General features: G+C 38.1%; 1 pseudogene; it reads left to right on the forward strand.

Annotated features, from left to right (window-relative positions):
* Positions 1-1,517: 1,517 nt before the first annotated feature.
* LOC101424554 (vomeronasal type-2 receptor 116-like) lies at positions 1,518-35,274 on the forward strand (annotated as a pseudogene).
* Positions 35,275-72,089: the final 36,815 nt, after the last annotated feature.

Genomic DNA, 72,089 nt, shown 5'->3' on the forward strand with positions numbered 1-72,089 from the left:
CTGATAGCCACAAAATCATCCAAGTTAATGGCAGAGGTTATGCAATATAATTGAAAAGTGACAACGTGGAATATAAAGTAAAAAAAATATACTGGCATAATGTGAGCTCTGAATCTAAAGCTTAAAGTAATTGCTGATGCTTTGTTTCCTCTGACAGAGTACCAAGGAATGAAGGTAAACTTCTTTAAAAAATCCTGAGACAATCTTGAAAACAGTCACCAGGAAATGATTGAAAGACTTGGGGATAATTTTAGGAGAAAAATACACAAAATCGTACATCCCAGGGTTAATATCTCAAAGGCAGATGAGCACAATGAGACAAGGAGGCATGAAAAGACAAATGTTCTACCTCAAAAATGGTATTGGGAGAAGCAGCAAGATGGCAGCAGGGTAAGGTGCTCCTAGAGTCAGTTCTTGCTACAGGGCAGTTACCAAACACCCAGAGCTCTCTGGAGCTAGCTGAAGCACCTGTTTGGGGCTCCAGGAGGTCAGAAGAGTATCCTGCAACATCTTTGAAGGAATAGATGGAGGAGACTGTCCATCTGCAGAAAAGACTTGTAAGTAGAACGTTCCACGCCCCCGAGGCCGGTGCCCATCCTCCACTGGAGGCACAAGCCACCTCGGGAGCTGTTCTGCAGCTGGAATCAAAAGCTTCACTTCCGACATTTTTCTGAGAGAAGTATTGGTTACCAGAAAGCTCCTGGAAAGGCCACATCCCAGAGATCCATTTAGGACTGAAGGTAGATTCAAACTGCCAGACCACTGAACTACTCTTCCAAGTCAGGAGTATATTTTACAGACATAGCATGGGGTGCCAAGTAGAATAGAGGGGGATTTGAGGCTTAATAAAAAACAGGGGAGAAGGAGGCAAGATGGCGGATGAGTGAACTTCCCGGTTACTAGCTCCTAGGGGGAATCGGCTGGGCGGCGTCGGAGACTCTTTGGGACCGGGCTGTTTTGGGATTTTTACTGGTCCGGAGGTGTCTGGACATCGATTTGGAGGGAAGGTAACAAAGAGGATCCATCTGTGAAATATACACGGAGATCCCAGCTACTGTGTGGAGGATTCCCTCCTTGGGTAGGCGGAGTCGAGGCAGCTAGCACCGCGCTGAGCCCGGCAGGCGGCGGCCAGGGTAGCCTAGCTGGGCCGTGGTGGGCAGAGGGCCAGGGAGCCGAGCCACGCTGTGGTGGGCGGCGGGCAGGAGAGCCGAGCCGCGCCGTGCCACGGCGGGCGGCAGGCAGGGGAACCGAGCCCAGCCAAGCCCAGCCGGACCCAGCCGCTCTGCGACAGGCGGTGGGCGGGAGAGCCGAGCCGCGCTGTGCCACGGCGGGCAGCGGGTGAGGGAGCCGAGCCCAGCCGAGCCTAGCCGTGCTGCGCCGCGGCGGGCGGTGGGCAGAGAAGCCAAGCCCGGCCGAGCCCAGCTGAGCCGCGGCGGGCGGGGGGCCCGAGCCCAGCCGAGCTTGGTCGAGCCCAGGCATGCCGTGGCGGGCAGCGAGCAGGAGAGCCGAGTTGCACCATGGCGGGTGGCAGGCGGGGAAGCCGAGACCAGCCGGGCACAGCCGAGCCCAGCCGAGCCATGGCGGGTGAGGGAGCCGAGCCCAGACGAGCTCGGCCGAGCCCAGCCGCGCCGCGCCAGGCGGGAGAGCCGAGCCGCGCTGCGCCGTGGCGGGCAGTGGGTGGGAAAGCCGAGCCCAGTCGAGCCCAGCCGAGCCCAGCCGAGTGCAGCCGAGCCCAGCCGAGCCCAGCCGAGCCCAGCCGAGCCTGGCGGCGGAGTTTCTGTTCTTTGTTTTTTGTTTTTTTTAAATTTTTTTTATTTTTTATTTTTTGTTGTTGTTGTTGTTGTTTTTAAATCCTCTCTTTCTTGTCCCCAATATTCTTCTTATACTATTTTATCTTAACAATACAATAGGTCCTACAGGAAATACCTCACATTTGCTGGCTTTCCTCACCCTCCACTGCCTCATTTCTCTGTGAATAGATTTAGCCTATCTACACTATCCCCTTTCCCCTACAACTTGATATCCTCCACCATCTGCTATCTCTCCTATATTCCATCTCCCTTTCTTTGATCCACAAAGTGTCTAACTCTTAATTTCTAATACCTTTGTTTAGTTTTCCATCCGGTATTCGTCCCTGAAACTATTACCTCTCTTTTCTCTTTCCCTCTCTCATGAAAACAATAGCCTCTTAGTACGTACCACATTCCTCCCATATTCAGTCGTCTACCTCATTATAGGTACTTTCCTACTACTATAACTCTACACAATTTACATGATCTAACCTCCATCCTCCCAGAACTCATATTGTTGCTTTGTTAACATATATCACCAATACTACTACACACTTTTTCCTTCCTTACACAATTGCCTTTCCCCAGCACTAATACTTTCCTTTAAAGTGAGCTTAACTAGCAATAAGAAATTGGAATAAGAAGAACAAAGTGACAAAGAGAAGATATAACACTTACGCAAAAACTACAGCTAATTAATCTCCAAGACTAGACAAAGAAGCTAAGGAACTGATTAAACCCGTCAAGAAAAAATGTTGACAAGACAGCAACAAAAATCTACAAACCAAACCAGTAATCAGGAAAACATGGCTGAATCCAATCAACAAACTAAAAATCAGGAAGGGGGGCAGGACTTCGCACAAGCAATGAAAGATCTCAGAACATTTATCACCGACAAATTTGATGAAGTAATGAAAGAGGTTAACAGCATGAAGACAACACTTGGAGGGGACATTGCAGACATGCACAAAAAAATAACAGATATGATGGAAATGAACACCACAATTCAAGAAATCAAAAATACACTTGTAGCAAATATCAGCAGACTAGAATAGGCAGAGCAGAGAATTAGTGATGTGGAAGACAGTGCATTGGAAATCAAACAGATAGTAGAAGTGGTCAATAAAAAGGTAGAAAAAATCCAGATAGGACTTAGGGAACTGAATGATAATGCAAAACGCTCAAACATACGTATTATAGGCATTCCAGAAGGAGAAGAGAAGGGAAAGGGGTCAGAAGGAATGTTGCAGGAAATAATGAATGAAAACTTCCCAAATCTACTGAAAGAGACAGATGTACATATCCAAGAAGCACAGCGCACTCCACTGGTCATAAACCCCAACAGGCCCACCCCAAGACATATATTTGTCAAATTATCCAATGCTCAAGACAAAGAAAAAATTCTAAAAGCAGCAAGAGAAAAGAAAACCATCACATACAAGGGAAGCTCCATAAGATTAAGTGCTGATTTCTCATCTGAAACGATGGAGGCAAGAAGGCAGTGGTATGATATAGTCAAGGTACTAAAGGAAAAAAATTTCCAACCAAGAATACTCTATCCAGCTAAACTAGCATTCAAAAATGATGGAGAGTTCAAAATATTCACAGATAAACAGAAACTGAAAGAGTATATCAACAAGAAACCTCCCCTTCCAGAAATTCTTAAGGGAGTTCTGCAGGAAGAAAGGAAAAAACAGGACAGTCAGAGATGGAGGAGAGTGTAAAAGCAACAAGAAAGACAAAAATAGAAGGGGAAAATAAAATAATACAAACAAAATATAACAAACACAAATCCAACCAAAATATGGCTACCATAAATAACTCTCTAAACGTAATAACACTGAATGTCAACGGATTAAACTCACCTATCAAAAGATTCAGACTGGGACACTGGATAAGGAAATACGACCCATCTATATGCTGCCTACAAGAGACACATCTTAGACCCAGAGACTCATGGAGGTTGAAAGTGAATGGCTGGAAAACAATCATACAAGCAAACAACAACCAAAAAAAGGCAGGAGTAGCTATATTAATATCAGACAAAATAGACTTTAAATGCGAAACAATTGTGAGAGACAAAGAAGGATACTATATTTTAGTGAAAGGGACAATCTGTCAAGAAGATCGAACAATCATAAATATTTATGCTCCTAACAAGGGCGCCTCTAAATATGTGAGGCAAACGCTGGAAAAACTAAGTGGAAAAATAGATGCATCTACAATTATAGTGGGGGATTTTAATACACCACTATCAACTCTGGACAGAACATCTCAAAAGAGAATCACTAAAGAAACAAAACATTTGAACAGTATATTAGAAGAGCTGGATCTAATAGACATATATAGATCATTACACCCAAACACAGCAGGATATACATTTTTCTCAAGCACACATGGAACATTCTCCAAGATTGACCATATGCTAGGCCACAAAGAAAGGCTTAATGAATTCAGAAAGATTGAAATCATACAAAACAATATCTCTGACCACAGGGGAGTGAAGCTGGAAATTTGCAAGGGACAGAGACCCAGACTTCACACGACAATTTGGAAATTAAACAGCACACTCTTAGAAAAACAGTGGGTCAAAGAGGAAATCTCAAAAGAAATCAATGACTACCTTGAAACAAATGATAATGATAACACAACATACCAAAGTTTATGGGATGCAGCAAAATCGGTACTGAGAGGGAAATTTATAGCCATAAATTCATATATCAAAAAAGAAGAAAGAGTAAAAATTGGAGAACTAACTGCACTTTTGATGGAATTGGAAAAACAACAACGATGTGACCCAACAGGACGAAGAAGGAAGGAAATAACAAAGATAAGAGCAGAACTAAATGAAATAGAAAATAAGAAAGCACTTGAAAAAATAAACAAGACCAAGAGCTGGTTTTTTGAGAAGATCAACAAAATTGACAAACCTTTAGCGAGACTAACAAAGAAAAAAAGAGAAAAGATGCAAATACACAAAATAAGAAATGAGAAAGGTGATATCACCACTGACCCCACAGAAATAAAGACTATCATAAGAGGATACTTTGAAAAACTATATTCCAACAAAAATGACAATTTAGAGGAAATGGACAAATTCCTAGAAACACATAAGCAGCCCATACTGATGAAAGAAGAAATTGATGATCTTAACAAACCAATCACAAGCAAAGAGATAGAATCAGTCATTAAAAATCTCCCAACTAAGAAGAGCCCAGGGCCAGACGGCTTCACAGGTGAATTCTACAAAACATTCCGGAAGGAACTAACACCAATCCTGTTGAAACTATTCCAAAAAATTGAAACAGAAGGAACACTGCCTAATTCATCTATGATGCCAACATTACCCTAGTACCAAAGCCAAACAAAGACACCACAAGAAAGGAAAATTACAGACCAATTTCTCTAATGAACCTAGACGCAAAAATACTTAACAAAATACTTGCTAATCGTATTCAACAACACATTAAACGAATTATACACCATGACCAAGTGGGATTTACTCCAGGTATGCAAATATGGTTCAACATAAGAAAATCAATCAATGTAATACACCATATAAACAGATTGAGAGAAAAAAACCACATGATTATATCTATAGATGCAGAAAAGGCATTTGACAAAATACAGCACACCTTCCTGATAAAAACACTCCAAAAGATCGGAATACAAGGAAACTTTTTGAAATGATAAAGAGTATATATGAAAAACCTAAAGCCAACATTGTTTACAATGACGAAATCCTGAAATCCTTCCCTCTAAACTCAGGAACAAGACAAGGATGCCCATTGTCTCCGCTCCTATTTAACATTGTCTTGGAAGTACTTGCTCGAGCACTGAGACAAGAACCAGATATAAAGGGCATTCAAATTGGAAGGGAAGAAGTCAAAATTTCATTATTTGCAGATGACATGATCCTTTATATAGAAAACCCTGAGAGATCTACAACAAAGCTCCTAGAACTCATAAATGAGTTTAGCAAAGTCGCAGGTTATAAGATCAATGCGCAAAAATCAGTAGCATTTCTGTACACCAATAATGAGCAAGATCAGGAGGAAATCAAGAAACAAATACCATTCACAATAGTAAATAAAAAAATCAAATACTTAGGAATAAATTTAACTAAAGAGGCAAAAAACTTATACATCGAGAACTATACAAGATTGTTCAAGGAAATCAAAGAAGACCTAAATAAATGGAAGAATATTCCCTGTTCATGGATAGGAAGACTGAATATTATTAAGATGTCTATCCTACCAAAACTGATCTACACATTCAATGCAATCCCAATAAAAATCAACACAGCCTTCTTTAAGGAACTAGAAAAACTAACTATGAAATTTATTTGGAATAGAAAGAGGCCCCGAATAGCCAAAGACATATTGAAAAAGAAAAACGAAATAGGAGGAATCACACTTCCTGACTTCAAAACATACTACAAAGCTACAGTAGTGAAAACAGCATGGTACTGGCATAAGGAGAGACACGCAGACCAATGGAATTGAATTGAAAGTTCAGAAATAGAACCTCATGTATATAGCCATATAATATTCGATAAAGCCACCAAACCCTCTCAACTGGGAGAGAATGGCCTATTCAACAAATGGTGCCTGGAGAACTGGATAGCCATATGTAGAAGAATGAAAGAGGATTACCATCTCACACCTTATACAAAGATCAACTCAAGATGGATCAAAGACCTAAATATAAGAGCCAAGACCATAAAGACCTTAGAGAGCAGTGTAGGGAAACATCTACAGGACCTTGTAATAGGAAATGGCTTCATGAATATCACACCAAAAGCACGAGCAGCAAAAGAACAAATAGATAAATGGGACTACCTCAAAATTAAAGCCTTCTGCACCTCAAAGGAGTTTGTCAAGAAAGTAAAAAGGGAATCTACACAATGGGAGAAAATATATGGCAACCATATATCTGATAAGAGACTTATAACTTGCATATATAAAGAACTCATATATCTTGAAAACAAAAAGATAAACAACCCATTTAAAAAATGGGAAAAAGATTTAAACAGACACTTCTCCAAAGAAGAAATACAAATGGCTAAAAAGCACATGAAAAAATGCTCAAAATCTCTAGCTATCAGGGAAATGCAAATCAAAACTACAATGAGATACCATCTTACTCCCATAAGATTGGCAGCCATGAAAAAAACAGTAGAATACAAATGCTGGAGAGGATGTGAAGAAAGGGGAACACTCATCCATTGCTGGTGGGAATGCAGAAGGATCCAACCATTCTGGAGGACAGTTTGGCGGTTTCTCAAAAAATTATCCATAGATTTGCCATATGACCCAGCAATACCACTGCTGGGTATATACCCATCAGATCTGAAAACAAGGACACAAACTGATATATGTATACCAATGTTCATAGCAGCATTGTTCACTATCACCAAAAGTTGGAATCAATCCAAATGTCCATCAACAGATGAGTGGATCAATAAAATGTGGTATATACACACAATGGAATACTACTCAGCTGTAAGAACCAATACACTACAATCGCACGTGTTAACATGGATGAACCTTGAGAATCTTATGTTGAGTGAAGCAACCCAGGCATTGAAGGACAAATACTATATGACCTCAATGATATGAAATAAGTTAACTGCCTCAGAGAGCTAGAGTCTGGAAAAGTGGCTTACTGGAAATCGGGGGGTGGAGGAAGGATGTGAGTTAATGTCTGCAGAGGTGGAATCTGTGATGAGCTGGGGGTAAGTATGAGCACAAAGAAGGGACAAAATGGGGGCAAGGGGTTACCTTCGGGTGGGGTTTTCTGGGTTTGAGGTGGGCTGGGGATGGGAAGAGGTGTAATATGGTCCAAGAAATAGGTGGAAGGGAGGGGCAACATACGAACATGGGAGAGTGTCAGAAGTTCGTTGAGAACTAAATGTTGAGTAAAACGTATCAAAGTATAAGTAGGAGGGTTACCTGGTTAGGACGCTCAGGGGGTATGGTCTGATGCGGGACAGACTCCGGAGGGAATAGCTTAAGGCTCATTTTGCCAAGGTGGGTTCTACCATTGGGTGGGGTGGACCCATATCCTGGGGAAGACTAATGCCTTCGAATAGAGAGAACTGTATCTCTCGTGAGAAAGGACGGCTCCCAGGGCATTAGATTGGCAGGCGTTGTGGGCCCTAAGGGGAGGGGGGAAAATGGATGTGGAATGGATGGAACAAAGGTAAATAAGGGGGCAAAAGAGGAGTTATGTGAGAGTACACGAGGATGAATATAAAACAGCTAATATTACACCAAAAACATGTAGGGGACGACAGACTAATAATGAAAACCATAAGACAAAACATAGGATAACTAAAAAATATAGAAAACTGTACAACCTAAAGTATGGACCACATAGTAAGCACAAATGTCACCTTGTTTGAAAACTATAGTTTTGGAATCTGTACATCAGTTTCAGGAAATATGATATGAATAAGTTAAAAGATTATTGCTGTGGAAGGGAAAAGGTTTTATGGTGGATCTGGGGAAATACTGTATATTGAATATATGAATTTCGGTGATCTAAGACTCTTCTGAAGCTGACATTATGTTGGGATTCACTTTATGGGAAGTTTTGGATCACAGAGTGGTTCAACAATGGCAGCGGAGGAATACTGATATGGGATGTTATTGACAGGATATATATGGTTGACAGGGAGTTATACAGGGCATATGCCCAGGGTATATGGTAATGTCTATATATACTCATAGTGGAAACAATTAAAAACAACAGCTGGGGGGGTACTGGGCTCCTGGCCGGGGGGTCTCTGTTGTGGGCCCTGGGAGAGCAGCGGCAATCCTCCAGGTGCAACGGCAAGAACCAGGAAGGAAGGAGGGCCCAACAGTGGGCTCTTGATACTAATGGCTACACTTTTGAGCCTATACACCTGCAATAAGAACAAGGCCTAGAGTAGCATTGTGCCTGGGGGTTTCCTCCTGACAGCCTTCATGTTACTCAAATGTGGCCACTCTCACAGCCAAACTCAGCGTGTAGATGCGATGCATTCCCCCCAGCGTGGGACACGACACCCGGGGATGAGCCTCCCTGGCACCGAGGGATCACTACCACATACCAGCTGAAGAAGCAACTAGAAAATGACCTTGAATTAAAGATTCAATGCGGAACAGCAGAATATACCTGTCTACATATAATAACATGACTTCGGGAAGCTGTTTGACCTAATGTAAGGGGGAAATGGAAAGGAGAAATGAGATTATAAGGCTGTGAGTCTCTAAAAAAGAGTCTGGAGGTTGTCAGAAGGAATACCCCTATGTACAACTGAACAGTGTCTAAGAGACAGATAAGGTAGATACAACCCCAGGTATTGGTTCTTTTGAGGGATAAAGAGACCCACGGGTTCTATGGTCATGGCAGAAGGGGTTCACTGCCATGACAGATGGCCCTTCTTTGGAGCTGGTGTTTCTGCGTGATGGAATTGGACTCAGAGGGGATCTCTTTTCACAAGACTTGCATGCTACTTTATTGGAATTGTAGTTGTTGCTGGGTTTAAGATATATGTAGGGGATTTGAATCTCTGGACTGATAATATGACACCCAGGCCCAGAGCCTCAACAGACTTCAGCTCCTACACTTTGATTTATTGGACTTACTCCACTCAGCTAACATGGAGTTGAAGAAGGTCAACCACCACAACATGGAGCCTAGAGTGTCTACAACTGGAAGAGGGAGGAGTGCATCCAGTACCCATGTGGAATCTAAGCCCTCACTTGACATAGGTGTGCAATGGATGCAACCAATCCAATGTCCACAGAGAAAATGTGGAATGGGTGTGGGAACGGTAGCCATGGTGGCTGCTGGGTGTGGGGAACGGGAGGAAGAGATGAGATGTGGAGGCATTTTTGGGACGTGGAGCTGTCCTGGATAGTGCTTCACAGACAATTACGGGACATTGTAGATCCCCCCAGGGCCCACTGGATGGAACATGAGAGAGTCTGGGCTATGATGTGGACCATTGACTATGGGGTGCAGTGATGCTCAGAAATGAACTTACCAGGTGCAATGGATGTGTCATGATGATGGGAGAGAGTGTTGCTGTGGGGGGAGTGGGGGGCGGGGGTGATGGGGTTGAATGGAACCTCATATTTTTTTTAATGTAATTAAAAAATAATAATACATAAATAATTAAAATAAATAAATAAATAAAAAAAACAAAAGCTCCACTTCCCCAAAATGGGGGAGGGAGAGATGGTTGGGCACCAGTTTCAGCTACTGATGTGTAAATTCAGCAGGCTACAATATAATCCCGAGAACAGCTATGGTTTGAGCTTGTCCAAGTCAGAAAGAGGCCAGGAGCTGCATCTTAACTTCACACCTGGCATGAGGGGAAGTGGGTTGGACTGAGAATCCCAGTGCTGGTGGGGACTGGCTTCTTTCCATCCAGGTCAAATTGCAACTCTAGCATAGGCACCATTGCCACCTCCAACATAGAGGAAGCTGCTGGGACCTGCGTCAGCCTCTCTGGGAAATTACCAACCAAGCTGCAGAGGCCGGTGATTATCCTAGTCTGGTGGCATGAGCCGCCTCAGGAGCTATTCTGTGGCTGGAATTGGAAGCTCCACTTCCCAAAAACAGGGAAGGAGGAGACGGTTGGCTGCTGATTTCAGCTATTGATTGGTAGACTTGACTGGCTAAGAGATAACCCTGGGATGTGAACCAGCCCAAATCAGAAAGAGAGTGTGAACCAGCCCAAGTCAGAAAGAGGCCAGTAGCCACCATTTTGACTCCGCCTGAGCCTGAGGGGAAGCCAGGCTGACTGACACTCTCAGTGTCGGCAGGAACCAGTTTCTTTCAGGCAGATCAGCCTGCAGCCCACCTAGTCTTCAGCCCATCCTCTGGCAGGGAAGAGGCTGAGGAGCCCTGCACCAGCCTATACAGGGAACTTTGGTTGGCATAGACTGAAAATCAGAAGTCTACCAGGGCAGCTGCGGCCATCTTGGACCTGCACTGTATAGATTGCTACCCACATCTGCAGCTCCATCCTGGCCCCAGGCAGGGGAGATAGGGATGTGAAGCTTCATCTTTCTCTCCAGGCAACTACGGTCTAGGTCTGCATGACCTGGATTATTCCACACAGCTGTGACTCTGTCCCTATCCCTTGCAAAGGAGAAAGTTGGAAGAAGCTTCATTGGTCCCTAGTGCAATGAGGGCAGCTTGAGCCTCCACAGCTATGGCACCAACCACATGCTTAGCTCCTATTAAACAATCAGCAAGGGAGAAAAGATAGGAAGCCCTAAACTAAAGGAAAAAACCACACCCAGAAAAAATACTCTAGTAAGCCAGATGTGAACACACCAAAAAAAACTACAGTCCACACTGTAAAACAAGAAGCTATGGCCCAGTTAAAGAAACAAGTTATCTCCAGATGACATAAAGGAGTTGAGACAACTAATTATAGATGTTCAAACAAATCTCCTTAATAAATTCTATGAGATAGCTAAAGAGATTAAGGATATTAAGAAGACATTGGATGAGCAGAAAGAAGAATTTGAAAGCATACATAGAAAAATAGCAGATCTTATGGTAATGAAAGATGCAATCAATGAAATTAGAAAACAGTGTAATCCTATAATAGCAGATTTAAGGAGGCAGAAGAAAAGATTGGTGAGCTTGAAGAAATAGCCTCTGAAAGTGAACATACAAAAAACAGATAAAAAAAAGAATGGAAAAACTTGAACAAGGTCTTAGGGAACTAAATGACAGCAAAAGATGTGCAAACATACATGTCATGGGTGTCCCAGAAGGAGAAGAGAAGGAAAAAGGGGCAGAAGGAATATTTGAAGAAATAATGGTAGAAAATTTCCCAATCCTGTTGAAGGACATAGATATCTATGTCCAAGAAGCACAACGTACTCCCATGCAAAAAAGTCCAAATAGACCAACTCCAAGACACAGACTCATCAGAATGTCAGAGGCCAATACAAAGAGAGAATTCTGAGAACAGCAAGAGAAAAGCAATGCATAACATATAAGGGATATCCAATAAGATTAAGTGCTGATTTCTCACCAGAAACCAAGGAGACAAGAAGACAGTGGTCTGAGATATTTAAGGTACTACAAGAGAAAAACTTCCAGCAAAGAATCTTATCTCCAGCAAGACTGTCTTTCAAAAATGGGGGCGAAATTAGAATATTCACAGATAAACAGAAACTAAGAGAATTTCTAAGCAAGAGACCAGATTTTCAGGAAATACTAAAGGGTGTGCTAGAGCCTGAAAAGAAAGGACAACAGAGAGAGAGACCTGGAAGAGAGTCTAGAAATGAAGATTATATCAATAAAAGTAACTAAAAGTGTGAAAAGAGTGGTGAAAATAAAATATGACAGATAAAACACAAATAGTAAACTTAATCATCGATGTAAAGCATTTGTATTCAGAAAACTGCAACTCAATGTTAAAACAAATTTAAAAAGCCCTAAATAACTGGAAGAACATTCCATGCTCATGCTCATTAAAATGTCAATTCTATTCAAATTGATATACAGATTTATTGCAATCCTGATAAAAATAACACCAGCATTAAAGAAAAAATTGAAGAAATGATCATTAAATTTATTGGAAGGGTAAGAAGTCCTGAATAGCCAGAAACATCATAAAAAGGAAAAGTGAACCCTCATCTCCAGACCTTAAATCATAATACCTACCTATAGTGATAAAAACAACATGGTATTGGCCTAAAGACAGACACAATAGACCAATGGAAAAAAATTATGGTTCAGAAACAGAACCTCACAGGTCTGGTCAAGTGATTTTTTCACTAGCCTGTCAAACTCACACAGCTCTGGCAGAATATTCCATTCACAAATAATGCTGTAAGACTTGGACATCCCTAGCTGAAAGAAGAAAAGAGGACCCCTATCTCACACCTTATCCAAAAACTAACTCAAAATGGATCAAAAAAAACTAAAAATAAAAGCAAGAACCATAAAATTTCTAGAAGAAATTATTGGAAAATATCTTCAAGACCTGGTGGTAAGTGGTGGATCTTAAAAGAGATAAAAGAAGGACTGAGTGGACTACTGATATTTAATGTATGTAGAAGTTTTAATTAGCTTTACTGTAAAATTGTGGAAATGTATAGAGTGGATGGTAACATAGAGTAAGAGCTAGTTTATAAATGGGGATGTGACTGAAAATGGTAGTCTAGTTATGTAAATGCCAATTGACAGAATGCTTGAGAATAATCTAGGAACTGAATAGCACAGTAAACTAAGAGGTGGGTGAGAATTGTGATTGATGGTACAGATGAAAAAGTGTCCTTTGTTAGCTAGAACAAATGTATATCACTACTGCAGGGTGTTGGGAATGTGGAGAAGCATGGGAAAAATATAGCTGGAGTGACCTATGGACTGTGGTTAGCAGTAATAATATAATAGTCTTGCCTCTATGCAAAAGATGTACTGTGTTGATACTGAGGCAGTATGGAAAATGTGAACCAAATGTACACTATGGACATGGCAATAATCATATGATATTTTTTTATCTGTAGCAAATGACACACCACATTGTGGTGTGTTGATGCAGGGGTGTTGTTTGGGAATTCTGCAGATGTGCATGATTGTTTTGTAAGTTTACAACTTCTGTCATAAAAAATATATATATTTAAAAAATGATAATAGGGTGGGTTGGTAGAAAAACACACCAAATGTAAGATAAGAGCTATGATTAGTAAGATTTTGAAAGTGTTCTTTCATAGTTTGTAATAAACTTCTCATGACAATGCAAGCTGTTGGTGGAGGGTTGAAGTATGGGACCCCTGTATGATGTTAGGCATGCTTGCTTTGTAAGTTCACAACTTTACTATACAGTTAGTTGTTTATGTATGTTCATATATAAATGATATAAAGATAATAGTAATCAGATTGGTTAGGAAAAAAATACTTTGTTTAGTAGTAATATTTTGACAATGCCCTTTAATCATTAGTTATAAAGGTTTAAAAACAATGCAAGTGGTTGATGGTAGGGTGAGATGTTATATATGTTTATTTGATGTTATATATGTTTGTTTTGTAAGTTCACAACTATTATACATTTATTATGTATGTATATATATGAGTGATATATTTCAATAAATTAAAAATAAAAAACAAAAATACACATTAAAAGCATGCAACAGTTGACTCAAAATGATGGAAGAAAGAATACACATCAACTGAAATTGAAGGAAAATAGATAGAGAATGGAATGGGAAAAAATTGAGCAAGGGCTCAGGGAGTAGAATCATAACATAAGTGAAAAAAAAATTTTTTCAAGGAAGTTCCAGAAGGAGAAGAAAAGGGACAAGAGCAGTTGGAGTATTTGAGGAAATAATGGCTGAAAAATTTGCAACTCTCATTAAAGAAATGTTCAAGAAGCACAGTGTATCCCAACAGATAGACCTACTCCAAGACATGCACTACTTAAACTTCAAAGATAAAGAGAAAAATCTAAGAGTAACAAGGGAGAAGCAAAACATCATGCATAATTGATGTCCATAACTGATGCTTAGGGCATATTTCTCATCAGGAGTCATGGAGAAGAGAAGGCAGTGGAATGATATTATTAGGATATTCAAAGAGAAACATTGACAATCAGGAATTCATTTTCTGGCAATTGTACTTTAAATATGAAGGTGATTTTTAAATATTCACAAAAAAACAGAAACTAAGAAAGTTTATAAAAAAGAATCTGCCTTTGCAGGAATTATTGAAGTGAGTCTTAGAGAATGAAAGAAAAGGCAGGGAAAGAGTATTGCAGAAGAGTGTAGAAGGCTGAAAAGGATAACCACAAGTGGAGAAACTTGGACTCAGAGAAGATATGACATAATAAAATTAAAGAATAAAATCGTGGAAGTAAATAATGGATATACTGTAATGTCATTCAATATGAATGGATTAAACTCCCTAATCAAAATATAAAGCATCCTCAACATGATAAAGCTTATATATGAAATGCCCACAGCTAACATAATACTCAATGTGAAAGGCTAAAGAATTTACCTCTAAGATGTGAAATAAGACACAGAAGCCCACTGTCATTTCTCTTATATTACACTGTATTAGAATTACTTGTTTGAGTACTTACACAAGAAAAAGAAATAAACGCTATCCAAATTGGTAAAGAAGGAGTAAAATTTTCACCATTTGCAGATAACATGGTCCTCTACATAGAAAGCCCTGAAAAATCAACAATAAATCTTCTAGAGATGATAAATGGGTTCAGAAAATTGGCAGGATATAAGATCAACAGACAAAAATGTGAAGCTTTTCTGTACACTCAAAATAAGCAATCTGAGGAGTAAATCAAGAAAAAATTTAAATTTACAATAATAATAGAAGATCAAATTATCAGGGATTAATTTTACTAATGACATAAAGGAGTTGTACAAAGAGAACCTCACAACATTTTTAAAGGAAATCAAAGATCTAAATAAATGGAAGAAAGCTTCATGTTCATGCATTGGAAGATGAAACACCATTAAGATATCTGTCCCACACAAATTGTTTTTACAGATATAATGCAATCCCATGAAAATTGCAACAGAACTTTTCATGGAATTCTTAAAGCTAAGTTGGAAATTTATTTGGATGGGCAAGGGAATCTGAAGGGCCAAATATATATTGAAATAAAAATCAAACAAAATTGGCGGAATCACACTCCCTGAATTCTAACCATTCTACAAAGCTACAGTGGTCAAATCTGCAAGGATAGATCTCTGACAAATGAAACCAAATTGAAAGTCCTGATATAGATCCTCACTTAGAAAATGAACTGATACTTGACCAGCCTACCAAGCTCTCTGAACTGGAACAGAATGGCCTCATCAACAAATGGTGTGGGGAAAACTGGATATGCATATCAAAAACAAAAAGTGACACACTGTCTTATGTAGTAAGCAAAAGCTAACTCAAGATGGATTAAAGACCTAAATGTAAAAACAAGATCACAAGACTACTAGAGGGTAATATAGGAAACAGCAATGAGATCTAATAGTTGGAAATGATTTCATAAACTTCCATAAACTTTACACCCAAATGAGTAACAAAAGAAAAAATAAATAAATGGAACCTCCAAAAAATTAAAATTTTTGTGCTTCAAAGGAGTTTGTTGAGGAAGTGAAAAAGTAGCCTTCCCAATTGGAGAAAATATATGGGATCCATTTATCCATTAAGGTCCCAATATAAAGGATATATTTTTAAAATCCTACATCCAAAAAATAAAAAGACAAACCATTTAAAGAATGGACAAGAGATTTAAATAGACACAATTCCAAAGAGGAAATACACATGGATACGTTGGACTCAGTGGTGGTTTCCCTAACTATATCTCTTCTGTTCCTTCTGTTTGAACTGATAATACTAGAGTTGATAGATGTTTGTCCAAGGGACTTAAATCGTTGGGTTGTCCACATATAAGTTGAACCCAGAATCTCAACAGGTTTGCAAGACCTACTCTCCAGTATATTGAATTCACTCAGGACAAATAACAAAGAGATGATGATTCAAATAACGATCTCAAGAAACAGAGAGAGTCTGCAACTGCAAGCAAGACACTCCCATCCATCTGCCCCTGGGATCTAAGGCCCCTCTCAATTAGAGTTGGAGTGGGCATCATCATACCAGAATCATCAGGATTGTGGGATGAACAATGGACTAAAATAGACTTCTTGTTATCCTTCAATAAACTTATTGTGATCCTAGCAATGGAAGAACTCTTATCACTGATATGGTGGCAGTGGCCATTGGAGGTTCTAAGGGGAAGGAGAAGGAAAAAGAAGTGTAATTTTGGGACATTTTTAGGGCTAAGGAATTGTCCTGAATGACATTGCAATAACAGATACAGGCCATTGTGTATCTTGTAACTACTTACAAAAATGTGCAGGAGAGAGTGTAAACTACAATATAATCTATAGTCCTCACTTAGTGGCAATGCTGCAAGATCTGTTCTTCAATTGTGGCAAACATACCATACTAATGAAAGATGTTGATATGAGAAAATGTGGGAGGGCTAGAGAGCAGGGCACATGGGAATCTCCTGTATTTTATGGGCATTATTTTTGTAATCTCTTTCTTTTAAAAAAAATAAAATATATTAAAAACATCCACAGGAAAAATGCTTAACATTACTAGATATTCAAGAAATGGAAATCCAAAATACAATGTAGTTTCATTTTACATCTATTAGACTGGCAGCTATTAAAAACTGAGAACTACAGTGTTGGAGAGGTTGAGGAGGAACAGTAATACACACACACTGTTAGTGTGAATGTAGAATGGTGCCACAATTGTGGATGAGAATTGGCAGTTCCTCCCAGAAACTAACTATAGAATACCCACTTCTGGGTATATACATGAATTATTGAATGCAGAAACATGAACAGATATGCACATGCTCATTGTGCATATTGCAACAATATTCACTATTGCCAAAATCTGGAAGCAGCATAAATGTCCAACAACAGATGAATGGATAAGCAAAATAAGGTATATGCATTCAATGGAATATTACTCAGTTGCAAGACGGAGTGAAACAACATGGATGAATCTTGTGACAACATGGATGAATCTTGAAGGCCTATGTTGAGTGAAATAAGCCAGTCACTGAAGGACATATATTGCGTGATGTCATTGATATGACCTAAGCATACTGAGCAGACTTACAGAGGTAGAGTCTGGAAGATAGGTGATCAGGAGAAAGAAAGTTGGTGGAGTGTGTTCAGATGATTCTCAATATGGGGGAAAACCATGGTAAGATGTAAGGGGGTGTTTTGTCAGTGGAAGTGAGTGATTGTGGTGCAGGAATGTGAGTGGGGTTGATATTGCAGGGATGTGAAGGTGAGCAGGGTACGGGAGTATTGGGATGAATTATCCATGAAACTGATGGGACGGTTGAAAGAAGGAACACATGAACTCTGTTGATTTATAGATACGTGGATGGAACTACAATGGTAGGAATATTTTATATTTTGAAAAAATATGGCTTAGAATGGCCGCTATTGCAGGGCATCAGCTGAGGGTGTGTGTGTGTGAAAGGGTGCACCTGGGGCAAGATTCTATGATTTATGGATTGTTATCTCAGTGGGTGAAGAACCATGCCATAAACTAGAATTATTAAACTCCCATCCTAGGTAGTACTGTTACAGATTCAAATAGAGAAGTAAGAACCTCTTGAGAAGTTAAGTAGCCCCTAATAATAGAAAACAGATCTGCATGTCAAGCCCTCAATATGAATTCATTAACTATGAACCTAATTCTTCAAAAATTGAAAAAATGATGGTTACTATAGGTTCTGAGGAGAGTGGGGAGAAGAATGGGTGGAATATAGACCATTTTGGGTGGCAATGGAATTGATCTATATGATCTTGCCAAGATAGATACAGGCCATTAGAACCTATAAAAAGAAAAAAGGAAAATGAAACCATAATGTAAGCCAATGACCATCTTTAGTAACAATATTTCAATATCTGTACATCAAATGTAATAATTGAAATTTATTCATGCAAGATATTATTGGTATGGGAGGTTGTGGGGTGGCAGGGTGGTATATAGAAATCCCCTATATTTTCTATGTGACTTTCTATAACCAAAACTTTTTGGAAGTTAAGTGAAACAAATAAGACCTTGGGAGAACATGCAGAAGAAATTGTCAATGTATGAAAAGAAAATAGACCAATAGCGATGAAAGGTACAAGCAAAAAAATTATGTATGTATGTATGTATTTATGTTTTTGGTTTGCTTTGTTTGGGGGGAGATTATGTATTGCAGAAGGGTTGCAACTCTGGCAGTGGAGGATCATTGGTGCGGGACATCAGTATTGTGGGGATGTATGGGGATAAGTGCACAAGGTGTGTACCCTATGAATGTGAATGTGTTCATGAAGGCATATGGTGTTGTCTCAGTGGGTGAATACCTGCAGAATAACTGATGGAATATTAAATTTGTATCCTTAGGAGTTCTAATACATTCTCTCATAGAGTGGAAAGAATCTCTTGAGTACATGAGCAGTATCAAGTGAAGGACGAAAGACCAATACCCCAGGCCCTTGATTTTGATGATTGTATTTAAGAAGTTTGTTCTTGGCAGTTGAAACTAAACCTAGGAATATATATTGCCTAAAAATTACCTCTTGAAGACCTCTTTGTTGCTCAAATTTGGCATCTTTCTGTCAAACTCAGCAAATAAATTTACTACTTTCCCCTGGATGTGTGATATGACTCCCAAGAATGAGACTCCCTGGCATTGAGGGACTATTACCAAGCACCAATAATGATGTATTTGGAAAAAGATCTTGACCAAATGGGGAAATATTAAATAAAAATGAATTTCAAAATAAAGAGACTACAAAGTGAGTCAGGACTTCATTCAATATGTTACCTTTATGCATGTCTCAGGAGGACCTCACTGACTGCTACAGTGAACAGTGCATCGAACAGGTGCACCCGAGGACGCTAGAGGCTTCCAGGTACTTTCGGTAGGGCAGACAACCCTAAGAAATTGGCATGCTTTCAGTGGGCCTTACCATGCAATATATGATATCTTATCTCCCCAATGTATCAAATTAAAAATCATTTTCAATTTTCCTACACATTGTTCTTCTGTCCCATTTATTTGAACCTATAATTAGCATTATACCTATTAAATATATGTCCCAAAGATTAAATCTTCTGAATTTTCATTTTCCAGTTAAAACTTGAAGCTCAGCATTGTTGCAATCAACACCCATTCATCAGACTCACCTAAGAAAACTAAAAAATGGATGATGATGGGCAACAACCATCACAAGAACCGAGAGAATCTATTACTACATGTGCAAGGCAGACAGTTTCATTATCTGACCCATGAGGCCTAAGCCACCTGTTAATTGGAAACAGAGTGGGCCTCATTATCCTCAAATCCTCAAGAATGAGGAATGAACAAACACAAGGAAGTAATGCATCTAGGTCTAAAGTAGACTTATTATTATTCTAGTAATGAAAGAACTTGTAACATTGATATAAGACAGTGAAGAGGTAATGAAGGAATGGAGAGGGAATAATAGGTGTATTATGGGGCATTTGGGGGAAATTGAGGTTGTTCTGCATGTTAATACAATGACAGATAGTCGATGATACATTTTTTCAAAGCCTTTAAAATTGTGTGGTGCAAGAGTAAACTATAAACTAAGACCATGCTTAGAAGCAATGTTTCAATATGTGTTCATTAATTGTAACAAATGTTACATATTAATAAAAGATATTGTCAATGGACAACAATGTGGGAGAGGGAGAGAGAGAGAGAAGAGTATGTGGGACTTCCCTGTGTTTTTTATGGAACATTTATGTAATCTAAAGCTCCTTTAAAAATAGAGAAAAATAGGTAAAGACTGATCCTTGTGAGTGTAGCTCAGGGTTTGAGCTCCTGCTTGCATGTATGAAGTCCCAGGTTCAATCCCTCGTATATCCTAAATATATAAACTTACACAATAGATTTAAAAAAAGCAAAACAAAAAAGCATGAGCTATCCAAATGCTGTCTATAAGAGACTCAATTCCAGGGATACAAACCAATTGACACTGTAAGGTTGGAAAAAGATCCCCCACAGAAACGATAAACAAAAAATAGTGTTGCAATAAGAATATCAGATAGAACAGACATTAAATGAAAAAACTTATGAGTTGCAGAACCCCAGGATACATTAATAAAATTGACAATCAACCAGAAAGAATTAGTCATAAGTATCTATGCCCCTAACTATGGTGCCCCAAAATACATGAGGACAACTCTGGCAAATCTAAAGGGAGAAATAGAAATCTCTGCAATGAGAGTTGGAGACTTCAACATGTCACTCATATCATTAGATAGAACAACTTGATAGAAAATCATTTGGGTTAAAAAGCAGGTCTCAGTAAATATAATAAGATTGAAGTTGTACAAAGTGTCTTCTAAGAGTATAAAGAATAAGGGTGAATATCAATAATAGGAAAGTGGAAAGTTCATACATTTGTGAAGCCTAAGCAATACAATGCCTGAAAACTCACAGGTCATAGAAGAAATTGTAAGTGAAATTAGTAATATATTGAAAAGAATGAAAATGAGAAAACAGCTTATCAATAATTATGGGATATAGTGATGGCAGTGTTGAGAAGGAAATTTAAAGCCCTAAATAATTATATTAAAAAAGAATAAAGGACTAAAATCAAAGATTTAAATGGATAGCTGGAGTAAATAGGAAATAAATGGCAAATGATTCACAAAGCAAGCAGAAGGAAAGAAATTATAAAAAATAGAATAAATGAAATTGAGAACCAAAAAATATAATAAAACCAGAAGCTATTTCTTTCAGAAGATCAAGAAAATTGAAATACTCTGAAAAAGACTAAAGTGAAAAAAAGAGAAAATGCAAATAAATAAAAGCTTAAGTGAAAGGAAGAACTTATGATAGAACCTACAGAAATAAAAATCATCAAAAAGGATATTGTGGGAACTGTAAGCCAACATATTAGACCACCTAGTTGAAATGGACAGGGTCCTAGAAATTCATAACCTACATTTATTCTGTTTAAACTCTTCCAAAAAAGGTAGTAGGAGGAAAATTTACCCAATATATGTTATGAAGCCAACACTACCTTAATACCAAGTCCAAATAAAGATACTACAATAAATGAAAACTGCAGACCAATCCTTCTAAAGAACATAGATTAAAAAAAATCTCAAAATTAAACAAACAAACTTACAAACAGAATCCGACAGAATTTTGAAATAATTATACACCATGAACAAGTGGAAATTTTTCTTGGCCAGGAAGGAAATTTCAAGATAAGAAAATAAATTAACATTATACACTGTATTAAAAAATTGAAGGGAATAAACCACATTATCTTCTTGATCGATGAAGAAAGAGCATTCAACAAAATCCTGTGTCCTATCTTAAGAAAAACTCTTTGAAAGATAGGATTAAAGGGAAAATTCCTCAATATGATGAAGAGCATATATGAAAAAAACACAAGCAATATCAGTACTGAGTGGGGAAATGTTAAACGATTTCCCTCTATCATCAGTAACAAGAATAGTTGCCCACTGTCACAACTTACTGAAAATTGTGCTAGAAGTTGGGGCTAAAGAAATGAAAATCAAAAGAAAATAGAAGGCATACAAATAAGAAAAGAGGAAGTAAAAGTCTCACTATACATGGATGATATGATCATATATTCAGAAAATTTTAAATGTCAATGAAAAAGTTACCTGAACTTGTAAGAGTACACAGCAAAGTGGCAGGATATAAAATTCACATGCAAAAATTAGTAATGGTTCTGTAAACTAATATTGAACAATCTGAGGAGGAAATCAGAAAATATTCAATTTCCAATAGCAGCAAATAGACACAAGTACCTAGCAATCAATTTAACCAAAGAGCAACAGGACCTGTATTCAAAAATTACAAAACAATGTCAAAAGTAATCAAAGAAGACCTAAACAAAAGGAAAGGTATACTGTGTTTATTGATTGAAAGACTAAATATCAGAAGGATGCCAATTCTACCAAAAATGATTTATAGATTCATTACAATACCAAACAAAGTGCCAAATGCTTACTTTACAGTAATAGAAAATGAAATTAATTTATTTGGAAGGGAAAGTGCAGCTGATCAACCAAAAACATTCTAAAAAAGAAGAGCACTGTTGAAGTTCTTTCACTGCCTGACCTTGAAATATACTTCACAGCCACAGAGATCAAAACAAAAGAGTCTTGCCATAAAGATAGACACACTGATCAATGGAATAGAATTGACAGTCCAGAAAAATTCTCTCATCTTTAGGGCCAAATGGTTTTTGACAAACCTTCCAATGGTATTGGGAGAGCTTTGTATCTTTAAGGAAAGAATGAAAGAGGAACCATATCTCACTCCTCATACAAGAATAAACTCAAAATCAATAAAAAGATTTCAATATAAACATGAGTACCATAAAAGTATGAGAACAGAAAATATAGGCAAATTTCTTCAAGATTTGTGGTATGTTGAGTTTTCTTGGATCTTAAACCCAAAGCATGAAAACAAAACAAATTAAATTAAAAATGGTACCTCCTCAAAATTGAAAACATTTCCTTCTTAAATGACTTTTCTAAAAGGGTGTAAAGGCACCTGACTAAATGGGAAAAAAATATTTCAAAATCACATATCCAGTAAACGTTTAATAGTCATGTTACAAAAAATATGCTACAACTCAACAATAAAAAGACAACCTGATTTTAAAAAAAAGGAGAAAAGATTTGAAAAGACAGTTGTCCAAAGAAGAAAAACAAGTGGAAAATTTAAAAAACACTCATAACATCCGGGGGTAAGACTCTTTGTCACTGAGAAACTATTACTAATCACCAACTAGTGATGTATTTGGAAAGAGACCTGAACAACAGAGGGAAATATTAAATATCAATGACTTTTTATGGCAAAGATATTTTGAAGTAAGCCTGGAGGTCATTCCACATGTTATGCTTACACACATCTCAACAAGTTCTCATTGACTGTCACAGTAAAAGGTGCCTCAAACAATAGGACTCCTGAGGTCTCAAGAGATATCTACATACTATAAACTGGGCAGACAAACTCATGAATTCAGCACCCTCTCAGTGAGCCCTACTTTGGAATTTATTTTCTACATATTAACAGAGTTAGACGCATTTAAAGTTTCCCTACAGGTGGCTTTTCTGCTCCTTTTAGTTGAATGTGTAACTAGCACTGTTTATGTTAAATGTATGTCCAGGAGACATAAATCTTTGGTCTGTTCATTTGCTACTTGAGCCCTGACTTGCAGCAATGTTGCAACACTTACTTTCCTGTTCATTGGGCTCACCCAGAAAAATAGCAAGGACATGATGCTGAACAATGCCCATCCCAAGGAACAGAGATTGTCTACAACTCCAGTCAACATAGTTGCATCCATCTGCCCCATGGGAACTAAACCCCCTCTCCATTACAAAAAGTGTGGGCATCACCATTCAAAAATACTCAAGATTAGGCAATGAACAATGAAAAAAAATAGTCTTATTATTATTCTAGATGTTTTATTATTCTAGCAATTGAAGAACTTTTATCATTGGTGTGAAGGCAGTGGCCACCTGATGTTTTGAAGATAGAGAGAGTGAAGAATAGTTGCCCATGGGGGCATTTTCACAACATTGCAATTGTCCTGTATGTCATTGAAATGATGAATACTAGCCATTACATATTTTGTCAAAACCTATAAAATTGTGCAGTGTAGAGTTTAACCTACAATGTAAACTTCAATCCATGGTTAGTAGCAATGCTTCAAAATGTGCTAATCTATTTTAACAAATGTGCTACATTGGTGAAACATGCTAATGTGGGAAAGTGTGGGAGGAGGAGGGGTGGGGCACATTAAAAAGACAGAAAAGTGTAAATGTTTGAGAGGATGTGGAGATATAGGAATACCTGTTCATTATTGGTGGGAATGTAGAATGGTTCAGACACTGTGCAGGACCCTTCCTCAGTTCCTAAGTAATCTGAGTATACTTTAGCCACATAATCTGGCAATACCTCTGTTTGGTATATACCTAGAAAAATTGAGAACAGTGATATATACAGACATTTGCACACTGATCTTCTCAGTGGCTTTATTCACAATTGCTACATTGGAAACAACCCCTGTGTCTATCAACTGAAAAATGGATAAACAACCAGTGGTATATAAACATGATGGAATATTATGCAGCTGTAAGAAAAATGAAATCATGAAGCATATGAAAAAGCAGGGATGAAACTTAAGGATGTAATGTTGAGTGAAGCAAGCCAAATACAAAAAGACAAATAATGTATGATTGCACTATGATGAACTAAATATGTTGTGTAAACTCATAGAGTTAATAACTAAATATTGGTCACCAGAATATAGAATGAGGTGAGAGAATTGAAAGCTTATTTTTAAATGGTGTAGAACTGGTAAAAAGATTTATGTTAATTTTGGAAATGAATAGAAAGATAAAAACCTATCATAGTGTTTGTAAATGACAGTGGTATTATTTGGCTATGATTGTGGTTGAAAGGGAATGTTTAAGGCCATGTATATTATTAGAAGGAAACCTAAAAAAAAAGAAAACTTGGGCTTTTATAGCAAACTATAATCTCAAGTGAAATATCAATATTGTTATTATTGCATATATGATTGTTTTTCTTTGAAACTGAAGAGAAGTTTGTTAATGGCTAAAGATGTTTTTTTCAGGAAAAAAAGCCCCACAACACAAACATATTGTATGATTCCATTTATATAAAATTTAAAAATAAATTAATTTATGAGGATAAAATTTAATTAGTTGTTATGGATGATTTGGGAAGGAAAGAGGGATTGAAAGGTGACTGGTAATGAGAATGGAGTTTTTATCTTTCAAGCAATGAAATTGTTCTGTAAGTTTTGTGGTATTGAATACACAATATACCATGATTATGTTAATGGCCTTTCAATGTATATTTTGGAGAAATTATAGATAGATTTTTATTGTGAATATATCTCAATAAAATTGCTTCAAAAATACAGTTACCTGAAGTAGAAGTGAATACTAGAATGTCTTACATGGTATTTTCACATATTTTAAGGAATACAAAAAATAATCAGCTGATTATTCTGAATTTCCTCAATTCTTTCCAAATTGAGTACAATATAAGTTATCTATAGCTGTATAATGAGCTGTCCAAATATAAATGGTTTTATTACTGCATAAGGGTCTATGTTGTGCTTTACTCTTGTGAGATACCCTCCCCTCTGTTTGAGAACATTAGGCATCCCCAGTTTGAAAGATGTGTTTGCATATTTGTAAGATATGTTTCCATAACAATGCAAGGAGTTAATAATAGGGTGGTATGTAGTAATAATTTATTTGAAATAAGTTGGCTCTAAAAGCCCACAACATCTCTAATAAGTAAAATAAAACAAAGTGAACTGTAAGAAGAAAATAAGGAAATATAGATTGATACACAAAACAGCATGGGTAAAACTTTAAAACATTTTGTTAAGAGAGGAGTTCCAGGAAGATGACTTTGGAGTATCAAGGCAGGGCTCAACTTTCTCACGGAAACAATGGAGAAAGCTGAAAAGCTATCTCAGGAAATGCTTTGGAGGTCAGCAATACAAGACAGTGCTACACAACTCACAAAAGGATGAGGTTCAGAGAGATAAAGAACCCAAACTAACAAATATGAGTTACCAAAGCAATGTCAGCTGGGAAGGGTTTCTCTTACCTACCCCAAAGATAGTAAATTGGATAAAAGTCCTTGGTTACTGCAGCTGACTGATAGAGGAGAAAATATCTTCCTTCTTGATAGCTGTTACTTGGGAAAAGGGAGTTGGAGTCAGGGGTCATCTCTTCAGTGAATTCAGCCAGCAGATCCCTCTTTGAACCTTGGTTCTGGCCAGAACAAAAAATAGCAAAATGGAAACTTAAAGGCATCTGTCATAAGGTGCACTGAAGAATGTCATCTTCTGCAATGTCTGGAATCTTTAAGTAAAAAAAAAAATGATTTTGGGTCTTTCAGTACCCTAACTCCTGGTGGGAAACTTGTGTTCTCTTAGTGATTTCTCGCCCAATTTTGATAACTTAAGCTGGGCAAATTTAAAGACAAAATAAGTTGAACCAAAGATCAAAGAAGAGCTGAGGAAAACAAACCATTAAGCAACAGAGAGAAATTGCCCATCAGAGTATAACCACAATCATAATCAGATGCCTAGATATCAGCAAAAAATTTCAAGTCATATTTGGAAACAGGAACCAATGGCTAGGCCAATAGAATGAAAAATATCCTGAAGAGACACTAGATTTGAGACAATAAATCAATGAGTACCACACAACTCTACAGAGTCAATTAAAATAATTGACAGAACATATTACTAAAGAGGTCAAGTATATAAAGAAGACACAGGGTGAGCATAAAGAACAATTTTAAAGCCCGCAAAGAAAAGTAACTGACATTATGGGAACAAAAGACATGATGGATGCAGCAGTTTGATATAGTTATGGATTCCCAAAATAGATATTGGATTATGTTTGTGAACTGTTCTGTTTCTGGGCATGATTAATTTACAATTAGAGTTTTGATTGGGCCATGTCAGTACTATGTTGAGTCCCCACCCCTTGGAGGTGAGGATTCACAGATAAAAGCCATGGCAAAGGATAGAGTTGTAGCTTTTTGATGCTGGAGGTTTTAATGTTTGAGTTTTCATTTGGAGTTTGATGCAGAATTCTTAAGCTAGAACCCCAGTACATAAGCACACAAAGGAAGAGAGAAACCCTGAGCCTAGAGAGAAGCAAGAACCAGGAAGAGAGGAACTCATGATACCTGAACCATCAAAGACATCAGCAGCCATCATTCTTCAACAAGTGAAAATAGAATTTGGTGAGGGAAGTAGCTTATGTTTAAGGTCTCTTATCTGTAAGCTCATACCCCAAATAAATACCCTTTATAGGAGCCAACAGGCTTCTGGTATTTTGCATGAGCACTCCTTTGGCTGGCTAATTTGATGGATGAGATTAAACTATATTATAGAAACATAATAGCAGATTTGAATTGCTTGAAGTTAGAATTAGTTATTTCAGAGAGATTATTTGAAATGGATAAGATAGGAAAAGAGAAAGACAATTGAAAAAATGGAACAATTTCTCAGGGAACTGAATGACAACACAAAATACATACATTATTGATATCCCAGAAGAAGAGAATGGAAAAGGGGCAGAAAGAATATTTGAGGAAATAAGGACAAAACACTTCAAGCCCTTATGAAACATATAAATATCAATATCTAAGAAGGACAGCACATCCCAAACAGAATAAATCCTACTAGACCTACACTGAGATATTGACATTCTGAATGACAATTACAGAATAAAAGAGGATTCTGAAAGAAGCAAGAGAAAAACAAAGCAGAGTGGTAGGATCAGGGACAAAACCATAATTAAGCATGTTTAAAAGAGTGGGAGAAAAGAATGAAGGACATGTTTAGAAAATTCTTTTTTAGAAGTTTTGCACTGAAAATTGTTAAAACATTCTATAACATCAGGAGAAAAATCCAATGTTGAGAGCAGAGTTCGTTTTATTTGTAAGGTGTTGAATCATGTAATGATGAGGGTTTGGTACCATAATTATCAATCGGCTGAGTAGAGAACAACAGCAATGGGGCTACCAGGCCAATTGTTCGGAAGGAATTTAACTTCAAATCTTCCTTGGATGTAGCCTATTGCTTTGTAAATCATGGCTTACTTTCTTTCTGGAGGTTACTCCAAATCTGTGAGTGATGCTAACACTTGATAATCAAAGGATGTCTGTGGGTTGCACAGGCATAAATAAATGATTGATGAAATTTTCCTTCTGGTTAAAGCTTCAGATAAAATTGTGCTAGAAACCCTTTTGTTGATTCAGCAAAGGCTCTTTCTAAGTGATAACTCACTCAGAGCAGTACTCTGAATCAACCACTCATTTGCCTCCCATTGCCTTAATCATGGACATAAGATTAAAGAATGCTTTATATCAGAATGAAGTGGTCCCCGAAGATTAAAGGTCAAAGAACATGATGAAATCATAGAGGTGGGGAAAACACGTTTCCCCTGATTGTTTTTCATCAGTTTGGTGGGGGACAGGTGCAGAGCCCCAGGGCACAGGAATGCCCTGTGCTACTTAGTGGGACTGGAGTAAAGCTGTGAAAAGCAGTGGAAGCCAGAGTGGCTCTGATGATAGGGAAATTCAGGGTGAGGTCTCAACACTCTGATGCCCTTATAAATACCTCCTTTATTTATCTAGCTCTGCCTTTGTCTATCATTCTTCCTTAGCACATGGTCAAGAGGCAGAAAATTTTTGGATATTTTCTATGCTATGCAGTCATGCAAAGGGAGAAATTTTCCCAGCTGAGTCTGAACTTGCATTCTAGCTTCAACTCCAGCTTTTCTGTGGCTCAGCAGAGATGCAGGTCATTGGCTCTGTGTTCCAGGGATGCTGTTTCTTCCTATTTCTTCAGCCTTTACCCAATATGTGCAGTATGACTTATAAAGATTGTTTATGGTACCTGAGGCCAAGGGTCTATAGAGATGGGGATCTTGTTCTAACAGGATTTTTCCCACTCTACAGCTTGATGGTAGAGCCAGATATTTCCAAGTTATCTTTTATAGTCAAGCCAAGCGAAGGATTGAAAGATAATATGTAAGTCCTTGCATGTACCTGCCCATGTGTACATGAGTGAGTGTGAGTGTGAGTGTGTGTGTACTACCCAGGACAATTATGTCAGGTGTGCACATATGTGGGAGAAATGAACACTGAAGTATTTTAATGGTCTTTCTGTTATTTTTCATATTATTACATTCATATTATTTTCTTCTCCACATTTGCCTTAAGACAGAGCAAAGTAATCAATGTGTTTTGTGGTACACACCCTTGACCTGATCCCCATGTTCATTGCCTGGAAGACTTAGCATGAGTGAGACCACAGGGACCCCATTCCCTTCTCCTGCTTGGTCCAAAAAGTCACTTAACCCCTTGTCCTGTGGTCAGTGTTAGGATAAACAGCTCAGACTGAGTATCAAGTGGTGACAAGGGCATTGTTGAAATGTGACTTCTCAAGAAGCCAGGGGCCATTGAGCACCACCACCCTAGATAGCACATGTACCATGAAATAGTAGTTTAATCCTGTTAGGAATGATGCATTCCAGACTGATTTTCTCTAAGTCAAAAAAGAAAAGTAAGTAATCTTTCAAAAGTTGTTAATAACCTTCTCTTTGATCTTATTACTAACTTTCCCAGGAAATTCTAAGAAAGAGCATGAAATCTGAAGTATATCTAACTGTGTGGCTTATGTGTCTAATGGTTGGTAATTATATTGAGCTTAAATGTAGTTTTACAGCTTAACTAAAATATAGTTTCTTTTATTAGTGATTTATAGGTACAAATAATAGTGTGTTCATCTCAAAAATTCAATTTATAAACATGCCCACATCCACAATAGAATAGTAGGTAAAGCCATTCTGTTTCCATGGAATGTCTCTGGTCCTTTTCAATTCCCTTTAGAGTTAATGCTTGTCATTTCAACAGGCCACTTTGCATTGGAGGGAGGTGATAGGTAGTTTGCTCATATTTTCACTAGAATTGCATCCTTGTTTTATCTCATCTGTTTGATGACCTCAACCTGACCAATCCTGGTCCTTTCTCGCTGTTCCATTTCAAAGTTTCTTTCCTCTTGGACTTTTTCTTATTAGAAGGCAACATACAGAATGGAATATGTTATAACAATTATTTTCTGCATATCCGTTGCTTGGTTGATGACAGCTATTGATTGTCCTCCCTCTACTAGTATTGGGTTATCAGAAATTGAAAGGGTTTAATGAATTTCTGATTTCAGGTATACTGTGGAGAGTGAGAATTTTTCTTGCTGATCATGACATTTTGTTCAGATCACAGCCTGGAGGTCTGATTTGGACTCTGCTTTTGTTCTCCAGCCAGAGAAATTTCAGTCTAACTCCTTTCAAGACTGTGTGGATTACAAAAGGGCACACACTGTCAGCTATATTTTGTAAAAAACTGGCCAACTTAATATATTTACGGAACATAATTTCTTATAAACAAATGTACATTGATGTTATTGTTTTAATGACTACAAAGTTTCATTTTGTGGGGATATACCAACAATAATTTGGCCATTTTGCAAGCATTGGGTGATATCAAAAAAGTTAGATAAGCAATCATTTTCACCATAGTTCTCCCACAGTCATGACAGCATTTGAAATGGACCATCTTTTGATCTTCCCATTCTATTACATACATTGTTGTACAACTATGTATTTTATTTTTTCTTTTTTTAAAGATTTATTTATTTATTTCTCTCCCCTTCCCCCCCACCCCAGTTGTCTGTTCTCTGTGTCTATTTGCTGCGTCTTCTTTGTCCACTTCTGTTGTCATCAGCAGCACGGGAATCTGTGTCTCTTTTTGTTGAGTCTTCTTGTTGTGTCAGCTCTCCATGTGGGTGGCACCATTCCTGGGCAGGCTGCACTTTCTTTCGCGCTGGGCGGCTCTCCTTATGGAGCGCACTCCTTGTGCGTGGGGCTCCCCTACATTGGGGGACACCCCTGCATGGCAGGGCACTCCTTGCGCACATCAGCACTGTGCGTTGGCCAGCTCCACACGGGTCAAGGAGGCCCGGGGTTTGAACCGTGGACCTTCCATGTGGTAGACGGATGCCCTAACCACTAGGCCAAGTCTGCCCCCCAACTATGTATTTTAAATTTGCATTGCAGATATGTATGCCAAGACATTGAAATCTTTTTTTAATCTCATTTGGTGAGTTTTTAGGTCAAAGATTTTGGCCCATTTTTGAAATTTTTGCTTTCTTATTCAGTTTTGAGAGCTATTTATATAGTCTGGATACAAGGAATTTATCAGTTATGTGCTTTACACATAATATATACTTTTTTACATCATATGGAACAATGACTCCAAAAATAGACTTATTTTCTTTATTTTTAAAGAAATATTTGATTATATAAATATTCCATTAAAATATATGGGAATCCCATATAAACCTTCCCTTTCCCCAGATTTCCCCTATTAATCATCTATTTCATTATTATCATACTTTTGTTACAATTGAAGAGCACATATTGCAACATTGGTACTAACCAAGATCAATAGTTCACAAGTTCACACTTTGCACCACACAATTTTATAGTTTTTAACAAAATATTTGATGACCTGTATAGATAATTGCAATACCATGCAGGACAATTCCAATGTCCCATGTTTCAGAATTTCTTCCCTCTCCCTTCCCTCAGAACTTCCAGTGGCCACTTCCTTTATCTGAATGACACAAGTTTTTCATTGCTAGAAGAATAATAAGTCTACTTTTGTCCATAGTTGCATATCTCCCTTATGTTTGTTCATTCCTCAATATTGAGGAATTTGGGATGGAAATGTCCACTCTGTTTCTGATTGAGAAGGGGCTTAGATCATTTGGTGTAATTATTTAATGGACATCTATATTAAAATGTACAGTGTTCAACAGAATAATAAAGAAAATCAAAGAAAAAGGAACAGATGGTGGGTCTAAAGGAAGATGAAAAATTATAGAAAACACTGTGAAGAAAATAAGAATGTGGAAAAACTGAATAAAAGCTTTAATAATTATCTTACAAATGATCAAGGAGATAAAGGAATCTAAAAAAAAATCTAAAGGGTATTAGGAAAAAAGTGAATGATCAATATGAAAGTCATAGTATAAAGATGAAAATTTTAATAAGGAAACAAAGACAACTACTGGAGTAGAGGTCCACAATACTTGAAAGAATTCCAAGAGGTGTTCAAGAGTAGATTGGAAGTGACAGAGAAAAGGATCAATGAACTTGATGACAAAACATTTGAAATGTTTCAAATTGAGGAGTAGAAATATAAAGGAATAATTAAAGGCAAAAAATAGTCTAATATACATATGAGGAACCTCCAAAAATGTCAACATATACATTAAAAGAGTCCAAGTAGGAAATGAAAAAGTAAAAAGGGAAAAATAGAATAGTTAAAGAATAATGAAAGAATATCCCAGACTTAGAAAACACATGAATATGCACATCCAAAAGCTCAAGGAACTCCAAAGATACACTTGAAGACCAATATACTCCATCATATATTTACCACACTTTCAAATGCAAAGGAAAATGAGACGGTTGTGATAGCTGCAAGATATAAAGCTAGTACTATGTATAAGGTACTTCTGATTAGACTGAGTGCTGATTTCTCATCAAAAATAATGGAGACAAGATGTCAGTGAGCAAAATACTAAAAGTGTTAGCTATGGCTTTTCCATCTGGTGAGATTTTTCTTTCAAAATTTAGGGAAAGTGGTCCTGGGAAGATGGCATCAGAGTGGGTAGACAGTGCTCAGTGCTCTCACACAGAGAAAGGAGGGCAAAATGCAGATCTACTCTAAGGATCTGCAGACCAGGAGAGTGCTGTGCATCATCCAAGAGGGAGAGGGCTTGAGAGACAAAGAGGCCAAATATAAACTGTGAGAAAAGTGACATCAACTCAAGGAGGCAGCAGTAATTTAATAGATTAAAGAAACATGATACAAACACACAAGCACAAAATGGAACATTATTTAACCATAAACAGTAATAAAGTTCTGAAAACGTATAACTTGGAAATTCCCTTCAGTAAATTATAGAGGAAAAAGAAAATTACTGGAACTCAAAGGAACTTTTTATTCAGGGTTGTCCCTGAGCACATGATAACCATATCCTGAGATGCATCATGAATTTATTCAAGTTCTCTTCCATTGCTCTCACATGGAGAGGAAGAATGTCTTACCTAAATCCATGAAATAGTGAACACCTAAAAAAAATGTAGTCTCTACCAAAATGACTGCTTAAAAGTAGGCATCAAGAAGTGAAGGTTTGCTTCATGGGTATGGCCTTCAGTTTGTAATTTGAATCCACTTGACATTTCAAAATTATGCCTTCCTTCCTGCTTCACCCACTTCTGAGGAAAATCCAATTTATAAACAGTGCTGGTGACCATGTATCCTTAGATGAGGAAAGAAATTTTATGGTGAAGTATGATATCGTGAACACCATAAATTTCCCTGCTGGTCTTGCCCTCCTCATTAAAGTGGGAGAATTTGTCTCCAATATTTCACATGATCAAGGTTTGATCTTCCATGAAGAGATGATCAAGTGGCCTGTTGGATTTATAGAGTTATGACACCATGTCAATGTAGGACTTATTTGTTATACAGTTATCTCAACACTCTCTTCATATTAGATTGACTTTTCACCCCTTGATCTCGGGACTAAATTCATAAATTAAAATCAATCTCCTAACTTCATATTATGCAACCACAGATAATTTGAGAACTTGCCTTTAAAGTATCAGGTATATAATCTATAATCTTTCATTTGGAATTAAAGTACAATTCAGTATTTGAGTGCGTACACTGACAGGGTACATTAATTAACCTACTAATTTCCTCTGGGGTCTTGAGAAGACTAAAATCATGTGTGGATGATCCTTATTAGAGGCATTACAAACATAAATAGAATACACAGTTAAAATGTCAACTCATATCCACAATTCACATTTTCCTGTGGTCATTTCAATACCACTCAGTACCAAAGTTCATTTGTCTTAATGGACCATGACTTTCATCTAGTCTTTCCAAAGTTGAAAAAGCAAAGGGAATTTTGCAGGTGATTTGTTAAACAAAAGAGCCTTTGTCTTTAAAGTCCAGTGAAGTTTCTGCAAATTGGTGGCATACTGGGAAATAAGAACCCAGAATGGAATTAATCACATTCCACTGTTTTTCTCTATCTGGTCTATATATTTTATGCAATTCATTTTATTAATGAGATCACTTTTATAATTGTGTTTTCCTTTCTAGAAATTAACATTTTCTATTCAGACACTTATGACAACAGGACAATAGTATTAGGCTTACAATGCCCTAGAACCACCATTATAATAAGCCTTGTTTGAAAGCCTTTTTCATCATGTGCTTAAATTATAGGAGAGTAAAACCAAGGTGAAGTTACCCATGATATGTGAAATTAAAGTATTCTGTCCAATGCCCAGCTGAAGAGTATTCAAATACTAAGAGAAATCGCTGCGTCTCAAAGGTGGTGACCTTCCTGTCATTTCAGGATACATTGGGTGTACCTCTAGCCTGCAGAGCTCTTTGCCTCTTTCTTGTCACAGCTGCAGTTCTGTGGGTCTTTATGAAGCATAGAGACACTCCCATTGTGAAGGAGAATAACCGAGCTCTTAGCTACATCCTGCTCTTCTCCCTTCTCCTGTGCTTCCTCTGCTCCTTACTCTTCATTGGCTGTCCCAACACAGCCACCTGCATTCTTTGTCAAGTCACTTTTGCAATTGTGTTCACTGTGGCTGTTTCCACTGTATTGGCCAAAACCATCACCGTGTTTCTGGCATTCAAAGCCATGAAACCTGGAAGAACAATGAGATGGCTGCTGGCATCAAGGGGTTTCTAACTCTGTCATTCCCATCTGTACCTTGATCCAAGTGATGATCTGTGGAATCTGGGTGGGAACTTCTCCTCCTTTCATTGACATAGGACACACACTCTGAACCCAGAAGCATCATCATTGAGTGCAGCAAGGGCTCTGTCCCTGCCTTCTACTGTGTCCTGGGCTACTTGGGCTCATTGGCCCTGGGAAGCTTCAGTTTAGCTTTTCTGGCCAGGAACCTCCCTGACACCTTCAGTGAAGCCAAGTTCTTGATGTTTAGCATGCTTCTGTTTTGCTGTGCGTGGGTTACCTTCCTTCCTGTCTACCATAGCACCAAGGGAAAGGTCATAGTGGCTGTAGAGATTTTCTCCATCTTGGCTTCCAGTGCAGGATTACTAGGCTGCATCTTTGCCCCCAAGTGCTATATTATTCTCATAAGACCTGATAAGAATTCTTTGAAACAATTAAGGGGTAAAATGAATTCCACAAGGAAATAGTGATTGTAAGTTTTATATCATAAATCTCTATCATATTTTCAGGCTTTGGAACAACAAACTTTCCTGAATTTTGCATCCCGATATTACAAAATAGTAGAAGCTGCTTTCCATCATTATTAAGAGTCCATGTATACAACTACCCTTAGACATGAGGACTCACAAATAGAAGCATATCTCAGATAAATGGCTATAACAAAATATTAGCCACAATTTTTTTCTATATTTTTTCAAATGAGTATAGAATATAAAATCATATTTTTCATAAATCTAAGTTATACTTGTATTTTTCCTATTTTCTTAATACTTTAGAACAATTTTTTTAAACTTTCAATTAAAGATTTATAACAGATTTGAAATTTTTCATGTCGTTAGGTCTTAATTCAGCAATATAAATTCTCTACTAATGTTCAATCTCTGGGTGTTGTTTTTTGTTTTTGTTCTCATTTTATGGCCCTAATTCTGGACATATAAAATTGGTTTTTGTTTGTTTGTTTGTTTGCTTGTTTTTATTTGGGGGAGGGAGAGGAGAGAGAGAAATATGGGATAAGAGAAAAGGGCTGGAGAACAGGTAACCTTTTTGTTTTTATTTTATTCTCTCAAATAGGAAGTACTGTCATTCTGAAGATAGGTACACCTGAAGGGTACATCTTGTTTTTAACAGCATCCAGGACTGTTCTTTTGAATTTCAAAATGAGAAGAAAATCTTTTCTTTTCTTTTGATAAATAATGTGCACCAGGATTAGGTGTGAATGGACATATTTCTAAACTGTACCAGCCGAGACGAATGTGTGGTTTCAGCAGACTCAGACTCAACCAGGGAGAGCTTGGCAATGATGAGGGGAGGGTGGATGGAAGGAGCTGCAGTGGGGCACAGTTCAGTACAGGTACAGCAATGAGTGCTTGTGTGGGGAAGAAGAGAAGTGGATGAGGGACACGGGCCAGATGAATACCGCTGACCACAAGTGTGCATTCCTTTGAGAAGGGACTTTAGAGTAAAGCTTCAGGGGATGAAGAAGAGAAAGTAGAAGAACTAGAAAAAGAAAAGAAGTGAGCTTTGAGCATGGAGACAAGAGGAGTTGCTAAAAATTACAGATTAAACAATAAAGCATTTCTCAATAAAACTGCCCCTTTCTCAGATGATACCAGGGATGAGACACTGAAGTTCTTTGCTGGATCATTCCCCTACTTCCTTAAAACAGCACACAGCAGCAAGTTAATTTCGCAGTTCTTAAGAACCTTCTTTCTCCATACTGTGAGGTTAAGAGTGGAGGACAGGGGATGCTTACACTACAGACATGGTACTCGGAACCCAAGGACAGAGTAGCTGTCACACAGCCAGTGACAATGACTCCACCCATGATGTCAGGGCAGCCTGTGACCGCTGGAGGGCTGCCTCTGCCTGGGACATGTCTCTGGCCTCCTACTGCACTTCCTGAGTCAAATTTTCTCTGGACCTTCCTCATAGTTACTCTAAAAATATCTGAGAAACTTGAAGTTAAAATCCCTCTCTTTTCCTCGGAATGACAGAATCTGGGATGACTTCATTCTGTTCCTTATTAAAAAGAAAAAAAATAGCAGAAAGTGGCTCACAATTATTTGCCAGAGGTTACTCTTGTAGACTTAAGATGCTATCCTCTTTTGGAGGCTGCTTGGGAACCTGGCCAGCCCCATGACCCACACTCACCTTGGAACCCTGTCCCAGCTGTCTGTATAGACCATTGAGAATGACACCAGCTTAGGAGGTCCCTCTGTCCCATTAGCCTGAGTTTGCCCTTGGGAGCAAAGAAAGAGAAAAAAAGGAGTAACTCCCAGCTGCCTTATGGATTACACACCTTTGCTGCAGACTCAACCAAAAAACTTGTTCACATTCTCATCACTCTGTAGATGAATCTCTTGATTTTAAGTAACAAGCTGTGTGAGAGGTGAAGAGATAGAGAGAGACACAGGAGAAAGAGGCAGGCTCAGGAAGAAGAAAGAAAAATGATATATTTATGGAAGGTTTTGAGAAAAGGAAATAAGTTTGAAAATACAGCAGCTCCTGTGGGAAGCAGAGGAGGCTGGTCAGGGCCTGTCAGCTTACACCATCCAAGCAAAATTTAGATAATACCAGAGATTATGTATTTCCATTACTCATCTCTAATGCCTAGGGGGACAGCCTAACAACTGGCTTTAGAAGAGTCCAGGACAGAAATTCTGTATAATTCTTTATGCTAAAAACATTACCAGCTTCACTGGGCTGTCCATAAGCTCTCTGGGGTCATCAGGCCAGGGACAGAAACCCAATCAAGACATCAATCTACTTAATGTTTTGTTCACACTATTGCTACCAAAGCATGTAGCTGAACATCAAAAATGCTCAGGATCACTGTCTTCAATGACCTTCTATTCTTTTTGCAAGGAACCTTGAAGGTTAACCAACTGAGAGTGAGCAGGGAGAAGTAGCCTTAAGAATCATCTCTTAAGGTATTACAATGATGTATCAAATTAAATAAGAGAGAGGTTAAGGAAATTACTGGAGACAAAAAAGGTAGTAAAGGGAGAGGATGGCAAAGAACGTACAAAAATTCAGCTACACAGACATAGTTAGCATTTTTTTATTTTCCTTTCTCTTTTGTAAAAACCACAGCTGCTTTTTAAAACAAAAAGCCTCAAATTAAAATGACCCTGCTGCCAAACCACTGTGCCTGGGTACAGTGAAGCTGGACTGGAAGCCAAAGCAAGAAAAAGAAGCACTGCTGAAAGTGCCCTGGCTGTGAGAAATAGGACAGAAAGGAGGAATGGGGAGGAGAGGAGAGTAGAGGAGGATGTTGTGAATCTGCACTGCACAAAAGGCTTGAGTCACTCCAGTCATGGTGGAAAGGAAAAGAGGGGAATGAAGGAATCGTTCGCATTTTTTGTTTGTTTCATATTAAAGCAAGCAGGTCAATGCCATATATCCATGGGTGCAAGCTGATTGGACAATGGAGCTGTCAGGAATGAAGAGAAGGGAGAGCTCTCAGTCCAGGTCAGGTGGGTGGATGGTGAATCTGGTGAGATTCCCAAGCATCCAGCTGTGTCAAGGCCAAGTGGTGGCACTGTCCTCAAATAGGGTCAAGGTGGTGGTGGCAGCTGAGCACCTACAGCTTTGCTCTCCTCCACTTTCACTGCCTGAGGTTTGATTGCTCTGGTTCGCTTCATCTGGGAGGCAGCTGAGGGGGTCTCCTGCAGTTTCACAGCTCCCAGGCTGGATTTTTCATCCACTCGTTTTGCCTGTAGGTCTGCGGTGATGTTGCAGAGCCTCCTGAAGGAACGGTCTGTTTACTCTCAGGAAAGTGGAAGCCTTTCATCTGCACCTGAGAGGACTCTTTGCTGGTGATAAGGACTGAAGACTGGGACCCAGGTGGAAGAATTCTTCTTAGGGTTCCAACAGAGAGGCTTTGCCCCTGGGGCAGTTGAATGGACTGTGGCAGAATCAACGGCTGCTGACCAGACCTGTACTGAGGCAGAGGAGGCTGGGAGCCAGGAAGTGGCATTGTCAACTGTGGGAGCTGGGAGTCCAACATCTGGGAGGCTCCTAGACCAGCAGCCTGGCTGAGCTGGCCTTCGTAGACCAGTGCTTGGTTTCCACTCATGGGCTAGTAGGGTGAACCTGACTGGGGCTTCACCATCTCTAAAGGCTGCATGCCTGGCAATGCCGGGTATGGAGGCTTCAAGGTTGTGCCTCCAGAGAGGATCATGGTGCTGGGCAGCGACAGGCTGGGGTGCATGTACACCTGAGATCTGAAGGGCTGCAAGGAGCTGAAGATCTCCTGAGACTGGGAGACAGGAAGTCCCCCCCTTAGTCCAAGCTGAGCTTGAGCTTGCAGAGATGTGTGAAGGGAAATTGGAATCTGCTGGGCAGCAGCAGCCTGTTGATAACTCTGCTGCTGAGGTATCATTTGAGGAACCAGCCGGGGCTGACCTGCAAATACATGGCCATCCAGATAGAGAGGTAGGAGATGGTTGCCTGGAATAGAAGCCAAAGGTGCTACAGAGGCCACGGGCATGGGTGGCATGGAGACTCCACCAAAAGCACTATAGTTGACTCCGCTGAAAACTCCCACAGAGGCTGGAGGCTGAATGCCTGAACCAGTGCTTCCTGGAGAGCTTTGCTCCGGCAAACTGGGTGAGTTTTCCCAGTTTTTAAAAATTATACCTAAATTTCTAAAATTTATCCTCTATTCACTGCTTCTAGTAATGTCTATTTCTTTGACTTTCGCATCCCAGGATATTTCATATGAGAATAATCATTGTGTATTTGTCCTTCTGTGACTTGTTTATCCCTTTCATACAACATTTTCAAGTTCATCTCTATTTAGCCTGCATCAGAAATTTATTCACTTTATGACTGAATAATATTCCAGTATATGTAATTCATTTTGGTTTTTGGTGTTTTCTTTTTTTGCATTTTTTTTCTTTACTTTTTTTACATGTTACACTGAAAAAATATGAGGTTCCCATATACTCTCCAAACCCCTCACCCCACTTCTCCCACATCAACAACCTCTTTTATCATTGTGGCACATTCATTGCATTTGGTGAATAAATTTTGGAGCACTGCTGCACCACATGGATAGTTTACACTCTCCCCTGCTTAAGCACCTTAAAAAGGTAATCCTTCCTTATTACATTTTCTAAAGAGTTCTCTCAACATTATAGTTTCAACTACATACATGACAATCTCTCATTTTCAAATGCTCCCCCATCCCTCCCCACAATTCCTTGGACCATCTAACCCATCCTCCCAACCATAGCCCCCTTCAAGCCCCCAAAGCCCCACCCAATGCCCCATCTTGTCCCATCACTGTACAAATACTTACCTCCAGCTTATCATAGATTTCACCCATGTAGGTGTCAGCTCACAACCTTCTCCCCTCAATTTCCTTTAAGCCTAATATCCAGTCTCTAGCTCCCTGAGATAGCTTGGTTTACTTATTTCATATCAGAGAGGCCATGTAGTATTTATCCTTCAATACCTGGCTTGCTTCACTCAACATAAGGTCCTCAAGATTCATCCATGTTATCCCATGGGTTTGTGCTGTATTCCTTCTTATAGCTGAGTAGTATTCTATTCTATGCATATACTACATTTTATTTATGCATTCATCCATTGCTGGGCATTTGGGTTGATTCCAACTTTTGGCAATAGTGAATAGTGCTGCTACAAACATTGGTGTGCATGTATCAGTTTGTGTCCTTGTTTTCAGTTCCTCTGGGTTCAGTTCTCCCAGGAGTGGAATTGCTAGTTCATATTACAAATCTATATCTAGATTTTTGAGCAACTGCCCATTGTCCTCCAGAATGACTGGATCCTTCTGCATTCCCACCAGCAGTGGATGAGCATTCCCATTCCTCCCTATCCTCTTCAGCACTTGTAGTCTTCTGTTTTTTGATAGTGGACAGTCTCATGGGAGTAAGAAGGTATCTCATTGTAGCTTTGATTTGCATTTCCCTAACAAGCAGTGATTTTGAGCATTTTTTCATGTCTTTTTAGCCATTTGTGTTTCTTCTTTTGAGAAGCATCTGTTCAAACCTCTTACCCATTTTTAAATGGGTTGTTTGTCCTTTTATTTTTGAGATGTAGGAGTTCTTTATATATGCAGGATATATTTTTTTCCAAATTCTAATCAATTTATTCATTTTTTAAAAAAATATTACATTCAAAAAATATGAGGTCCCCATTCACCCCCACCGCCCCCATCCCACCACTCCCCCCACAGTAACACTCTCCCCCATCATCATGACACATCCATTGCATCTGGTGAGTACATCTCTGGGCATCGCTGCACCCCATGGCCTATGGTCCACACCATAGCCCCCACTCTCCCACGTTCCATCCAGTGGGCCATGAGAGGACATAGAATGTCTGGCAATTTTCCCTGCAGCACCACTCAGGACAACTCCAAGTCCCGAAAATGCCTCCACATCTCATCTCGTCCTCCCATTCCCCGCCCCCAGCAGCCACCATGGCCACTTTTTCCACACCAATGCCACATTTTCTCGATTATTAACTACAATAGTTCATGAATAGAATATTATTAAGTCCACTTTAATCCTTACTGTATTCCTCCTTCCTGTGGGCCTTGGCTTGGTTGTGTCCATTCTACATCTATGTCAAGAGGGGCTTAGATTCCACATGGATACTGGATGCAAATCTCCTGCTTTCAGATGTAAGCACTCTAGGCTCCATGGTGTGGTGGTTGACATTCTTCAACTCCATGTTAGCTGAGTGGGGTAAGTCCAATAAATCAGAGTGTAGGAGCTGAAGTCTGTTGAGGCTCAGGGCTTGGCTATCATATTGTCAGTCCAGAGATTCAAATCCCCTAGATATATCTTAAACCCCAGCACCAAATGCAATTCCAGTAAAGTAGTATGAAAGGCTTGTGAAAGGAGATCCCATCTGAGTCCAGTTCCATCATGCAGAAACACCAGCTCCAAAGAAGGGCCAACTGACATGGCAGTGAACTCTATCTGCCATGACCATAGAACCTGTGGGTCTCTTTAGCCCTCAAAAGGACCAATACCTGGGGTTGTATCTACTTTATCTGTCTCTGGGACTCTGCTCAGGTGTGCATAAGGGCAATCCTTCTGACAACCTCCAACTCTTTTTTAGAGACTCATAGCCATATAAACTCATTTGTCCTTTCCATTTTCCCCTTACTTTAGGTCAAACAGTATTTTTAACTCCTGTTATTATATGTAGACAGGGATATTCTGCTGGTCCACGTTGAACCTTTAATTCAAGGTCATTTTCTAGTTACGTCATCAACTGGTACTTGGTAGTGATCCCTCGGTGCCAGGGAGGCTCATCCCCGGGTGTCATGTCCCACGCTGGGGGGAAGGCAGTGAGTTTGGCTTTGAGACTGGCCACATATGAGTAACACGGAGGCTGTCAGGAGGGAACCCCTAGGCACAGTGCTGCTCTAGGCCTTGTTCTTATTTCAGGTGTATAGGCTCACAAGTATAGTCATTAGTATCAGGGGGTCACTGTTGGACCCTCATTCCTTCCTGGTCCTTGCTGTTGCACCTGGGGGACTGCTGCTGCTCCCCTAGGGACCACGACAGAGCCTCCCCCCCCCAGCCAGGAATCCAGTACCCCCCCAGCTGTTGTTTTTAATTGTTTCCACTATGAGTATATCCAAACATTTCCTTGCACCCTGGACACATGCCCTGTATAACTCCCTGTCAACCATATGTCCCCTGCCAATAACATCCCATACCAGTATTTATGCAGGATATTAATCTCCGATCAGATACTTGGTTACCAAATAGTTTCTCCCTTTGGGTAGGCTGTCTTTTCACTTTCTTGACTAGCTCCTTTGAGGTGCAAAAGGTTTTAATTTTGAGGAAGTCCCATTTACCTATTTGTTCTTTTGCTGCTCGTGCTTTGTGTGTGAAGTTCATGAGCTATTTCCTATTACAAGGTCCTGTAGATGCTTTCCTACTTTGTTTTCCAAGGTCTTATAGTATTGGCTCTTATATTTAGGTCTTTGATCCATCTTGAGTTGATTTTTGTGTAAGGTGTGAGATGGTAATCCTTTTTCATTCTTTTTCATATGGATATCCAGGTTTCCAGGAATCGTTTGTTGATGAGGTCATTCTCTCCCAGTTGAGTGGGTTAGGTGGCCTTGTTGAATATCATATGAGGATCTATATCAGAACTCTCAATTTGTCAATGTATCTGTCCTTGTGCCAATACCATGCCATTTTCACTACTGTAGCTTTGTAGTATGATTTGAAGTCAGGTAGTGTAATTCCTCCAAATTCATTTTTTTCTTTTTTAAGAAGTCTTTGGCTATTTGGGGTCTCTTTCATCTTTGAATAATTTCATGATTTGTTTTCTAGTTCATTAAAAAATGTGTTGATTTTTATTGGAATTGCATTAAATATGTAGGTCAACTTTGGTAAGATAGATATGTTAATAATATTTAGTCTTCCTATCATGGGCAAGGAATATTCTTCAATTTATTTAGGTTTTCCTTTATTTCCTTGAAAATTGTGTTGTTTTTGGTGTATAAGTCTTTTACATCTCTAATTAAATTTAATCCTAGGTATTTGATTTTTTAATTTACTATTGTAAATGGTATTTGTTTCTTGATTTCCTCCTCAGATTGCTCATTATTGGAGTACAGAATACTACTGTTTTTTGCACATTAATCTTATAAACTGTGACTTTACTGAACTCATTTTTAAGTTCTAGAAGCTTTGATGTAGACTCCTCAGGGCTTTCTTTGTATAGGATCATGTCATCTACAAATACTGACCTTTTGACTTCTTCCTTTCCAATTTGGATGCCTTTATGTCTGGTTCTTGCCTCAGTGCTTGAGCAACTACTTCTAACACAATGTTAAATAGAAGGGATGATAGTGGGCATCCTTGTCTTGTTCCTGATCTTAGAGGGAAAGATTTTAGGATTTCACCATTGTAAATGATGTTAGCTGTGGGTTTTTATATATGCCCTTTATCATGTTAAGAAAGTTTCCTTCTATTCTGATTGTTTGCAATGTTTTTATCAAGAAAGTGTCCTGTATTTTGTCAAATGCTTTGTCTGCATCTATAGATATGATCATGTGATTCTTTTTCCTTCAGTCTGTTTATGTGATGTATTACATAATTGATTTTCTTCTGTTGAACCATCATTGCATACCAGGAATGAATCCCACTTGGTCATGGTGTATAATTCGTTTAATGTGTTGTTGAATATGAATATCAAGTATTTTGGTGAGGATTTTTGCATCTAGGTTTATTAGAGAGATTGCTCTGTAATTTCCCTTTCTTGTGGTGTTTTTGGTTTCAGTATTAGGGTCATGCTGGCATCATAGAATGAGTTAGGCAATGGTCCTTCTGTTTCAATTTTTTGAAAGAGTTTAAGCAAGATTGGTGTTAGTTCTTTTTGGAATGTTTGGTAAAATTCAACTGTCAAGCCATCTGGCCCAGGGCTTTTCTTAATTGGGAGGTTTTTATCTCTTTACTTGTGATTGGTGTGTTGAGACTGTCAATTTCTTCTTTCATCATTGTAGGCTTCTTGTGTGTTTCTAGGAATTTGTCCATTTCCTCTAAATTGTCCTTCTTGTTGGAGTATAGTTTTTCAAAGTACCCTATTAGGATAGCCTTATTTCTGTGGGGTGAGTGATGATATCCCCTTTCTCTTTTCCTATTTTGTGTATTTGCATCTTCTCTCTTTTTTTCTTTGTTAGTCTAGCTAAGGGTTTGTTAATTTTATTGAGCTTCTCAAAGAACCACCTGGTGATTTTGTTTACTTTTTCAAGTACTTTCTTATTTTCTATTTCATTTAGTTCTGCTCTGATCTTTGTTATTTCTTTCTTTCTTCTTCCTTTGGGTTTAGTTTGTTATTTTTTGCTAATTCCTCCAAGTGTGCACTTAGTTCTTCAATTTTAGCTCTTTCTTCTTTTTGATGTATGAATTTATGGCTATGAATTTCCCTCTCAGTACAGCTTTTGCTGCATCCCATAAGTTTTGATATGTTGTGTTATCATTTTTATTAGTTTCAAGGTACTTATTTTTTAAAAGATTTATTTATTTATTTATTTCTCTCCTCTCTTACCCCCACCCTGGTTGTCTGTTCTCTGTGTCTATTTGCTGCATCTTTTTTGCTCACTTCTGTTGTTGTCAGTGGCATGGGAATCTGTGTTTCATTTTGGTGCATCATCTTGTGTCAGCTCTCCGTGTGTGCGGCACCATTCCTGGGTAGGCTGCACTTTCTTTCACTCTGGGTGGCTCTCCTTACAGGGTGCACTCCTTGTGCGTAGGGGCTCCCCCACAAGGGGGACACCCCTACATGACACGGCACTCCTTGTGCGCATCAGCACTGTGCATGGGCCAGCTCCACAGAGGTCAAGGAAGCCCAGCATTTGAACCGTGGACCTCCCATGTGGTAGACGGACACCCTAACCACTGGGCCAATTCCACCGCCTCAAGGTACTTATTGATTTCTGTTGAGATTTCCTCCTTGACCCATTGTTTTTCTAAGAGTTTGTTGTTTAGCTTCCATATCTTGTTGCCAAATCTGGGTCTCTTTTCCTTGCAGATTTCCAGCTCCATTCCATCATGGTCAGAGAAATTATTTTGTATGATGTCAATCTTTCTGAATTCACTGAGACTTTCTTTGTGACCTGGCATATGGTCTATCTTGGAGAATGATCCATGTGTGCTTGAGAAGAATATGTATCCTCCTGTTTGTGTGTAATGTTATTTATATGCCTATTAGGTCCAGCTCCTCTAACATATTGTTCAAAGTCTTTGATTCTTTATTGATTCTCTTTTGAGATGTTCTGTTCTCTGGTGATAGTGGTGTGTTAAAGTCCCCCACTATAATTGTAGATGCATCTATTCCTTCCCTTAGTTTTTCCAGTGTTTGCCTCACATATTTGAGGCACCTTTGTTAGGAGCATAAATGTTTATGATTGTTCTTTCTTTTTGAAAGTTTATCCCTTTCACTAATATGTAGTGTCCGTCTTTGTCTCTCATAATTGTTTTGCATTTAAAGTCTATTTTATCCAATAATAATATAGCTACTACTGCCCTTTTTTGTTTACTGTTTGCCTGAAAGATTTCTTGCAGCCATTCATTTTCAATCTCCTTGAGTCCCTGGGTCTAACCTGTGTTTGTTGTAGACAGAATATAGGTGGGTCATATTTCCTTATCTAGTCTTCCAATCTATGCCTCTTAACAGGTGAGTTTAATTACCCATATTTTCTCTGGATTTGTGTTGTCATATATTTTTTAATTTTTCCTCTTTATGTCTTTTTAGTTGTCCTTACACTCTCCTCAAACCCTGTTTCTCCCATTTTTTCCTTTCCTTCTGGAGAACTTCCTTTAGTATTTCTTGAACGGCAGGTTTCTTGTTGGCATACTCTTTTAGTTTCTGTTTATCTGTGAATATTTTGAACTCTTCATCATTTTTGATTGTGAACTTTGCTGGATGGAGTTTTTTTGGCTGGAAGTGTTTTCTTTTGGTATCTTGACTATGTCATATCACTGCCTTTTTGCTTCCATCATTTCAGATAATAAATCAGCACTTAATCTTATGGAACCTCCTTTGTACATGATGGTTCTCTTTTCTCTTGCTGCTTTTAGTACTTTCTATTTGTCTTGAGCATTGGATAATTTGACAGGTATATGTCTTGGGGTCAGCCTGTTGGGGTTTCTGTTGGTTGGGGTGCATTGTTCTTCCTGGACATGTACATCCATTTCCATCAATAGATTTGGGAGATTTTCAGCTATTATATCCCCCAAAACCCCTTTTGTCCCATTTCCCTTTTCTTCTCCTTTTTGGAAGCCTATAATGCATATGTTTGTGCATTTTACATTGTCATTCAAGTCTCTATGTTCCTGCTGGAATTTTTAAAATCTTTTTATCAGTCACTTCTACTATCTGTTTGATTTCAGATATTCTGTCTTCCACCTCACGAATTCTTTCCTGTGCCTCTTCAAATCTGCTGTTATTTGCTGAGAGTGTATTTTTGATTTCTCAAATTGTGCTGTTCATCATCATCACATCCATTATCTTTTTGCATATGATTACAATTTCTTCTATATGTTTTTCAAGTGTTTCCTTTATATCCTTAATCTCTTCCTTCACATCATTAAATTGGTCCCTGATATATGTTTTGAGAGCTTTGATTAATTATTCAGTGTTCTGCTCCTCTTCCAGGTTAGTCAGAGACTGGAGGGCTAGGGCAGGGGAATCCTGGATTTTTTGGAGCACTGGATTTGGGAAACTGAAGCCTGGGATATTGCAGACTCAGGGTACACTGGTCTGTGGAATGTATGTTATGGGAGTTCATGGAAAATGGGCTTGGGAATCATGCATTTGGGTGACACAGGGCTTGGGAATGCCACCACATGACTGGCAGTCTTCAGGGAATGCTGCAGCTTTCAGCTGTAGGGGGAAGGGTTTTGCCTTCCCACAACTTCTGACTTCATTGTTAGAAACCTGCAGTTTTACCTTGAGGAAGCACTACTTTAGTTGCAGTCACTCCAGATAAATGTCCATACATGTCCTACTTTGTAGGTTCCAGCCTGCTCCAGCAAGGTTCTAACCCCACACACCTGGTCTGCTGCAGGAGAGATTATAAGGGTGCACTCACTCAGATGCCATCTTGCCCCACCTCCCTTAATTTGCTTATCCATTCATTTGTTGTAGACACATGAATTGTTATGACTTTTGGCTTATGTGTATAATGCTGCTATGAACACTGGAATATAAGTTCTCATTTGAGTCCCTGATTTTCATTGTTTTGGGTATATACCAATGAGTGGCTAATGTTCTATGATAAAAATTATTATTAAGAATTATGAATTCTTAAGCTTTTGAATCTGTAGTCTCTGCTCTTGTATCCTATAATTGTGAATGGTTGACTTGTTCTTTATCCTTTGGAATGTTATAATGCAGTTATGCAGGCAACCTCATCATCCATTACCCAAAAACAAATGTTTAAAAGAAGGAAAGTCCCAAGCATGATATTTTACACACCCTGTTTCAATTCCTTCTTAAATTAAAAGATTAAAACTTCTATGTTCCTGTTCAGTGTACCATGACTAGAATAGAACAAAGATCCCTTGAGACACAGCATCTCGTCTGTTGAGGGCTGGCAAGCCCCACACTGGATGGATTTGGTTACTTTCAATGTGGTCATTCCTCATATTTTGCAAGGCTCTTTGGAGTTCTGAGGTTCAGAACCCCTTAAAAGGGATGATCTCTAAGCTGCCATTTGGAACCTTGGAAGGGAGATAGGCCTGGGACACTTTTTCCAATTGGGTTTCTAATCAGCTACAAAGGGGCTCCCCAGCCACATGAGATTTCAGATGTTGAGTTCTCCCCTGATTTGGTGAGTGGTTGTATATACTTTCATTCACTCCTATGTCTTTAATTGATTATTTTCTTTTGTGATTGCTCAGTTGTTATAATCATTTGATATAATCCCCAAGTCACCTGGTAGAATAAAAGTGCATTTCCAAGCATTAGAGTTTTGCCTTTCCTTAGCAAAACATTTAATAAATTGTCTCTGCATAGCATTTAGGGTGTCTGCCTCTTCCTTAGCAGAACAGTATGAGAGTTGTGCCATATGGATTTTCTATCTTCAACTTTCTTTAGAACCACACTCCAAACATGTTTAAGGGTGGGATTTTTTACCCCTCTCTACCATTTATTATTTCCACTATTTTAATAAGAATCATCCTTTTGGTGCAAAATCATGTCTCAGGTCATTTTGGCATACATTTATCTAATGGCTCATAATGGTAAACATCTTTTTGTGTGTGTGTTTATCATTTGTAGATATAACTTGAAGAACCGTTTTTTTAATCCTTTTGCCCAACTTTTTAATAAACTGAGTTGTTTATCTTTGTGCTATTGGGTGGATTTCTTTAATATTCTTCATATTAAGCCCTTACCAAATATATAATTTGAATTTATTTTTTTCCATTATTTAAATTATCTTTTCTCTTTCTTCATGAGACCCTTTAATATACAATGTATTTAATGAGATGAATTTGAATTTTTCTGCTATTGCTTTTGTTGCTCATGCTTTTGATGTCATATCAAAGAATTCATCAACTGGTCCAAGTTCATGAAGTTTACTGAAAACTTTTCTTCTAGGCAATTCATGGTTGTAATTCTATTTAATATCTTGATCCTTTGATTGAATATTAGTATGTGATGTGATGAAGGGACTAACTTAATTTTTAAGTAAGAGAAATGTTATTTTCCAGCAATAATTTTTTAAGAGTAATATTTTCCCCATTCTGTGCTCTTAACAGCCTTCCCATATATCAAGAGAACAATAGGTAAATGAGTTATTTCTGGACACTCAATTCTATTAAAATGGTCTTTCTATATATTTATCTTTATGTCAATTCAAACGTATTTGTATATACTACATTTGGATGAAACCAAGTATATAACCTAGATCTAATCACCCATGCATTACCCACCAAAATTTGATAATAATAAAATCAACAAGTATAAAAAAACAGATAATACTCAAAACCAATTCAAGTATAAAAACTTTTCCTTACAGCTATAAGAGTTTCACAGATCAATTTAATATATGTGAACAATGATAAAAGGGCAAATACAAAATCACAGACCTGACTCTGACTTAAATATACCAAAATAATAAATATATAGGAAAATTAAATAATAAGAGCAAACAATTATACTACTTACTACATGCCAGGATTTTTCCTAATGCTTTGTATATTTTCACATATTTAGCCCTCAAAAATTAAACTACAAAATATTTTTCAGAAAAAAAATTTCAAGTAGCAAACTATACGCTATAATTTTCTTCCATTTTTTTTCTTGGAAGATTAGAATGATAGTATTTCCCTAAGTTTCCCATAAATTCATTGAACTGTACTTATATTCTAATTAATTATGGTCCTTAAACCAGATTGTAAAAAATTTGTTAAAATGCATAATCTTATCTGATACACCTAAATAAATTGTGAATCCTTCTGAAGGAGGTTAGTAAAGTAGGAAAACAGTAGCTGGATCTGGAACCTAGCAGAGGGTCCACATTGACACCAATAACCCCAGGATGGCTGCTTGAAGACCCTCCCTAAAATCCTGCCACTCAGAAGAAAATGTCCTACATAAGCCAGGAGACACCCTGGGTATTCCCCAAGGACTTCATCACTAGACCCTCCTGAGAGATTGATAGGAGAAATAAAAAATCAAAAAGGTAAACAGCTCGAACTCCTTCCCTGCTGTTAGCAAATGGGTGGGATAATCAACAGTTCAAAAAGGCAGGCACAGGGCCTAAGCTCTCTCTTTCATGTGCTATCTTGACTGTGGACACATCCTGCCCTCTGCACACCACTCTCACCATTTTTCCTCTGCCATGTGGTCATGCAAGTAAACCTGAGAACTTATAACCTATAGTGGAGAATTGCGGTCTGTAAATCAGCACACTTTATCACTTTCAACCCCTTCCTCTCTCCCTGGAACCCAAGATCTGTTATTTTCTCCCATTTCTCATCCCTCCTTACCTGAATAAATTACTGGCCTAACTCATTTGACTTGCTCTTGAAATTCACTTCTGTAGCAAATTCAAGAACCTTAATAAAATCCAGTAACATAATTGGTAACCCAGTCCAGGAGTTTATTAGTAAGTGAAACTATGGCCTACAGCTTGTTTAATGACTGACTTTGGTTCTCTATTTCAAATGGGTTCACCTATGAGTCCCCAGAGGTAACCCTGTGAGAGAAGGGGCAGGGCTTGGGAATTCTCTGCATCCATGCCACACACCCAGACTTGTGAGCTCTGACCTCAGCAAAGACAGATGGGGGATAGGGCAACGGCTTAAATCACAGCCCTGCCAAGACAGAGGTTCCTTGTCAGAGTGCCAGGCCCTGCAAAGCTTCTTTTTCTAGCCCTTTTAGAAGCCAGAGTCTTTGTCCCTGGGCCTGCTCACTGTTGCCTTCTCCAGCCCTCTCCCATCAGTGACAGCATGGCAATGGCAGAGAACCCTGGGGGCTTGCCCATAGACCCCAGTGGGTCCATGCAATGCAAATGGCTTTCCTATCCAGCCACACCCAGGTATTTCGGGGATGTAGTTGGAAGGCAGTAGGCAGTGCTAAAATGGATACCATGGGAGTTCCCTTCCCCAGGGGAGTCACAGGCCAGGTTACCCCTGAACATAATTAACCTTTACCCATGTTTTGTCTTCCTAGTTCTTGATACTGAATTTTTCTTTACAGGTTTTGTGTTAGAATGCTTTGGAATGTCTTAAAAACTGTGAAAATAGAAATACCTATTTTAGCAAGGAGCCTATTTCCTAAGGACACCAAGCCCTGTTAGCTAGAGCAATTAATCCCTAATCATTTAGTGGCCTTTTGATGGCAGGTTTAACTGGGAAACTTTCAGTCAGTAAAGTCATAAAACTAGGATGGCTTTAAGAACCTCAGTAAGAATATGAAGAAGCTTTTTGCCCCTTCTCAAAAGATGGAGCATTATTCGAGGAAGAAGCACTATTTAGTTTGGCAGCATTAGGTTGCAATCTATTCAGTCTGTCTCCCAACTCCAAAACAGCCCCTGGAATGCCTGGCAGCAGGGGCTCTGTTATTCCCAAGGGTAGTGGGAATCAGAGAGCTGCCAAAATTTTCCTGAAATTTAACTCAGAAACTTCTGTTCGAGTAACTGTGCAGTTGGTCTCAGACTCTGTAATGATTGAGGGTGCCAAGAACTAGAGCAGTAAACTGAACGGTGTCCATTCCTTGAGTCCATCCATTCAGAGAGCAGCCAAATATCCCCAAAGACTGACATCTCAAGTGCTTTGATTTGGGACAACTGCTCAGTCTCACATCAGTTCAGCTTGGGTGCATTGATCTGATCACAGGAAGAAATATCAGATATCACCCAGGACCTAGGCTGTCCACAGGGGTGCCTGTAGGCCAGGCAGGCTCTGAAAATTGAAAATCTCAGGATGCTGGAACAGAGTATCAGCTCCAAATTATGTGGATTGGTGAACATTTTAGTCAGACTAGGACTCAGGATGCCAGATTTGTCAACAAAATAGGTGCTTCTTCCTTCTTCCTAGAAAAATGGGTGCAGCCTCTAGCATGCCAGCAAACTCCCCATAGGAGTCTCTTCTCAGGAATCAGGAAACTTTGCCTATTGCTGGTCCATGTGGCCTGCAGTCTCTGTACAGGACCCATGCTATACAGTTAAACCAGTGTAAGAAAAGAGAACAGATAAATCTGAGGCCCAGAAATCTCATGTCATGTCTGCTTAAAGAAATGAGGAAATAAACTTCAAACTTCTCAGTTTAAACTCAGCTGTGCCTATAAAAGGTGTGAATAGTGATCAAGAAAAAAATATCTCATCTACCATCAATTAAAATCAAAGAGTTATTAGAAATGCTAAAGGTATAAAAATTCTCTCCTGTTTTAATTTGTGCATAACTTTGTGTTCACCTTTGAAATCTTTGTTTAATTTTGTCATTTTGCTTGTGCCTAGGAAATCAGATTTGGGGTTCACCTTTTATGAACTGGATAACAGTGAAAGTTAACCTAAAAATGGGCCTTTAAATGTCAATATTGTCTTGCTAGTGGATTTAATACATAAATCATAAGTGGACTTTATTGAATTGCTGGAAAAGCAGAGAAACTTCACAAAGTTGTTACTAATAAAATTCTTGTGGCTTAGTTAATAAAGGTACCCAACTCACCTTAAGGTAAATATTCCCTAGAAACTAGCTAAAAGTTAAGATCATTTATAGATGCCTTTATATAATGTAACAGAAGAATAATAACTGAAATTGTTAACTACCTAGATTTAGCCTAAACCCATTAGTATAAATATAAAACTTAAAACTGAACTTACCTTCATTTAGAAGTCTTGGTAAACTTCATTTTCTAAGTAGTTAATGAACATGCTTAGTCCTGGTCTCTCTCTTAGCCCTTAGTCAAGAACTTGTCATACGTATACCTGGAGAGGACTGGAAGACCCACATGCCATCATACTAGGTCTAAGCATTTTCCCACCAGAAGGGAAACAGCAAACAGGGTGGCTAACACTCATTTCAGCTTAGCCCCTTTGAAATGGTCCATGGACAATCTTTCCTCACCCAAGACCTGCAAACCAGGTTCTGATCAAAACTTGTCTAGAAAACAAGCCTTGTTCTCCATTAGAGCCAAAATGTAAGAAACTTTACTTTGTAGTTCTGATCACTCCCACAGCTATTAAAGTTAAAGGAATTTCCAGCTTGGTGCATTAATCCTGAGTGAAGCCAGCTGCCTAAGAAAGTGCCAGCTCACCAGAAGCACCTGACAGGATGTACAAATGCCACTGACTGGACAGCTTGAAATGCCTCTTCAAGAAAAAAAGCTAAATAGTGTCTGTGTGAAAGTCAGCTGTTCCCTCTAACTCTAGCCCAAATGCCTATAACTAGGGGGAGTGCAAACCAGACACCCCTTTTAAAAATTTTGTCTGGTTTCATCTCCCTTAACAACTAAAAAGGCAATGCCTCTTCTCATTCCTCTCTCCTACCATAAAACTGGGATTGGCAATTTATACCTAACTCAGTCGTCTATTGCAATTTCTCTCTAGGGCTAACCAACAACATAAAATAACTGAAGGAAAAATACTGTTTCCCACCAACTTTGGGAAAATGCAGACATTGCAGGCACCTAACCTCTTCAACTTCTGTGGTCCAGGATCCTTTTAGTGGGAACATACATTTGCAGAATTCTAATCAAGTCTATTTCTTCCAGAATCAACATCTTATTAGCCATATGGGAACTTCATCCAGTATTACCCAGGATGCCACATCCATCTTCCTCCACCTGAGATAGAATAGCCAGAGTTTTACATCTTGTCCTAACCAGCAGGAAGTAGCAATAGAAGAATGATCATCTCCCTTCAGCACCTCTTTAAAATTAAAGGTGTAAAACTTTCTGAGCAGGGAATGAAGCAGGCTAGCAAAACAGGGAATCAATAGATGGATCTGGAACCTGGCAGAGAGTCCACATGAACATCAATAACCCCAAGATGGCTACTGGAAAACCATTCTGAAATTTCTGCCAGTCAGATAAAGAATTCCTCCAGAAGCCAGGAGAAGCTGTGGATATTCCTCAAGTAATTTATCCTTGGCCCCTCCAGGGAGACTGATAGGAGAAATAGGCAATCAAAATGGTAAACAGCTGGAACTCCTTCCCTGCCATGAGCAAAAGGGTGGGATAATAATAGTTCAAAAAGGCAGACACAGGGCCTAAGCTATCTCTCATGCACTAGCTTGCCTGTGGACCTATCCTGACATCTGCACACTGCTCTCACAATTTTTCCTGTGCCTGTGGCCATGTAGTAGATGTGGGGATTTATAACATATAATGGAGAATTGTAGTCTGTAAATCTGCCCACATTAGCACTTTTCAACCCCTATTTTCTCTCATCTCTAATCCCTCCCTGCTTGAATAAATTACTGGCCTAACTCACCCAACTTCTCTTGAAATTCATTTCTGAAGCAAAGTCAAGAACCTAGATAAAATCTGGTGACTCTTCCCTTAGGTATATGCATGAAAACTGGATAATTCAGGATCCCCTCAGGATATCTTTAAAGAGCACTGCTCTTAATCTGATAAGAGAAAAGAGTCTGACAAATATCCCATATACACATTCTGGAATCTCTTGGAGTCTTGAGCTCTTAGGACAAACAACTGGTCCAAAACCTATGGAATAAAAAGACAAAAATATAGGCTTAAAGGGGCAGGATGTGACCAATTTCCCATAGAAGATTTCAGCTTGGGTGATTAGCAAATTGGTTGAGAATAGGTTGTACTGGAGAGACACAGTGAGACATAGAGGTATTCGATTATGGGGGAAAGTGCACTCTCCCAACTTTTCTCCATAAATACTATCAGATATTCACAGAAAAGAAATGGGAAATGCTACTAAACTGCTGTCAGGGTGCAGAACTGAGAAAAGGGTCCCAGAGTCAGATTGAACCTGTCCCACTTAGAAACTCACAACAGTTTCTGCATCTCACACCAGCACATTCTACTTACATGCATTCAAATGCAAATATGCAGGAACTGAAGGTTTACCACGGGAGATAATTAGCAGGTGCACACCCAAATGTGGATCCCTAAACATGATCCTATTTATTTCCCATTTTAAACTTTGTTGTTAATATATAGTTACTCTTTATATGAATGAATATCACATAGAAAGTTGCATACTAGAGATTAATATTTGTCAAGTAATAGGGTATTTGTACATTTTGTATATGTCATTATCAGTTATCCAGGTCAGATTATTTTTACCATCATAATTTCTATGAATGAAAAGCAGTATTGAGCCATGCAGTCTTCAAATAATCCAATTCTGTGGAAAATATATTTTTCCCATTATGATTTTAGGATATTTTGATTTAACATATATGATTTTGGTATATTTTTAAAAAATATCACAGCATCAGTGATAGTCAAAGGTTTCACTATAGTTAACTTATCTTTCTCTTCCAATCAATAACCCTTCCATCTATATCTCTGTCTCTTTCCCACTCTGTCTCCATAATATTGTTCATCAGAGTATTTATTTCTGCATGCAAGTATCTTTTAAATGTATTGTTCTGTGTATTATCTTTCTTCTCAGAAACACCAAAGCTAAATAATATTAGTGACAATTTAATTTTTTAATCACTGAATTAAGTCAGAGGTTAACACATACTAGGTGACCTATAAATTGATAAGCAAATAATTTCCCTTCAAACAGGGACCTCTTGGGGAATGAATTATTGCTCTTGTAAATGGAACTTTTTCCCTTTATTTCCCTTTTGGATAGCTTATTATTAGTATACAGACATGTTTCTGATTTTTAAATGTTGAACTTATATCCGAACACTTTACTGGACTCATTCTTCAGCTCTGGAAGTTTTGTTGAACTTTTTTGGTACTTTCACATCATCTGCAAATAGTGAAAGTTTTACTTCTTTCCTATGTGGATTGCTTTTATATGTTTTTCAAACTTAAGTGTTTGAACTAGTCCTACTAATGCAATGTTAAATGAGAGAGGTGATAGTGGGCTTCCTTGACTTGTTCCATCTCTTAGAAGGAAAACATTTAACCTTTCACCATCAAGTGTGAGGTTAGCTGTAGTTTTCTCATATATGTCCTTTATCAAATTGGGTACGTTTCCTTCTAATCCTATCTTTTGAAACATTTGTATTGAAACCTCTTTAAATTTTTAAAAATTATTATTTTACTGTCAGGGGGATGATTGGTTGGCCAAAATAGGTAACCTAAGATTATCCTAACCTATTTTCATAGTCTAAGAGGCAGCCACAGATTTTTGTTTCTTTCCTATTTGTTTTGAATGTTTCTCCTCTACTTCCTTATTTTCATCCTTTCTTCTGATTTTCTTCTTTTCCCATTTTCATCTGATTTAATTTTTTTGTTTTCTTTTTCCCTCCCTTATCTTTTATTTATTATTTTATATGCCTTTTTCAATTTTTTTCTTTCCTTCCACTTTTTATTTTTTATTTATTCCTTTATTTTTCCTCTTCTTTTTCTTGCCTTTCTGGTTTTTAATTTTTCTTCTCTTCTCACTTACCTGGACTTTTATTTTGTCTACTTATATTTTCCAGTTTATTTTTTTCACTCATTTACATTTTTGTACCGGTTTACTATTTTTCTACTATTTGGTTTATTTTTCCATTTCTTTCATATCTTTTTTTCATTTCATCCTTTTTAGTATTTTTCGTTTTTCATTTGATTTTTTAATCTAATTTTTTTCATTGATCACGAGTCTACATATATTTGGAATAAGTGGAAGTAATTGATAATGAGGATTCCCAGCACAACCACAGACATAAATAAAACACCATACTAGAAAGCAAAGTAATGAATTGAATAAACCCATCAAGAAAATAGATTCCTACACATCAGCAAAAATTTACAAGCCACACTAAGAAACAGAAATACTAATACTAGTTCGGTCTAATGTACAAACAAAAAAGCAGGAGGAGAAAAAAAAAATTGAAGCAATTAAGCCAGGATTTTGAAACAAACATCCTTCATCAATTCAGTGAAATATTGGAAGAGAGAAAGGATATCTGGAAACCACTTGTGAGCATAGAGTATGAATATATATATGTAAACATACATAAACATATAACAGGTTTATGATAATGAAAGACAAAAAGCAAGAAATTAAAAATAATGTAGAAACAAAAAAGCAGCAGATTTGAATAGACAGAGGAAAGAATTAGTTACATAGACGATAGGCTACCCAAAAACATTCAGAAAGAAGAGATAGAACAAAAAAATTTAAATTTCAGTGATGGAATGAAGACACAAAATTCACAAACATAGACATTATCTGAATCATAGAGGGAGAAGAAAAGGGAAATGTGTCAGCAAGTTTACTTGATAAAAAATTGCAACATTTTCCTTTTCTGTTGAGGGACGTGGACATACATATCCAGGAAGCACAGCCCACTGTACATAGAATAAATCCTAGAAGAACTACACTGAGATGCATACTTCTCAGACTGTCAAAAGATCAAGACAAAGATAGAATCCAGAAAGCAGCAGGGAAAAAGAATTCCATAACATATAAGTGAAACTAAATTAGAGTAAATGCTGATTTCTCATCTGCAACCATGGAGGCAAGAAGACATAGCAAAGGTGCAGTTAGGAAAACACTGCCAGCCAACAATTTTATATTCCTTAAATAAAATTTTAATTTTATTTAAGGAATATTGTCCCTCAAAAAGGAGGGAGAGTTCAAAATATTCACAGATAAAAAAAGATCAAGAGAGATTTTCAACAGTGGTCATATCCTTTAAGAATTATTAAAATGGGTTCTTCAGGTTGGAAGGAAAAAAACAGAAAAGAGAGGGTGGTGGAGAGCATCAAAAAAAGATTATTGATAAAAGTAACTAAAAGGATAAAAAGCAAATTTTAAAAATCTGACATATATAAGCCTAAAGAAAAAAGCCCAAATAAGTATTGCCTTTACAGCAATAACACTGTATGTTAAAAGTTGGAACTCTCCAATCAAGAGACTCAGATTGGCAGAAATGGATAAGAAGATATGACACATCTATATGCTGCTTATAAGAAACTCACCTTAGATCCAGGGATGCAAGTTGCAAAAGAAAGGCTGGAAAATTATTTTACATGCAAACAGTAATCCAAAATTGGCAGAAGTAGTTGTATGATTATCAGACAGCATAGTATTTAAATGCTAAGCTGTTTTAACAAAAAATGACACTGTATTTTAATAAAAGGGGTGCTCTACAAAAGGGAAAGAACAATCATAAATATTATGCTGCTAAGTAGGAAGCCCAAAATACTTGTTGCAAACACTGAAAAAAATTTAATTGGGGAAATAGATATCTATACAATCATAGTGGGAGATCTGGTACACCATTATCATCATTTAACACAGCATGTTGACAGAGATGCAGTGAGTAAACAGAGATCTTGAATAATACGTTAGAGGAACTAGATCTAATGAACTTAAATAGAATATCACAGGCAAAACCAGCTGGATATATATTTTTCTCAAGTGCTCATGTGTCATTCCCTAGGCTAGATCATAGGACAAGTCTCAATTGATTCAGGATGATTTAAATGTTAAAAAGAAATTTCTCTGTCCACAGTGGAATGGAGATGGAAATCAATAAACGATAGAGAACTGGAATAGACAGAAATATATGGAAGGTAAACAACACACTGCTAAAGAATCAGTGGAGTAAAGTGAAAATTGCCAGAGAAATCAGTAACTACCACAAAGTGAATGAAAATGAGAACACAACAAAAGAAAATTTATCGAATGCAGTTAAATCAGTGCTGGGAGGAAAGTCAATAGTTCTATATTCCTATTAAAAAGGAAGAAACCAGCAAAGGAGAAAAGATAAGAAATCCCTAACTAAAGGGAGAAACTGTACCCAGAATAAATACATCTAGCAAGCCAGAAGTGGTAACACCAACAAAAAATTACAATCCAAACCCCAAAAAACAGGAAGAGATGGCCCAACTAAAAGGAACAAGATAAGCCTGCAGATGACATAAAAGAGTTGAGACAACTAATCTTAGATGTTCAAGCAAATCTCCTTAATGAATTCAAAGAGATGGCTAAAGAGATTAAGGAGATTAAGAAGATTTTGGATGAACACAAAGAAGAATTTGAAAGCATACATAGAAAAATAGCAGACCTTATGAGAATGAAAGGTGAAATAAAAGAAATTATAAATACACTGGAGACATATAACAGCAGATTTGAGGAAGCAGAAGAAAGGATCTGCAAGCTTGAAGACATGGTCTCTAAAAGCAAACAAACAAAAGAACAGATGAAGAAAAGAATGGAAGAAATTGAACGGGGTCTCAAGGAATTAAGTGACAGGAAGAGACATGCAAACATATGTGCCATGGGTGTCCCAGAAAGAGAAGAGAAGGGGAAAAGGTCAGAAGGAATATTTGAAGAAATAATGGTAGAAAATTTCCCAACCCTATTGAAGGACATAGATATCTGTGTCCAAAAAGCACAACGTTCTCCTATCCAAATAAAATTTAAACAAACCAACTCCGAGTCATGTACTAATCAGAATGTCAAATGCTAGAGACAAAGAGAGAATTCTGAGAGCAGAAAGAGAAAAGCAATGCATAAGATACAAGGGATACCCAATAAGATTAATGGCGATTTCTCATCAGAAACCATGGAGGCAAAAAGGCAGTGGTATGATATATTTAAGATACTGCAGGAGAAAAACTGCCAGCCAAGAATTTTATACCCAGGAATATTACCTTTTAAAAATGAGGTTGAAATTAGAATATTCACAGATAAACAGAAGCTGAGAGAGTTTATAACAAAAAGACCAGCTTCATTGGAAATACTAAAGGGAATGTTAAAGCCTGAAAAGAAAAGACAGGAGAGAGAAGCCTGGAAAAGAGTCTAGAAATCACACTAAAAGTGTCAAATATAAAATGACAGATAAAACACAAAGATCAAAGTGGATGAAATAAGAACTGCCTTTTCAGTAATAACATTAAATGTTAATGGATTAAACTCCCCAATGAAAAGACACAGACTGGCAGAATGGATAAGAAAATACAAGCCATTTTAAGTTGTTTGCAAGAGACGTAAGTTAGACCCAAAGATACCAATAAATTTAAAGTGAAAGGTGGAAAAAGATATTCCACACATGCAGTAACCAAAAAAAAGCTGGGGTAGCTATACTAATATCAGATGATATAGACTTTAAAAGAAAAATTGTTATTAGAGACAAGGAAGGACATTACATATTAATAAAAGGGATGATCTCACAGGAAGAAATAACAGTCATAAATATATATACACCTAACCAGGATGCCCCATGATTCATGAGGCCAACACTGGCAATAGTTAAAGGAGAAATATGCATCTCTACAATAATAGAGACTTCAAAACACCACTCTCAGAATTGAATAGAACATCTGAGCAGAAGATCAATGAAGAAACAGAGAGCTTGAATAATATGATAAATGAACTAAACCTTATAGACATGTACAGATCATTACACCCCAAAACAGCAGGATACACATTCTTTTCAAGTGACAATGGATCTTTCTCCAGGATAGATCATATGTTGGGTCATGAAACAGATCTCAATAAATTTCACAAAATTGAAATTATACAAAGAACTTTCCCTGATCATAATGGAACAAAGTTGGGAATCAATGAGCAGAAAATATAGGGAAAATTCACATATGTATGGAGATTAAACAACACACTCTTAAATAACCAGTGGGTTAAAGAAGAAATTTCAAGAGAAATAAATAAATATCTCAATACAAATGACAATGAAAATGCAACATATCAGCAACTATAGGATGTTGTGAAGGCAGTGTTGAGAACAAAATTTATAGCCCTCAATGTTTTCATTAAAAAAGAAGAAAAAGCTAAAATCAATGACCTAACTACACAGCTGGAGGAACTAGAAAAAGAACACCAAGCTAATCTCAAAGCAACTAGAAGAAATGTAATAACAAAGATCAGAGCAGAAATAAATGAAATTGAGAACAAAAATACAATACAGAAAATTAACAAGACCAAAAGTTAGTTCTTCATAAAGATTAACAAAATTGACAAACCCTTAGCTAGCCTGACTAAGAAAAAAAGAGAGAAGATGCAAATTGTTGGAAACTGAGGCACAGTGATCTTGCAAGGAGAGATTTGCTGTTTACATGGCTATGCTTGCAACTTAAGGAATGCAGTATTTAAGAGTTCGGGGCAAACAGGATAAAGCTGTGAAAGGCTGAAAGAAAAGATGAGCAGATAATGTTTGTATAGTAAATAGAACACTTAAACTTTGTACCTTGAGATAAGAGTTTTTGAATTCCTTAGACTATGAGTAATGTTGATGGTTAACTGCATGTTGCTGCTTCTAACCTTGTGGACTGGGGTATATATAGAGTCCCTTGTGAACAATAAAGTTATCTGATGAGTCTCCACTCACAGACCCCCTGACCCCAGCTCTCTCATTCTTTCTTTCTTTCTCTTTCTTTCACTCTCTCCTTTCTCTTTCTTTTGTTCCTGATACCCTTCAGGGCCAAATCTCCAACATCTGATTTAATTACCGCATTCCTTAAGTTGCAAGCATAGCCATGGAAACAGCAAATCTCTCCTTGCAAGATCACTGTGCCTCAGTTTCCAACAGCAAATAAATGAAATAAAAAATAAAAAGGGGAACCTCACTACTGACCCCACAGAAATAAGAGATATCATAGGGGGATACTATGAACAACTTTAGGCTAAAAAACTAGACAATGTAGATGAAATGGAAATATTCCTAGGAATGTACAAACAACCTACACTGATGCTAGAAGAAATAGAAGACCTCAACAAACCAATCATAAGAGATTGAAACAGTCATCGAACAGCTCCCCAAAATGAAAAGCCCAGGATGAGACAGTTTCACTGGTGAGTTCTACCAAGCATTCAAAGAAGATTTAATACCAATCTTCCTTAAGCTCTTCCAAAAATTCGAACAAGAAAGAAAGCTACCAAACACATTCTTTGAAGCCAATATCACCCCAATACCAAAGCCAGATAAAGACATTACAAAAAAAGAAAATTACAGACCCATTTTTCTAATGAATACAGATGCAAAAATCCTCAAAAAAATACTTGTTAATCAAATCCAACAACACATTGAAAGAATTATCCATCATCATTAAGTAAGTTTTATACCAAGCATGCAAGGCTGGTTCAACACAAGAAAATCAATCAGCATAATACATCACATTAATAAATCAAGGAAGAAAAATGACATCTTATCAATTGATGCAGAAAAGGCATTTGACAAAGTACAGCATCCTTTCTTGATAAAAATACTACAAAAAATAGGAATTGAAGGAAACTTTCTCAACTTGATAAAGGCCATATATGAAAACCCCACAGCTAACATTGTACTCAATGGTTAAAGACTAAAAGCTTTTCTGCTGAGATCAGGGAGAAGACAAGGATGCTGACTGTCACCACTGTTGATCAATATAGTGGTAGAGATTCTATCTAGAGCAATCGGGCAAGAAAAAGAAATAAAGGTCATCCAAATTGGAAAGGAAGAATTAAAACTTTCACTATTCACAGATGATATGATTATATATATAGAAAGTCCCAAACAAATCTACAACAAAATTGGTAATGCTTATAAATGATTTCAGTAGAGCATCAGGATACAAGATAAATATGCAAAATTGAGTGGTGTTTTTATACACTAATAATGCACAAACTGAGGAGGAAGTCAGGAAAAAAATTTACAATAGCAACTAAAAGAATCAAACAATTAGGAATAAACTTAACTAAGGATGCAAAGCACTTGTATTCAGAAAACTATAGTGCACTGCTAAAAGAAACTAGAAAAGACCTAAATAATTGGAAGAACATTTCATGCTCATGGATTAGAAGACTAAATATCATTAAGATGTCAACTCTACCCAAATTGATATACAGATTCAATGCAATCCCAATAAAAATTCAACCAGCATTCTTAAGCAAATTGAAAACACAATTATCAAATTTATCTGGAAGGGTAAGAGGCCCCAAATAGTCAGAAACACTTTAAAAAGGAAAAGTGAAGTTGGAGGACTCTCACTTCCAGGCTTTAAATCATATTACCTAGCTACAGTGGTAAAAACAGCATGATAGTGGCATAAAGATAGATAAATAGACCAATGGAACCAAAATGATGGTTCAGAAACAGACCCTCACATCTATGGCCAAGTGATTTTTGACAAGACTGTCAAGCCCTCCCAGTTGGGGCCAAACAGTTTATTCAACAAGTGGTGTAGGGAGAACTGGATGTCCATAGCCAAAAGAAAGAAAGAAGACCCCTATCTCACACCTTATACAAAAATTAACTCAAAATGGATCAAAGACCTAAATGTAAAGGGAAGTACAGTAAAGTTCCTAGAAGAAAATGTAGGGAAACATCTTCAAGGCCTGGTGGTAAGTGGTAGATTCTTAAACCTTGCACCAAAGGCACAAGTAATGAAAGAAACATGGATAAATGGAACCTCCTCAAACTTAAACGTTTCTGTGACTCAAAGGACTTCATAAAGAAGGTGAAAAGGCAGCTCAGTCAATGGGAGAAAATATTTGGAAACCACTTATCAGATAAGGGTTTGATTTCCATTTTATATAAATAGATCATGCAACTCAGCAATAAAAGAGCAAGCAATCCAGTTAAAGAAATGGGCAAAAGATTTAAATAGACATTTCTCCAAAGAGGAAATATAAATGTCCAGAAAACTCATGAAAAAATGCTCCATATAATTAGTTATTAGGGAAATGCAAATTAAAACAACAATGAGATATCATCTAACACCACATAGAACGGCCATTATTTAAAAAAAAGAAAAACAGACAACAATAAGTGCTGAAGATGTGGAGAAATAGGAACACCCCTTCACTGGTGGTGGGAGTGTAAAATGGTGCAGCCTCTGTGGAAGACAGTTTGACAGTTCCTCAGGAAGCTAAATATAGAACTGCCATATGATCCAGCAATTCCTCTACTAGGAATATATCCAGAAGAACTAAAAACTATGACACAAACAGACATCTGCACATCAATGTTCATTGCAGCATTGTTCACAGTTGCCAAAAGATGGAAACAACCAAAGTGTCCATCCATCAATGAATGGATAAAGAAAATGTGTTATGTACATACAAAGGAATACTATGCTGTAGAAAGAAGAAATGAAATTGGGACATATGTGATAGCATGGATGAGTATTGAAGACATTATACTAAATGAAGTAAGCCAGACACAAAAGGACAAATATTGCATGGTCTCATTAATATGAACTAAATACAAATAATAAACACATGGCATTAAAACCTAGAGTATAGGTTATAAGAGATAAGAGGAGGGTTGTGAAGAACTATGGATGCTTAATGTATGTAGAAGTCTTAATTACCTTGACTGTAAAAGTGTGGAGATGGATAGAGTTGATAGTAACACATTATAGTGAGTAAACCAGTTGGTTTGTAAACCAGTCGGTATACAAATGGGATTGTGGCTGAAAAAGGTAGTCTGGGAAAGTAAATGTGAATAGAAAGAAAGGTAAAGAACAATCTAGGGAGTGAATAACGCAGTGAATCTAGAGGCAGTTGAGAATTTTGGTTAAGGGTACAAATGCAAGATAGTCTTTCTGTGAGCTAGAGCAGATGTACATCACTATTGCAGGGTGATGGGAATATGGGGAAGCATGGGAAAACTACAATTGGTTGACCTTTAGACTGTGGTTAACAGCAATACATAATATTGCATCAATGCCAATGCTGTACTGTGTTAATAATGGAGGTGTATGGAAAAAGTGTGCCAAATGTATGCTATGGACCATGATTGATGCTAATAGTCTAATGATATTGTCTCATAATCTGTAACAAATGTTCCATAAGTATGTAGAGTTGTATGGGAAATCTACACATCTGTATGATTGTCTTGCAATCACAATATCTGTAACAAAATATATTTTTTAAAAAATAGTATGGGTTGGGGGGAAATTACACCAAATGTAAGATAAGGACTATAGTTGGTAGTAATATTTTGATGATGCTCTTGCATAGTTTGTAACAAATGTTTCACAACATGCAAAGAGTTGGTGGAGGGGTGGTGTATGAGACCCCTGTGTGATGTTATGCATGTTTATTTTGTAAGTTCACAATCTTTACAGTTATTGTTTATGTGTGTTCATGTATGCATGATATACTTCAATAAAAATTTTTTAAAAAATTTAAAAATGAAAAAAGTGCTAAAATGACTTAACTGCACACCTGGAGTAACTGGAAATATAACAACAACCTAATCCCAAAACAAGCAAAAGGGAGGAAATAACAAAGATTAGAGTAGAATTAAATGAATTTGAGAATAAAAAATTGAAAAATTATAAAGCCAAAATCTGGTTCTTTGAAAAGATTAATAAAATTGACATCCCTTAGCATTATGGTTTAGCTAATGTGTCCACTCAGCCAGCTAACTGTGCCCAGCTGTTAAATCAAGCAAGCACTTGGGTTATTGTAAACACAATTATGGGCTTTAGTCATCAGTGAGTTTACTGCATAGATGGCTGATTATATCTACATCAACCAGGGAGATAATCTTCAGCAATGTGTGACTTATCCAATCAGTCGAATGCCTTAAAAGGGGAAGTGATTTCAGCATTCAGAGGTGCTATCCCAGCTTGTGGGTTTCAACATGCCTGTGGAACCTGGCATGTATTCCCATGGTCGTGTGAGAGACTGTTATAAAATGCCATATATTTACAGATATCTCCTTTTAATTCTGTTTCCCTAGAGATTCCTGACTAATACAGTTTGGTACTGGTAAGGGTCATTGAGGAAAATCTTAAATACGAAATTTCTGTGGTGGTTCTGGGAGACATGAAATGGGCTCTCTGTTTTAATTGGGCTGAAGGTCACTAATGTCTCCATTTCCATTAATGGAGAGGTCACTAAAATTCCATGGCATAAGTTGGCAATGATGATACTCAAAATATCATCACTGGAATCCCCTACTTCCATGGTTACAAAAGACAAGGATCTGGGTGAGAGTGCTTTCAGCAACTCAACAGAGATTTATGGAGTCAAGAGTTATAATGATATTGGCTAACTCTTCCTAGATATTCTGGATAGAGTTATAAAAGAAAGAGATGAGCTCAAGACTTCACATTTGTAACTCAAATGCAGTATGAATGATGTGAAAATTTCTATGTGCACTCTGACAGAAAATCTTTTTTCCTGCAACCACAGGCTTGAGATATCTGAGAACCAAACTCAGACTTTCATGGCATGAGTAGCAGAGTTACAAAGGAAACCAAAATTTCAACTGCACAGGATTTCTGTAGTTAAGGTGAAGGCATGGATTTGAAAGGAGTGGAGCCCTGAGTATTGGGGTGGAGATATATAGGCTGATGATAATATTGGTGGGGACATTGGAACCCTAAATTTGGCTGATCTTTTACCAGATAAACCTACAATGACTTGCCCTTTTGAGACCATATCTTGTCATCCTTGCCTTATCTAATCTCCAGCTTGCCCCAGGGATTCTGGACCTACTTCCAGCTCTGAGGTGGGTACCAGCCAAACTCCAGCATGCACTGCCCAGCCTCTGGCCTGCCTGAACAATCTGCCTTCCAACACTTGCCTGAAATGGTTAATCCTGTCTCACCAGAAGAAAATGCAAAGGAATGCCCTGAGGTCACTAGCTTTCAAGACATTTCTAGTTCTTCTCCTTACCCACCTCCATCACCCACCTTTCTTCAAGACCTATTACTAGACTAAATCATAACAAGTCCCAGAGGTGAAATACCAAGTGTGATCCATGAGGAAATATGCTATACTCTGAAAGAACTGCATGAGTTTTCTAACTTATATAGAAAAAAAATTGGCAATATCTGTGGGAATGGATACTAAAGTATGGGATACTGGTGAAAGGAATATAAATTTGGGTCACACTGAATTGATTGATATGGGCCCACTGAGCATAAATTCTCTATTCAACACTGTAGTTTGGAAGGTAAGAAATTGCTCTTACATTTTGTTCAGGTGACCAAAACATGGAATAAAGAGGACCTCCCATGTCTGAGGTTGGGAGGTCCAATTTGCCCTGGTATACAATAGAAGAGGGGATTTAAAGGCTTAGAGTAATTGGAATGGTAGAACGAATTTACCATTTAAGACCTGTCTATTCACCCTATAAAAGTACAAAGGACATTCCTTTAAGCAGGACTGTGAGGAATAAACTTGTAAGGGTAATTCTATCTTCACTGAGGATCACTCTAGTTGCCCTTCTCGATAATCCTGTTATTACTGTAGTGGGGGCTGTGATGGATTTAGAATCCTTACACATTATGAGGATGACTGGAACTCAGTTTGGTGAAAGCAAAGAACCAGCAGTTAATTATCAAGTACAAGATAGATGTGACTACTGTAATGAAAGGCAGATTCAAAGTAGCACTAAAAATAGTCTGAGTAGCTAGAGCTATGGAATTTGCTAATAGATCATGAGGTACCTAGAAGTGAAATAGAGGGGGAGTCTACTAATTTTATTCTGCATCAGTATAAGCAGAGGAATTCTATGTCATGTGATCAAAACCCTAAATCAAATTACAGAGACACAGAATCATGAACACTTAAACAATGCCCAGAGTTGAGATAGTCCTCAGGCCCAGAACCCCTTGAATGAGAAATCTAGGAATCTTAGGGGAAGGGTCCTTTTAAATGTCAAAAATCTGTACTCTGAATATACCTACCATCATTACCCAATGAAACCTACACCATTTACCAGAGTAACTGGGCACTGGGGTGAAGAAAAAGATCAGACATATTGGAGATTATTATACAATGGCTCAGAAATGACATTACTTCCAGGAGACCCAAAACATCACTGTTGTCCACCAATCACAGTAGGGGTTTATGGAGGTAAGGTGATTGATGGAATCTTAGCTCAGGTCCATCTCACAGTGGGTTCAATGAGTCTCTAGACCCATTCTGTGGTTATTTTCTCAGTTCCAGAATGCATAATAGAAATAGACATACACAGTAACTGGCAGAATACCAATATTGGATCCCTGACTTGTGGAGTGAGGGCTATTATGGTTAGAGGACCAAGTGGAAGCCACTAGAAAAGCTCCTACCTAGCAAAACAGTAAATTAAAATCAAAACCAGATTCATGATTTGATTGCAGAGATTAGTGCTAAAAGCAAGGATTTGAAAGATTCAGGGGTGGTGATTCTCTGCAAATCCCATTCAAGTCTCATATTTGGCTAGTGCAGAAGACAGATGGATTTTGGAGGATGACAGTGGATTAACATAAACATAATCAGGTGGCAATTCGAATTGCACCTGTTGTCCCAGATGTGGTATCATTGCTTGATCAAATCAACAAATCCCCTGGTTCCTGGTATGTAGCTGTTGAAGTGGCAATGCTTTTTTCACAATTGCCATTAATAAGGACCACCAGAATCAGTTTGCTTTCAGCTGTCAAGGCCAGCAGTATACCATCACTGTCCTGTCTCAGGGGTATATCAACTCTCTAGCCCTAATTCATAATACTTTCTGCAGGGTATTTGATCATCTCGCCCTCCCACAAGACACCACACTGGTCTATTATATTGATGATATCAAGTTTATAGGACATAGTGAGGAAGAAATAGCAAAGACCCCAGAATTATTGGTAAAACATTTATGTGAGAGATGATGGAAGATAAATCCAACAAAAATTAAGGTGCCTTCCACCTCAGTGAAATTTCTAAGTGGCCAGTGTTGTGGGGCCAGTTGAGATATTCTTTCTAAATTGCAGGAAAAGCTGTTGCATCTAGTCCATTCTAAGACCATAAAAGAGGCACAATACTTAGTTGGTCTCTTCAGATTTTGGAGACAACACATTCCTCATTTGGTTGTGTTACACCAACCCATTTACCAAGTGACCAGAAAAGCTGCTAGTTTTGATTGATGCCTGGAATAAGAGGAAGCTCTGTGACAGTTCAATTGCTGTACAAGCTGCACTACCATTTGGGCCATATAATCCTGCAGATCCATTGTTGCTGGAAGTTTCAGTGGCAAATAGGAATGTTGTGTGGAGACTTTGGCAGGCTCCTATAGGACAATCACAGCACAGACCCTTAAGATTTTGGAGCAAAGCCCTTATATCCACTGTAGATAACTACTCTCCTTTTGAGATACAGCTTTTGGGTTGTCCTTGGGTCTTAGTAGAGACTGAACACTTAACTATGGGCCTGAGTTGCCTATCATGAACAAGGTATTGCATGACCCACCAAACCATAAATTTGGGTGTGACCAGCAGCTCTACATAATAATGTGGAAGTGGTGTATATGAAATAGGGCTCGAGCATGCCTTAAAGGCACAAGTAAGTTAGATGAGGAAGTAGCCCAAATACCCATGGTCACCATTCCTGCAATGCTACCTTCTCTTTCCCAGCCCACTGTTTCAGCCTTCTGTGGAGTAACTTAAAATCAGTTGACAGGGGAAGAGAAAACTCTGGCCAGGTTTAGAGACGGTTCTGCACTTTATGTAGGTACCACCTAAAAGTGTACACCTGCAGCATAGCAGCCTTTTTTGGGGACATCCATGAAGGATAGTGGTGAGGGCAAATCCTCCCAGTTGGCATAATTTCAAGCAGTAAATCTGGATGTTCATTTTCCTTGGAAGAAGAAATGGTCAGAGGAGAATCTGTACACTTACATGGGACATTGCCAATGGTTTGACTCTATGGTCAGGGACTTGGAAGGAACATGATTAGAAAATTGGTAACAAAGAGGTCTGGAGTTGAATTATGTGGATAGACATATCCGAGTTGGCTAAAAACATTAAAATATTTGTGTCCCATTTGCATGCTCAAAAGAGGGTAACTTCAACAGAGGAAGTTTTTTTTTTTTTAATTTTAGCAAATTATTTTATCGAATTTTTTTAAAAAAATACATAGATCAAAATAAATGTTACATTAAAAAATATGAGGTTCCCATATACCCCACTCCTCACCACACTCCACTCCTCTGAAATCAAAAACCTCTTTCATCAGTGTGGCACATTCATTGCATTTGATGAATACTTTTTGGAGCATTGCTATATCTCATGGATTATAGTTTACATTGGAGGTTACACTATCCCTCAGTCCATTCACTGGCTGTGGCAGGATTTATGTCCTACCTCTGTCCCTGTAATACCATTCAGGACAACTCCAAGTCATGAGAATGCCCCCATATCAAACCTCTTCTTCCCTCTCCCTGCCTTCAGCAACTCCCTTGACCATTGTCTCCACATCCATGATACAATTTCTTCCATTGCTAGAGTTACAATAGTCCTATAGTAGAATAGCAGTAAGTCCACTCTAATCCATGTTTTATTCCTCCAAACTGTGGACCGTGGGATGGTGATGTCCAGTCCACCTATAAATTGAGAGGGGCTTAGATTCCACATTGCTGATGGATGCAATTCTCTGGCTTGCAGTTTTAGCCTCTCTCTATTCCCTGGTGTGGTGATTGACCATCCTCACCTCCCTCTTAGCTGACTTGGGTAGGTTAAATGAACAAGAGAATGGGTGTGGCAAATCTGCTAACATCTGGTCCCAGCTGGCACATGGACATTATAGAGATTCAAGTCTCCTGAGCATACACCAAACCCAGCACCAAACACAGGTTTTGTAAAAGTAACAGAAGAGGAATGTGTAGTGAGGTCACATCTGAGTTCAAATTCAGCACACTCAGAACAAATTCCAAAGTAGGGCCCACTGACAAGGCACTGAACTCCAGCACCATCAGCCATGACCATAGAATATGTGTGTCTCCATAGTCTTTAGGAGCACCAGTAATTGGGGTTATATTTACTTTAGCTGTGTCTGGGATCCTGCTGAGACTTGCGTAAGTGCTACCTGTGTGATGACCTCCTGACTCATTTTGAAGTCTCTTAGCCACATAAACTCATTTGTCTTTACCAATTCCCCTTTTATTCAAGGCCTTTTTCCAGTTGCCTAACCAGCTGGTGATTGGGAGTAATCCCTTGGCATCAGGGAGACGCATCCCCAGGAGTCATGTCCCATGCTCTGGGGAAGGTAATGGATTAGCATACTGAGTTTGGCTTAGAGAGTGGCCACATTTGAGAAACATGGGGGCTCTCAGGAGGTAACTCTTAGGCACCCTGCTATTCTAGCCTTAGTTGGAATTTCAAGTACACAGGCTCATAAGCATAGTCATCTGTATCAAGGGTCCATCATTGGACCATCCTTCTTCACTGGTCATTGCCTTTACACTTGGGGAATTGTTGTTGTTCCATTGGGGAATGTAAGAGTTTCCTCAGCTAGGAACTCAGGACTCCCTCGGTTGTCATGTGTAACACTACCTACTATGACACTACACAATGAATATCTGAACATATTTTTATACCCTATATATATGCCCTGGAGAACTCCCTCTCAATGATATGTCCCAATCAATGACACACCACATCAGTGCTACTCCCCTGCCATAGTTGAACCTCTCTGTGACCCAAAATTTCTTAATAAAAATGAAGCCTAATATATTGTCAAATTCAAATAGTAGGAAAATGAAATAATAATGATAGGTTTAAAGATTAGAAATAGAATATGAAATAATTTAGAAAAACTAATATAAAGTAAAAATAAATTGAGGTATTAAAAAATGAAAAATGTCATAAAACTTTGTTTTTGATGTTTTGCATTTCACCACCACAATAGGTTTTGCCCTGTATGTACAGTGGTAAGGCAGTCTCTTCCATTCCTTCCTCAGTTTCTACACCTTTTTTTAAATTTTTTCTTCAAAAAAGTTTTAGATCAGAGTAAAGTCACATATACAATATGGGGGTTCCCATATACCCAACATCAAACCCTTTTCCCCCTGCTCCAGCAATGAACTTTTTACATGTGGATGTTATATTTGCTAGAGCTGATGTATAGAAATTGAAACATAGCTACTAACCATTGTTCCATTATGGTTTACACTATAGTTTATATTTTAGACTGTACACTTTTATAAAATTTTGGTTACATTCTGGTTTACATTCTGGTTTATATTTTAGAATACACATTTTAAAAATTTGGGTGAAATTTAACATGATCTGTATCCATCACTGCATGGTCTTGTGGAAAAATTCCATTGCCTCCTAGTTCCCCCTTTTTCCATCTATTCTATTCCTCTCTCTCCCTCCCTTTGGGGCACACAGTGACAACACAGCTTCACTGCTTGAAGGGCAAGATTCACAGATACTTGCAATAATGCTGAGGACTTGATACACTAGTCTCTCCTCC

Source organism: Dasypus novemcinctus, chromosome 26, assembly GCF_030445035.2.
Source record: "Dasypus novemcinctus isolate mDasNov1 chromosome 26, mDasNov1.1.hap2, whole genome shotgun sequence".
Taxonomy (NCBI): Eukaryota; Metazoa; Chordata; class Mammalia; order Cingulata; family Dasypodidae; genus Dasypus; species Dasypus novemcinctus.